Source organism: Ambystoma mexicanum, chromosome 14 (genome assembly GCF_040938575.1).
Source record: "Ambystoma mexicanum isolate Mex_15411 chromosome 14, UKY_AmexF1_1, whole genome shotgun sequence".
Lineage (NCBI taxonomy): Eukaryota > Metazoa > Chordata > Amphibia > Caudata > Ambystomatidae > Ambystoma > Ambystoma mexicanum.
In genome coordinates, this window is record NC_090940.1 from 229,650,632 (window position 1) to 229,722,720 (window position 72,089).

Sequence of the window (72,089 nt, forward strand, 5' to 3'; positions counted from 1 at the left end):
ACAAAGGTGAGATTTTTCTCAAAGTTTGCCATTTATTCAAAGCAAAAAGGGGTCACGATAAATGCCTAACTTTCCGTAACCTAACAAGAGGTTCCTACCTAGCAAACAAAACTAAAAAAAAAATATCTAGTGCCCAAAATACCTCTGGCTCTCACACGAATACACACAATCAAATTATGCAAGGAAAATATGGCTGACTTTTGGTACATCAAAACAGTTTTGTAATTTCAACTCCAAAACTTTCTTGGATGTATTCCTTGTAACCAGAGTTGTATCTCTTTCCCCTGGATCTATTTAGGACTACTGAGATTTATAGTTCTGTTTCAACAAGGTCCCGTACAAAGAATTAAAAAAGATTAACTTTCTCCCCATAACACAGGTTCCAAAACCAAATGCAATTATTCTGTTATCATATGACTCTTTCATCAAAAGAAAACGTCTTCTTGTCAAGGTAGCACGTTACTCTTTTTCAATACGTCTTCATAAAATATAACACTTTTGTCAGGATAGCAAAGAACAACTTTTCTTCTTAATTCTACTGCTTGTTAATAAATGATAAACTATATAATTTCTCTTCATTCAACAAAATTTCTTTCCACATATATTTCTGCCACAATTATAGCAAACCATCATCTTCTTACTGGTAAACTTGCATGCCAGGACTAACTACTATACACCCTTTCTTGGTTTCCTAGCCTGCCAGGAAGAATACTCCTACAGCTAACTTTACATTTGATGATGGCTTTGGTTCCAATATTTTTCTCACCAATCCCTCTTGGAGTGAGGTTTAACCAACAACTATCTCTTCTTACAGCTTTTTGGCTCTTGGCACCTTGTGTTCCACTCTTCCCATATCTGACAACAATATGTGCAAGAATTATGGCAGAAAGATTTCTTAAGGACTTCCGGACATCCTTTGTATTGACAGCAGTTTGGGTTACAAGATTCCTTCAAATGAAATCCCAAAAACGAAGAGTTGCGCCCTTGTCGCCTTGATCTAGTTTCACAATCACTTGGCTGTTGACAGGGTAAAATATACACTTTCCCAAAAATATACCTCTCAAAAGTGGTTTTCTACTTCATTTGCTTTCTGAAGGGGTTTTCACAACTTCTTGGCTGATGGTAATCTGGTTGTGAACTTCTCCCAGTGTGTGTCCTAATATAGATTTCTCATAGCCTCTTGGCTGTGGGTAGTACTGGTTTGAGGCTTCCTTCATTGGGAATTTGCCCAAAGTCTTTTGACAGCCTCTTGGCAGTGGATAATGTTATTTCCCCTTTTGTATTCCCTTATGAAGGATCTTTCCTCTTTGCCACTTCATTTCGTTTTCTTTAACTGTTTGATATTCTTCAAATAGGATCAGCTTTGTTTTATCAATAGTTTGGTATTCAAAACTCTGTTTCTGTGATTAAAATAAGTTCTGATTTGTTTTATCAACAGTTCGGCATTCAGAACTCTTGTTTCTGTGGTTCAAATAAGTTCTGCTTTATTTTATCAATGGTTCGTTATTCAACACTCTGTTTCTGTGAAAGTTTTAGCCACGAGTACCCAGGGCTTATCATTACCTCTCTGACAACTCACCAGTGCTCTGCTACGGCTGCTGCTGGCTCTCTGGATTTGCAGAAGTGCTTCTGCTTCTTCTTGGATTTCTTCCTTGCATTTATGGTAAGTAATGCAGTGGTCTCCACAAGCAACAACCACCCCGTTGACCTTCTGCTGTGATATCCTTCTGCTGCAAGGTGTTTGGGAAGCTCGTCTTCTCGTCTGGGTTTCTTCTTAGTATGTTTTCTTCCACTGTTCGTACTCTGCAGTCTTTCTTGTTTTCACTCATTATGGTGGCTCCTGCAAGTGTCCTTCTCTCCATGGCTTCCTCTGCACATTGCATGACAGTAGCTTTCCCAGCTACGCTTCCCGCACTGCCATCAACTGCTCGTCAAACTTCTTTCTCTGCTTCACCATCATCATCACCACGCAGCTGGATTTCATCTCAGGTTTTAAAGATCCCACTCAAGTGTTTCAATTAGCAACTACCATACCGCACCTTTGACTATTCACCATTCTGAGTCCTCATTGTCTCTAGGCTCCTCTTCATCGTCCCAGTACTTTTAGCATTTTGGGAATTGAAGACCATAGAAAGGTTTGTCACATTAATTTGTTCAATGTTATTTTCAATTAAGTCAGATTTTTCTATAAACTGAGAGTTACTAAAATAAGGCGAGTTTGAGCTTGTGGAAAGAGTTTGTAATTTCACATTAGAGGAATTGATACATTGATAGTGTGCCATTAAATACCTGGAAATTATTTCATTTTCATAGTGAGAAGAAGATAAATAGAGTGTCTCTCCAGTGGAGTCATCCCTTCCCCTTGATAGGTTTCTCCTCCCATGTGATCCTTCCCCCTGATACCACCCCGAGGGTTAGGATCAGGTAGCAGCTCCCTTCCCTTGGCCACATGGAAGGAGACTTTATGTGGGTTTTGGTGATGACTCCACAGGATTCATCACAATGCTCACTATGTTATCATTACTCGACAAAGTCCTTACATGGTGACGGGCATCCACACACTCAAACAGGCTTATGACTGCTCAAATTCATAAAATCAAATTCCAACCCCTAATTCGATCCTTAAGCAAAACCCTCACTTGTCATCTCTCTGGTAAAGTTCGAAGCAAACAGAAAAATATTGCAACTATTTGCCTCGGAACAGAGCAGAACGATGAGGATGAAGGAAAGAAAATTAAACTTGGTCTAGTAAGTGATGACTTTGCTCTCTCATGAATATTACCACCAAGTCATTGAGGCATTACCATTCAAGTCCTTACTTCCTCATCAAAGTCATTAAAAGATGAGGATGACAAACCATTCCTGTCTCTCTGATCCATAAAGACAAGACAACACAGTCATAGAAATCAGTGTTCAAGAAGATAATGAGTGAAGAACTTCAGTCCCAAATGAAGCTTCTTCAGCATGGGCGATATGCAGCCTATGAGGTTGAAAAGACATTTCTGGGGAATCCCATCTAACCATCCAGGAAATATCCATGATTGAGGCTCTTCTGAAATCAGCCCATGAAATGCCAATCCCTCTATTTGCCAGCCCTGTAATTGGGTAATAAGAAGGAAAAAAGCAGGTAAATAAGCAAAGGAAATAGAGAATATCTGTCAGCAGGAGGATGTTGACCTAGATGCCTTCTTGACCTGGTGGTTTTCTCCATTGTTGATGAAAAGATTTCTTCAAGATGTTCTTTCCAGGTTGCATTGGAATACCTTTGCAACATGAGGAGAATCTTGCACATCCTCTGAATCTGCATCTCCTGTGAATCTGAGGTTGGAGAAAGAAAGAAGGAAGACGTAACTACTGAGATCAATGGAAAAAAGACGCAATTTAAATAAGAATGGAACAAACATAAACACCTCCGTCATGAAGTGAAATAAAGTGTATGCAAGAAAGAAGGACTGCAATCTCAATAACCCATCTAGCAGATGAAACCGCCAGGAAGAGAACATTGCTTTAAAGAACATTGATGGAAAGAAAAAAAATGAAATATTCATCTAAGAGGTTTAAAGAGGTATTATAGGGGTCACTGACAGCCAAGATGAGGGCCCTAGGGAGGTCTTGATGGAGCGAAAAAAGAAGTACAATGCCTCATGATGAAACACCATGACAAAAAATTAGACCAGTTTGCTCACATTCTTGAGATCTTCCAGAGAAGACGTAAAGTTCTAACCACCTGCTCAGATGCTCAGAGAGTAATTTGAGATCAGACCCATAAGAAATCCCTTGGAGAGAAAGCAATGGAGACATGCTCGGATCTCTTCAGGAGCACTAACAAGAAGAATTTGATCAATTGTGATAATGTGTTCTGAATAAGAAAACCCTATGAGAGCCCTGTTGAGCAATATCTAACACAAGAGAGACACTTTCTTAGCATGTTAAAGCTCTTAATTTCCAGGCCACGAACTGGAGTCTTGCTAAGGGCTTTAGAGGGAGATGATTAAAAACCAACACAATGTGTATGAGTGTTGGAGGGAGACCTGTGTCAATGGAAAGTTGCTACCTGAGCGAAACCAACATCATTATGGCCAATGTGTTGCTACGAACAGAACAAGGGCTTTGTCACTCTTGATTTTGGCAAGGCCCCAATGCCACATGGCAGTACGAACTAATGTGCAAAGGAGATCCATCAGCCATGATATGGAGTGGGAGCCCCAATTTCCTGTGTCCAGGTTCTAGACCTGCTGCAAAAAAGGGTCAGTTTGTAGTTGGAAGGAAGAGAAGCAGGTCCAAACAAGAAGAACACAGAGCAGTAGCACATGGAAAGAAGCTGGGGAGAGGGAAACGTCTTGAGAGGATGAGTAAACTTGAGTTAGACTGTTGGCTGATATGTTCTGTTCCCCCGCCATCCCAGGCATGGGTGGCTAAAACGGATGTTAGGCAATTTTGTGCCCAAATACCTGAAAGAAAGCACCTGCCTCAGATTATGACACTCCCTGTTTGCTGACGTATACCTTTACTGTTACGTTGACCTAATATCCAAACTAACCACCCAACCCACAGCTCCTGCTTTCTGCCTCCTGACTAGCATATATAGTTTGTCATCACATAAATACTGGCCCTAGGCCCTCAATGTAAACATTTTTACAATGTCCTCCAGTAAATGTACCTGGTTCATGTCCCTATTCTTACCATTTCACCATCCAGTATATGTCATTAAATCCAACAATGCGCCTAAGCCACGGAACCATTCTCTAGAACGTTCTATATGTACTGTGTTATTACATACTTTGTAAGTCATTTCTATTAAAAATGCCACCCTATTCTTAAATAAATACATTTACAAATACTGGGATAAAGTCTGGTCCAAAGTTTGGGGTTTTATGCTCCTCGTGTTGTTTGTTCAAACAATAGCCCCAGGACCTGACAGAAGATTGCTGCTATGCTGCAAGTGGTTCCTTGAAAAAGATGAGTCCCTGTTGTAACATACAGGGTTATCCATCTGTACAAAGCCATCACTTATTTCTGCTGCTCTTTCCTGAGATAAAGAACAAAGCTGCCAGACAAAGAGTAATAATAACAACAGATGCATCACCTCAGCATAATTGAAACTACTGAAACAAACAACGGCATGGTGTGGTAGGTTGGAAACAGGAAACGGACAAGGTGACATTATGAGTGACTTTCTTTTATTTTTACACACACAACCTGAACTGTCCCTACATCTAAGACACTAGTCTAGAAAAGAAAAATATCGAGAGGGAGCTTGTTAGCATGTCTCCACAAAACCATGAAAGTCCTCTGTCCAAATATGCCCTAGCCTAAGCTCTGTCCCTAGCACTATTAATTAAAGAAAAATCCAACATACGATACACTTACGCCCTTGGCCTTTGCAATGGAATGGTGGCTGGTGTCTGGCCCCCAACATGGTATGTGTCTCTCAATAGGGCTTATTGCCTCATTCTCAGAGTCTAAGGGGCTCATTATTAGTTTGGTGGTAAAACAGTGGTAATTCCATCCTGGCGGTATAAACATTACTTCTGGAATGACCAGCGTAATTACTGCCATACCATGACCTGATGGGCACGTGTACCCCACCCCCCTGCAGAAAGGGTAATACCATCCGGCGATACTGGCCCTAAAAATGGTCATCAGGCGGTAATAGCGCCCAACTACAACAGTATTACAATTACCGTCTACATACCCAGCGGTATTATGTCCGGCAGAAATAACGTCACTGCCAGAACAGGAAGCACGGCAGTGGCCATCTATAAAAACTCAATCTACTCTGAATCTCCCATTTCCTGTTGCCATCTAGACACCATACAGACACCATACTTGGGAATCAAGCATGTCTGAAGAAAAGGGAAAGGATTGGCTCCCAGAACCTAGGCTGCGTAAGCCTAAGTACACAGAATCAGAGCTCACTGCACTGGCGAATGCAGTTGTTGAGCATGCTGAGGAGCTGATTGGGAGCAGGCAGAGAAAGACCTCTGCTCCGAGGAATTCAGCGATCTGGGAAAAATCAGGTGACGGCAATGGGCACCGTTCCACATGACGAGGAGGACTGCTGTAAGCAAAGAAAGTATTTGAAGGGGAGGGTCCGCAGCCTGAGCTCATGCCACAGGAGGGACAGTGTTGCAACAGGGGGTGGTACAGTGGATCCCCTCGCCCTCATGCTGTGGCAAGAGAAGGCGAGCTTCATCCTCCACAAGGAGAGGATAGAGAGAATCAGGAGTGCAGTGGCCGGAGCAGGATGCCACAGCGATGGGGTTAAGTCTATCAGGCCCCACATACATGTGAATGCAGTGGCCAATAGCATGTATCCCCATGCATAGATGAGCACAATGGGCAAGAGAATGGGCAAACACATGGCAATCACAGCAAATGCACAGTGAGTACACGCATGTGCCAGGGGAGGTGTAAAAATGTAGAAATACACATGTGCCATGACAGTCCATGTTGGCAAGTGAAGCCCTAGCACACCAACAACAACAAGTCACCTTGGCAGGCCAACAGGCAACATGCACATGCATGCACGTCTACACCCTCAGCAGGCACTACCTCCACCTAGTAGTAGCAGTACTCATTGGCCCAATACTACCCATGGCAATCATACAAATATGCGTTTGCAGATCGCACACAATGTCACATGAGTATCTAGCAAGCCTGCTGACATATCTGCAAGATGACTGACAGCATATCATTGTACTCCCAACAGATACATAGTCAACAGGCAGTGAGGAGGAAGGTCCCGCTCCAGCTACCACATGCCAGTGCACCAGAATGCCTGCGGCCATGCACCCAAGACTCTAGGCTCTGGCCACAACCACTGCAGCATATCACACCCATGGTGGCTTATAACTCATTATCGCACCCATAGAATGAAACATTTTAACTGCAGCATATACTCAATTTGCACCCAATACTCTAGGCCCTTCCCACAACCACCTAATAGATATTCGATTCTATGGGTGTGATCTATAGGTGTGATATGCTGTGGTGGTTGTGGCCAGGGCCTAGAGTCTTGGGTGTATGGCCTACAGCCTACGGCCTGCGGCCATGCACCCAAGACTCATGGTGACTTATAACTCAGTATGACACCCATATATTGAAAAACTTTAACTGCGGCATATACTAAATTTTAAAGTCCGCTGACACCACGCGTGTCCTTAGAACAGTTTCAACGTGCCTGCGCACAGCACGGACGGGAATACTATCCTTAGATCACCCCTCATTTTCAGTAATTACGAACATCCAGGACAGCGCGGGCATAGCCGGTCAAGTGGCACAGCGAGTAGAGCGCTCGCTTTGACATCCGTGCAGAGCTTGCTAACGCAGGTTCGAATCCCGTGGGGCCGAACTCAGCCTTTCATCCTTCCGAGGTCGGTAAATGAGCACCCCACACCGTGGGTAATAATAAGCAGCGCTCAGATACCTGAGGGTTCGTAGCACTATATAAATGCCAAATTATGGAGAATACATCAGTCCACCTGCCACCTAAACAAATACAGTATTTCACCCATCTCTTCCTCCCTAAACCTCCCCAAGCACTCTTGCACACCAAAACACTCCCCAAAACTGCATTTCACCTATGTTCGCCGCCGCACTGTCTGCAAATCCAAGGTGGTGGGTGCATCGGAACAATCTGATGCACATCACGCCTCACTCCAGCCAATCAACGGACACGTCACGTGTTCACAGACATGATGCAAGCCCATTAGCCAATCGGTGTCCTGCCCGCGGAGCGAACAGGGAAGTGTCTCCGCGGAGCGGACATAGATATTACTAATTTTTTTAGACCTACTTTTTGATCGTTTTAAAGAAAACTACTGGACGTTTTTCACCAAATTTACAAAAGCACGCTTTCGGGACCAAACTGCTGCTCCTGCCGCAAATTTGGTGAAAATCCGTCCAGTGGTTTCCTCTGTAGCCGTGCACAACGTTTTTAGGGACTCCCCCTATATCTTCCCCCTGCCCCCCGGACTAAACCTCACCAAAGTTTGCAAAAAAATTCAGAGTGGGCCATATACTTTTTTTTGCAAAGTTTGGTGAGGATTCGTCCGGGGGGGCGGAGTTATAAGCCGCCCAAAAAGTGCTCTTCCTATGGAAACAGCAACTTAACCATAACTACACGTGTAATACAAGACCAATCGGGTCTAAAGGTTTAGTGCACAAAATGGGTCCACAACCTAAAAGGGGGAGGAAGCAGGTAGTGCAAATAGTCTTTAGTTCCTTCTGCATCAAACACAATCCTAACTGAAAGGCAGTCCAATCCCTAAGAAGAGTGGAGCCTATTGCTCAAATCTACTTGCAATGCTGGCACACACGGTAATGCAGATGGGCAAAACGGGGTCTCTCGGAGGGTCTGTAGCAGCTCAGGAAGGTGGATGAGGTGATGCAGAATAAGTTCCCACTATTCGGGGAGGGTCTCCCCAACAGGGCAGAGCAGGTTCCAGAGTTGGGAATAGTTTGCTAGTCACACTAGCAGTGGAAAGAAGAGGGGCCCTCAGGGGCCAGTAGTGCGTAAAAATGGATGGATGACCTAGGAGCCATCAGTTAGGGTTGCAATTACTCACCAACCTCTGGTGCACTCCGTACCAAACTTCGGCAGTCGAGACCACTTCGGTTGCAGGTTCAAATGTGGCAATCTCGTGGCACTGCGGCTTTCAGAAACGAAGATACAGCGTTGATTCCCAAAGAGGACAGTGGCAATTTCTCTGCTACTGGTGGATGGATCAGGCTAGTTCCGCTGTAGCAGGCTTCAGGGCACAGAGGACCAAAGCTGCAATGAACTTGAAAAGTTTGTCACAACGGCTGGGCGACAGGGTAACTGCGTATACTCCAGTTCGGGTGCACTCACTTTACTCCAGACCTGGGAATGCCAAGTATACGAAATTCGGTGTGAGAGTGCTGTGATCATTGAGCATGCGATGTACCACGTTTCAAGGGCCTTCTCGAAGCGGCGGCAGTATCAGGGCAAAGGTCCTGCGCAACCTGGTCAGCCCGCTGGTTGGCTCAGGGACACTTCCGAAAAAGGCTTACTTGTAGGTTTTGATGAAGGTGCCGAGAATAGTTGGTCCCACTATTCTAATGGGTCGAAGCATCTTTGCAGACCTTCTAGGACGACCAGATGCAGAGGGGTCCCACGGAACAACAGCAGGCTCAGGGTGCCAAACATTGAAGCGGGTCACCAGCAGTTCCTCGACTCGGCTTCTTAGTTTCAGGATGCTTGGATCCTATCCTTCGTTCAGTGAGGACTCCAGAGATCGACATGGATTGGGTGTTTGGAGCCTTCTCATATCCAAAATCTCCTTCGCGCCAAAATGAAGAGGACCCAATGGGAGATCTGCTCACATACAGGCATAGTATATGTGGACCAGTCATGGAACACGTTGGTCCCAGGCATTCACAGCACAACAGATTTGCTGGCACCCAGGTTGTGTATTGGAACTAGAGAGTCCAGCCCACATCCTAGGGGCGCACACTCAAGGCATGCAGAAGCCAGTGAAAGCTTGGTGCTTCATGGAAAAATGCATGCCCAAATAAGGACTGACCCGGGTCAGCTTGACCTGGGGAAGGTGAAGGGGCAAGATGGCCAAAGGACAAGACAACAATCCTTGTTGCATGGCCATTTTGGAGCCAGGCCACCTAACTGTGCCAAACACGGTAACCACGGTTTACCTGGCAGGAAAGGGTTCAAAATATGTGCAAAGATAAGCTGCCACCAGCCCTGTCCAAGGCACATCTGCACTTCTCCTAAAAAATCCTTCGAGAGTAACTAGGATCTTTAGAAATGACAGGAAGACCCAAGTGCACTGTACTGTAAGGTACTTTGTGCACTTGCAAGATGTTGCAGGAAAGTTGCATCATTGACAAGGACTAATGGAAACAAAGTCTCCCAGTACTGACTGTCTTTAAGGGCATGTCAGTTTCGCCATAACAAAGTGAGCGAAAAGCCCAGAGGAGTGCAGCTGAAGGCTGTGCTCTGCTGGTAAAGTCAGACTATGGTGTTTAAACAAAATAAAAAAGTTGGCAGATACACAAATGGAGGGAAAATTACACATGGAATGGAAATATTTCCTAACACCCCACACCACTAATTGTTATGGTTTAGCAGAGGATCTCTTTAATAAGACTGGGAGAAGGAAGAGGGAGACCCACCCTAGCATTCCCCATCTAAGTATTGTGACAAGGAGGCACTCCATTAACCCACAAGTGACCCGGAAGATCAGTACTGTGGTGAGGGAGATGCGCAAAAGCATGAGGATCACCTTTAAGAACCACAAGTAACAGTCTAGTGGTTGCTGATTTCCAATTGGTCCATCTAGATTAGAAATAGAGGCGGGAAACCAGGAAGTGTTGTCAAGCCCTCCCTGGAGGTGCAAGGAACAGGGAACTCATGCTGCAGGAGAGGAGGCTGTGGACCAGAGGCTCTGTCAGAAGGAGGGGGAACCTTTACACACCAGTGAAGTGCAAGAACTGGGAGAAGCCCAGCAAATCCCTCTCCAAAGGACCTGACAGTGAGCCTAACCTTTCCCGGGGGAACCAGGAAGCAGGTCCTCCTGGGAAGAACTTTGAGCAGGTTGGAGGTTCATTGCAGAGAGAAGCAGTGAGATCAAGCAACCAGCCCTGGAGGAGCAGGGAAGCAGAATCTGGTCCCATACCAAGGAACACGAAGACTGGAGGCTGGTACACAGACTGCCACAGGTATCTGACAGGTTTTAGCAAGATGGACCTGATCAGCTGCACAGGCACAGGAAGCCAGACCAGCAAAAACCGACCAGGAACAGAGACGGGGGCAATCGATGGCAAGAGAGAGACACTGGAGCTGCTACGCCACAAGAAGAACACCGAGCATGGCAGGAGCGGAGAAGCTTTGCTCCAACTCCCGAAGAAACTGATGACCGCCCCAAGAGTTTCCAATGGTAGGTAAAGGGCCAAACCGGTCAGGGACTCTTGAGGGAGCTGAGGAGGCTCATAAAAACATCACAAAAAGCCCAAGGTGGTTAAAGGGATCCTGTGCAATACATATCAAACTTTGTATATACAAGTGATACTCATAGACCTTGGCAGGGGGGTAAACCAGGGATGTGGGTTGAAGAGAAATCCGACAAAGCAAACTGTGAGAGTAGCCAAGGAATCTGAAGCTTGCGTGTACATGTGACGCTCAGAGACCTTTAAGTATCCTACTTGGCAGGAGAGTAGCCCAAGAGGGGGTACTGAGAATAAGGTCTGGAACCCATAATAATTGGGAGGAAGATCAAAGCACGGCTTGAGAGAGAACACCAGGCTATTCTTCCTCGTCACCGTTCCTGGAAGCCGGGTCTGCCTAAAAGTGTTGAGACCCTCAAAACAGCTTAGGAGAAAGAACCAGGCTACTCTTTCTTATCACAGTACCTGGGAGCTGGGCTGCACACAACGGGTCTGGGACCCTCAAGACAGCTTGGAAAAGGTGTTGAGACCATTCTTCTGTGTTTCAGAGCCTGGGAGCCAGGTCTGCCAAGTAAAGATAAGGAACTGTCTTGACAATTAAAAACTCAGAGACAACTTGGATAAAGCGTGGGAATACTGCAGGAAAAGGGAATCAACCCCTTCAGTCTTGTGGAACTTTCGCTGTGTTTTCTACACCTTTTTTGGGACTATAATTTGGAACAACAAAGCTGGTCTACAGGTTGGCAGCCAAGAAACATTTCCCTTTTCACCTTATGTTGAGTTTAGCTTGTGAGGGATACATTAGGATTTGGACACAGGATGGCAAACTCTACCTTGAACATTCTGACACAGACAGTTTCATTAGCTAGTTTTGTTGAGATAGGGAAAACCCTCTTAGAGGTAGAGTTAGTTAGGATTTCCTCCAACCACACCCCTATCATTTTTGTTATTAATAAAAGTCTTTGCCGATCAACGTGCCACCCTTGTGTCCGAGTCTTACACCTACACCCTCACAGACATCATAGAGATGGTGTAGATGTTCTTCCCTGCTAGCACTATGGCTCACAATGTCATCCAAATTGATACAGCTCATGAGGTGTACTAAGGGTGTTTTTTTCTTTATCGGCTGGTGTTAAAGGGACCTGGCAATATCCTTTCATCAAGTCAATGTGGTAATGAAGATGGTGTTCCCCAGGCGCTCAATTAACTTTTCAATTCTGGGCATCAGGTGATTATCAAAGACTAAGATGGAATTTAGTCTTCAAAAGTCAATACAGAACCTCAAAGAATCTTCTGGTTTTGCAACAAGTACGATAGAGGAAGACCAGGGGCTGTCAGATGATTCTCTGACCCCAAGTTTCAAAGTTTTCCCAATTTCTTCTACTATAGTTTTCTGGCAAATCTCAGGGATTCAATAGGACTGTAAGTTAACCAATTGCACTAGGGGAGCTTTTATTGAATGGAAGATATTTTCAACCCTCTCTGGTTCCACTGAACAGGCTTCCAGGAATTTGTGTATCAAATCCTATACATCCCTCTGTTGTTTCTGACTAGTGTTATGTGACATTAGACTGTATTTGTCTCCCTCACCCACTGGGAGTGCCACTGTCATTGTTATGGTACTTTACTCTACGAGATAAGTATGCCAATGTCTCAACAAGTTTACATGATAGTTTTGTGTCTGTTGTCTTGTATCTGGTTGAAAAACTAGATAGTTCTGGGGACCTTTGCTTTCCAGGATTTATATGGTCCATACCACTTCAAACTCACCTTATTGTCGGAAGTGAGTAACAGGCTGAGTACCTGTTTGCCCACTGAAATGGATATTGCCACTGCACTCTGCTCATAATTTGCTTTTTGGTATTTCCGAGCTCTGGAGGGGTAGAAGTTAAACATATCTCTCAATGCCTTCATGTGTGATCTGAGTTTGGTCGCAGATTGAGAAATAGGTCGGGCTGTCTCTCTTCCCAGGTTTCTTTCAGCATATTCAGCACATCCCCAGCCATACAACAACTTAAAGGGGGAATAACCCAATGAAGATTGGGGAGATTTTCGTACTGCAAAAAGGACCCAGGTTATCATTCAATCCCAATTTATTTTGTCTTTTTCCACACGTTTTTTAATATCTGTTTGATAAGAAATCTGTGGGTGGCACACAGATGTCCGCAGGGTTTTGATATTCAACATCTTGTTCACTTCCTGCATATGGTGGGAAATGAAGGTTGTGCTCATATCAGTTAGTATTTATTGTAGGAAACCCACTGGGGACAGGAAGGGGATAAGATGCTTCAAGATATGTTGCATGTATTGTTCCTTAGATAAAAAGCCTCTGGGTACCAGGTAGCATAGTTCAGGATCACAAGACTATTCTTGTTGCCCAGTTTGGAGGTCTCAAGGGTTCCCACTATACCACCAGTTATCTGAGAAAAAGGCACTTGTATGATGGGTAGATGTGGTTGTAAAGGAGCATTAGGTACCGGATGGTTAATGTCTTCTGGCAAATTTCCCAGTTGGAGACATAGTCTATGACATGGGTGTATATGCCTGGCCAGTAGAATTTGTTAAAGACTTGGTCCTGGGTGTTCCCTATCCCCTGGTGTGCTGCTGTCAAGTGGGAATGGGACAACTCTATAACTTTATAACATAGATAGTCAGGTAAAACTGAGCTAAGCCCTGGATTAGTTATACAAAACTTACAATAGATATAATCAGTTTTATTCTCTCACAGTGTATAGACATTATTACACCTTCTATCGTTTAATTATTTAGTATCCCTTTGTTTTTATGCCACCTTTGTCATTATGCCAACATTAACCTAATGGGGCTTGTGTATATGTTTTACTCTCCTAGGGCTTACTCAAGGCACAAACGATCCTGCTTTTAAAATTTCATCCAATTTACAGTTCTTACATTATATCCTCAACGAAAAACAAGGAGATGTTTTTCGTTGAGGATACAATGTAAGAACTTTCAACGGGAGACAAAAAAATGGGACAAGTATTAGAATAAGTTATTCTTTCTGGTTGAACCATATATATTTATATGTTAGATCTTTGTGACTTTGTGACTTACCAAGAAATGAAACAGCCCCTTACATGAAAGATCCAAATCTAGATTCAGTCAATTCTGTTTGCCGTGCATGTTTTTTTCCAATTATTATCCATAAGAAATGAAAACCAATTGTTGTATTCTGTTTGCTAGTTTCACTTGTCCACAGTAATTTCATCAGTTCATCATTAGATACCTGTATTATAGATTTCTCTGCACAGTCGTATATTGATATGTTGCGACAGGTCTAGGTCTACTACAAGTTATATCCTGGATGAGTATCCTCTAAATGATACATTCAAATTGATCTATTCACTATTTCTTTAGTCACTATTCATCAAAACAATCCCAGCTATTTGGTCAGTTTAGTACTGGGCTCATTGATGGCCAGTTCTTGATTATACTGTTTAGTTTTTCTATATGTTAATGGCATTTATCACCCGATTGGGTTTATTTTTATCCTGGGAGAATTTACATTGCTCATTACAAATGCGTTATCTAATTGAGCTCCTTAGTAACCAATTCATTATAATGTTGTTCCATTTTTATATATGTGATTCGTGTTGATCACCTGATGGAGTTTATTTACACTTTCCTTTACGTCTTAGGGAAGTTTGAATAGTTAATTATAATAATAATAATACATTTATTGTGAATTAGTTCAAATTTGAACTTTACACAAACAATACAAAATACCAATACATCCAGTAACTTAATGCATACATATATACAATCTACACATTAAATAGTATAAAGTAGTATAAAATTTAAACCTGTAAATCCAAATGCAATACATAAATAAATAATGTGTGTCACACATCATTTACATCATATACAACCCATAAACACAAAACACAAAGTACTTGACACGTAGCACTAGGCACTAAACACTAAACACTAAGCACCAAGCACCAGGGCCAGCTCCTAAGGAGCAACTCTAAGTTCTGCTGCAGCCGGCTGGTTTGGCAATAAACTTTTAACTCTAGCCCAAACCCTATATAGTGCCAACTGAGTCCCAATTGAGTCCGAATTTAGACAATAATCGCAAAAGGACTCTCCCTTGATGGTATCATAATTGCTTACCAACTTTCCCAACATACACATTTACAGTGGGCCCAATCGGGGGCACAATGTTAAAACGTGCCTAATAGTTTCTGGATGTTCTCCCATAACACAGATACGACTGCACCTTTCCTTTGGTAAAAAGCCCAGCCGTGGTCCATCGACTGCTAGTACCTGAAGCTGATTCATCCGCAGCCTTAGCATAAATTGACGAACCTCCAGATCTGGGCATAGTATCAAGTATTGTTGGGGCTTTCTGTATCTAAGGATTACATGCGTTACAGCTTCATACCCCTCCAGTCTATATCGGCAAAAAGGGACTCATTTAACTGTTTGTAGCTGTTACCCTGAGGTGACTTTTCGTTATCAAAGTTGGTACCAGCCAAGCTAAACAATTTACATGACATAGTGGAAATAGCTTTCAAATAGAACACACCTTGTGCTCACAAGGCCATACCTTTCAGTGATGTTAAACCCAGTTCCAACCTTAGATACTGAACAGAACAAGCTGGGCCCATACCGAGTACTGCGCGCCAGTACTGTCCCTCTAATATATTGAGCCAATTCAGATCCTGTATGGCTAATGCCTCCAAGCCATACAAGATGGCCGGGACAAAGCACTGTTGGTAGAGCGCAATACTATACCCTGCTGTTCCTTTAGCAAATTTACAAGCCTACAATGTGAGGAGTTTTGCCTGCCTCTTTTTTTTGGAAATGATCAATTTATAATAAGGTTGGGTGTCGAAATCTAACCACAAATATGGGTAAGATTGATCGATACTTATTCTACCCAAGCTTGTCTCGACCCCTGAGCGACAAGGACCACTTTTAGCAATTGTCAAAATCTTTGTTTTCTTCAAGTTAATGGTAAGACCCAGTTGCGCCGAGTAAAGGGACAACTCCTCTAGCATGCTCTTTGCTCCCGACAACGTGCGATCAAATAATATTAAGTCGTCAGCATAGAGCATGCCTACAATGAGCGTATACCCTAACTTTGCAGGGCAATTTGCTTTAGTAGCCATCCGAGGTAACAGGTCAGCTATATATAGATTATAGCACATGGGTGCCCCCACACAGTCCTGTTTAACTCCCATGTTGATAGAAATAGAATCAGTGGTCTCTCCCTCGTTGTTAAGTCTGACCCTGGGTCTGTTGTTACTATGTAAACTCAACAATACATGTAGTATCCAGGCAGGGCACTTTAGGTCACTTAACTTAATTATAATTACTCACTTGAGAGCCACTTTTTCCTAAAAAATATTTCAAAACGGGTCAAACATGTAAAACATTCTAATGGTAATTTGTGAATATACTAGCATCTATGGTCAATAGCAGTTCATTATGTCATATGGAAGTACAAAAAGTTCATCAGAGTTTATCACTCGAGAGCAACTTATTCCATAAAAACGCAAACTTTTCAGACATATTACAGCGTCTAGTTATCATTTGCACATATACTAGTATCAGTATTCAATAAAGGCTCATATAGCCGCGATACTCACTATCCTGTTTTAGTGCAATCATGATGGCAGCATTCTGCATGATCTCGGGAACGTTGCTACCTTGATTTTCCTTTATATTGGTTGCACGTGATGACGTCATGCGCCAGTCATGGCATGACGTTGAGGTAAATATCCTCTTGATGATCATAATCGTGATCATGTTTTTAGTAAATATAATATAAATATTTCAGATCTTTGTGTCACCCAGGGTTGGTGAGTCGAAAGCATTATGTACATTTTTGCATTTGAGAGAAAATCCTCTATTATGCTCAAAAGCCTGCACTACAGGAGATATTTGTATTTAATGATTGATAAGTAGCATTTCTCACAAATCTTTGTTTAAATTAGATATATTGTATTATTTACATGTAACCAAATAAACTATTATCATGACAGGACAAGTTTAATTCTGGTGTATTGTAGTTTTGCTGGTTTTCTGATTTTCTTGTGCAATCATTGTGTTGTATAATTGTATTACAAACAATGCATCTTCATACTGGCCTATAATATATATCATATAGTTAATCTATACACTTGACCATATCTTTTGGTCATTTTTGGTACATCCTCTCCATTTCACACAATCAATCTAAGAAAACCCATTCAACTTAAATTCTAAGCATTTCAAAGTATATCAAACCTATATAAACCTTTGGTTAACACATTCTTTAATTTATTAATCCTGGTGTACCCTGCGTTTCTTATTAATTAATTGCCTGATGTTTTGATCTCCATTCATGCTATGTCCTGTTCTTTATATGTTATTTTCAACTTTCATCTACATCCAAATCCTTGTGAAATCACAGATCTTCTATCTGTAAGTTTCTATACATATCCTATTGGATTTCTGTAAAGACCGGATTCTTAAAAACATAAGCATCCCACCGCTGCCACCAGTGTAAAGACTGGAGGGGGTGTCTGTACTTCTGCTCTCTATATGGTAGAGGAGAGGCACAGAGGACCCCAGCCAAGATTCTCTATTATTGATACGTGGTCGAGCAATCAAGGCCTAACTTCTCAGGAGGTGATGCAGGCTGGTTCTTAAGTACAGTGTAGTCCCCAAGCACCCACAAAGGAATGTCCACACACGGTATTAGTTAAAACACAGTCGTTATATAATTAATATTCACAATTATGTAAAATATCACGATAACTCACTTTATACTCGGTTATCTATAATGGCAAACAGACAGTTCTATGTGGTACCACAATTACTATTAGATCTCTTTAAAGTGCATCAACTGTACGATTAAATATCACAAAAATCAGTTTGTAAAGGAAACCAACAATAGATATAAGAGTAAAGTAGTTGATTAGAACAATTGGCAGAATACTGGCCCCTACCATTAGACACAGCTTTGTGTGGAGATCCCCCCACCTGGGCAACCTGTAGAATAAAGATATATCACAAGCCCAGTCCATATATTGTTCACAAGAGTCTTCCCAATAGTTTAGCAACCCCAAAGTACCTGTGTTGTAGAGTTCCTCGTCGGGAAATCGACGGCCCTTCTTGATTGCACTTCCTTTAAGGCAGGAGCGACGGGTCGTTCGAACGTCCTTCGATGAACACGGTGAACTACAGCACTGAAGTGGCAGCTTCGTTCCTAGCGGTGTTCCTCGACGGGGAAGCGTCAATGTCCTTCAAGGAAGAGGCGTGCGGGGCACCTCGATGTCGATAGTTCTGGACCACAAAGAGTTTGAAGAACTGTGGCCCAGCAAGGGTGTTGAGTTGTCAGAGTCTCTGTAGTCTTTGGGTGGCGGGAAACCCATCGGCGGATGCTCCTCAGCGCGTCAAAAGCCTGGCCTTCTCCGGCAGGATAAGGCAGGCAACGGTGCGGAGCGCGTCCGTGAATCGAAAGTTCTTAGGCAACGGGAGCACAGCGGCTCCGGTCGGCGATGTCGGTCGTCGACGGTAGCGGACAACAGTCCGGGTGCTTCTCTTTGGTATTCCGCGGCAGTCCCCATCTCCGGTCGGCAGCCTGTCATAGGTCTGTCTACCAGGGAGCTTTGGCAAAGATCAGCTGGTGCACAATGGTCCCTCGTAGCTCGGGAAGAGGGCGCCTTATCAGGTCCTCTCTGGGTCAGTCCTTGAGACACAGCAGCTTTCAGATTGATGAAGAAGGGCAACAGCAATTCTTCTCTTCCAGCAGGCCTAAAAGGTCAAGCTTCAGTTTCACTCCAGTTACTCTTCGTAGTTTGGACTTCAGCTTCTGAACACAAATTCTAGCAGTGAGAGGCCCCCAATATACTAGTTGATCTCTCATTCATTCTGCTGGGTCACACTCAGGCAACCAATCGGTCAGAAGGGCATTCATGCAGGCAGGCAGCCAATCAGGTGCATAGTGCATTCAGGCCATTCACTTCTCTCCAGACACTCACAACAGGTTATGTGTATTGGGACAAGTACCCAGCCATTCAACACTCCACACTGCATTCTTACCAGTTTCGGGCAGGGCTGTCTCAGTCATTGTGTCAAACACCAGAAACCAGACATCCACAACAACACGGGGGCCATCTTGTTTCCACCAGGAATCTACTGATTCCAATGACAAGGCCTGGGCATCCCAAAATGGAGGACGCTCAGGGCACCTGTCAATTCAGCACGGAGCTGCCGCCAGCCCATCCCCTGCTCTGTGGGTCACACACAGGTGCCCAAAAACATACACTAGGGACACAGGGTTGTACCCCCACCCATGGGTGCCATAAGGGTATCCCATGGGTCTGCACACCAAACCAAAAGAGAGAGCTGCACCACCAGGAGTCCCACATGAACTCCTGCGCGGAAAACACGACAGAACACACAAAAAAACAGTAAAGGACAAGGATACGAAGGCCCTGTCCCTCCGATACATTTCCAGCATCACAATTTCAAAGGAAAAAAGTGCATCTTGTGGTCACCGTCCAGTCTTTAACAGATGTTTCTCACGTTGCAGATTGTTTTGACCACCTCCTGGCGAAGTATTATTTCTCTGTCCCCCATTCTTCAGTCAATTTGAATATATTTAACTCCAAAGAATTTGAAGTTCAAAGTGTGTTCTGAACATATTGAAATGGACTCAAGAATGGGAGTTGTCCCTGCAACTATGTACATTAACTTCATGTGGCATTATCTGAGCAGTGTACGTTCAAGTAATGCCACAACATCTGCAAATAAGGTTTTCCAATCAAATAATGCAGTGGTTTTAATGTTCATTACGGGATGACGAAGTATTGTAATATGAGTATTAATGTTACAACATGGAAGTGTTCTTTAGCCCAGCTGAGACATAAACAGCTGGCGGGCAGCAATCAACTAGAGGCAGTCACTGATATGTACAAGCCATGCACGTTTGTTTTGTAGACAGCTGCTTGCAACATTATCCAGTGACAAATCTTAGGTAAGTCTTACCTCACTGAGCAACGGATGCCAAGCTGCACGTACAAAAATAAATCTGAAATAAACTCTAGAATTAACTGCAAGTATCCTCAAGATAAAGTACTTTAGTCTTTTGGACAAAGAATACTGTGGCTATGACAGCAAAATCTAGCTCCCTGATTCATGGAATTATTTGAATTATTTGCGCGTAAAACGCACATTTGCGCGCCATTCTGCCCAAAAATCCCCACACCTCAAACAAGAATTTTCGGGCAGAATGGCGCAAGAAATGTCAGTTTTACGCGCAAATAATTCCATGAATAAGGGTGTTTATACCACTATATATAGTGCACAGTTACAGATACATATTTATAGACTAATATATATATATCGAAGGGAAAGAAAACAAAAAAGAAAAGCTGTTCACAGCTTTTTAGGCGGCACTCTTCTCCCAAATAAAAATGCACCAGATGCAAAGAAGGATCTCCATCGTACGTCCTTTATTTTGCCTTGAAAAACACGGTGGACAAGCAGTTTCAGGAGAGAACAAACAATTACGCGTTTCACCCTTCCGGGCTTCGTCGGATTGTAAACATAGAAAACAGGTATCTCCTTTTAACATTTTTCTGATGTTATAGTCCCTCTTCCCTTTCATGTGAAGAAATGCATAGCATTGGACCTGGTTAACATGGGTGCCATGTTGAAAATGTTTCTTTGTAATGTATGTATAATTTGTATGTAATGTATGTAATGTAACAAAGGTTTATACAGGAGCAGAGTCTAATACAGCCAAAGAGTTAAAAATACAAATGGATAAAAATGTCAGCAAGTACGAAGAGGAAATAAAAGAGAGAAAACAGAGGAAGTTTCTCCGTGATAAAGAAGACTATGCTAGTGGACGAATTTATACCTTTTCTAAAAAATATGATACAGTGAGAAAAGGATTACAGAGTCAAAAGAAAAATCCTACACCGGTTACTATAGATCTAGACTCAGAAACAGAAACAAGCGCAGGCTCATCAACCGATACTTCAATCTCAAGTAGTACCAACGAACCTCTTCCAAAATTAAATTTTTTAGAAGAAATGAAACTCCTACACCAAGTAGGGAAGAACACGCAAGGCAGAAATCAGCCAAGGTACACAAGAGGAAGAAAAGACGAGGGACCAGAGGCCAACCCAAAAAAAAGAGGACAGTCAGAAACCCGGCCGACACGCTCTGGCAAGGCCAAAAAACAGAAGCAATAATGTCAACTCAAAACCCACAAGTTGTCAATTTATCAGAGAAGACACTAACTGATGTAGAAATCAACATCTTGTCAAAGGGGCTGTCATTTTGTCCAATATCAAACTTCGACTATGCCCAATGTAGAGTGGACGTGCATCTGTTTATCAGAAAAATCAGATTGGCCAAATTTTTTGCCAACACAAACTACAATGAAAGGTCAAGTAATATGGAACTAGAAGTACCATCTGAACTAACGATCAGAGATATACCTACTCTGTGCACTTTAACCTCATTACAAGAAGAAAACGAGTTGGCAGTAAAATTAACATCACATGAACCTGAATGGAGCACCAATGTACCGGAGGATCTATCCACTAATATATCGGCACCAAGTCTTTTAAAGAAAAAATCAAAATTTATTCCTCCAAATAACAACATGACATATATAGACCTCTTTGAAGACTTTATCATAGACGATTTAAAGAAACTGGCCTCCGTCAATCTAAAACTGAATCACAATGTGACCTCAGACGAACGGACAGCAATAAACAACTTGAAACAAGACAAATCAATTGTCATTCGTCCCTCAGACAAGGGAGGAAACATTGTAATTTTAAATGCAAGTGATTATAAACGGGAGGCCATGCGTCAACTTAATCAAATCAACAACTATGAAAAGTTACCTGCGAATCCATATAAAATGTACAAAACAGAATATGATTTGAAACTGTCCAATTGGCAAGCAATGGGTCTACTAACACAACAAGAAATGGCATTCTTATCAAAAGATTTTCCCATCTTACCAATCATACATTTCATTCCCAAGATCCACAAAAGCATGAGAAAACCGCCGGGTAGACCGATAGTCGCATCAATTGACTCCCTACTTGTAAATACATCCAAATACTTGGATCATTTTCTTTTTCCATTCGTTCAAACTCTGCCCTCCTACATCAAAGATACGTCTGATTTCCTCCAGCAGATTGACCAAATACCATGGAAACCAGGATATTTACTTATAACCTTAGATGTCGTGTCATTGTACACATGTATTGAACATCAAGAAGGCATGGAAGCTGTCAGAAGATATCTATCCACCAGATCTCTTAGTTTTAGAGATCATTCACAGATGTTACTGGACATGCTCCTTTACTGTCTTACTCATAATGCCTTCATGTCTGACAGACTACATTACAAGCAATTGTGTGGTACAGCTATGGGTACTACAGTTGCACCGACATACGCAAATTTGTTTATGGGCAACTGGGAGACAAATCTGCTGGCTGATGAAACAATGCATCGATATACCCACAAGGTAGCTTTATGGCGTCGCTACATCGACGATCTGTTTATAATATGGGAGGGCAGTGAATTGGAATGGATGAGTTTCTTCAATACCCTAAATGCGCAGAATGGCAGTCTCAAATTCACCGAACATCATGATCCAACAGAAGTGGTATTTTTGGATATCAAAGTTAAGATCAAAGATGGAGTGATCACTACGGAAACATACCGAAAACCAACTAGTACCAATTCATTACTCCATGCAGATAGCGCACACCCGAGATGCCTTAAAAACAGCATACCATATGGTGAATTTCTACGTATGAAAAGAAATTGTAGCGAGAGTGAAACATTTGAAGAAAATGCAATCAGAACAGCGGCTAACTTTTTAGCAAGAGGCTATAAGAAGTCAACAATCAATAGCGCATTTAATCAGTGTGCTAAACTAACCAGAGGGGCTATCCTAAGAAAAAACAAAGAAAAAAGCCAATTGAAACTACAGGATACAAAAACTGACAATATAAGATTTATTACAACTTATAACAATGGGGCCAGAGAAATCCAAAAAATTATAGGTAAACATTGGTCAATACTAAAGAAAGATTTGGATATTAAAGAGCACATCCAGCCAAATGCAAGTGTAACATTCAGGAAGGCCAAATCATTACAAACAGAACTGTCGCCAAGTCTTTACATTACTCCTGTTCAATCTACAACTCAATGGCTAGCAAGCAACCAAAATGGTTTTTACAAATGCACTAAATGCAAAGCTTGCAAATATGGGATTTCTCTCAAACATTACATACACCCGCGGACAAAGAGAAAGATTATGATAACTAAACACATTACCTGTTCTACGTCTTACGTAGTGTATGCAATTACATGCGACTGTAACCTCTGGTACATCGGAAGCACAAAGTTGGAAGTGAAACTACGTGTATTGCAACACCTTCGGGCCATCAAAAATAAAGATCCGTCTTATCCTCTCGCAAAACATTTTGAAGAAAAGCACAATGGTGATATATCATCTTTAAAATATTTTGGAATAGATAAAATATCCCCACACCCAAGAGGGGGCAATCGGGAAAGAAAATTGCGACAAACAGAATGTAAATACATTGTGGATTACCATACTAAAAACCCGGGAGGTCACAATAAAGATGAAGAACTTTACACCTTTGTGGGGGAATAGAATTTCCTCGGAATGATCTATGTTTGAGTCAATACTTTTCTACACAGTGCCAATATGTATTCATAATACCCTTTCTTGGACATAAGATTTGGTTTTAAACAAGTATCAATGTTTGTATATATTGTTGTAAAACAAATGGTTTTAACAATTTTCTAAGAAGCTTCCTTAAATATATTGTGATATGTGTGTTAAATTACAGATCTCCATTTTTAACATTTACTAGTCCACGTTTTAAACATCTATGCATTTCAATTAATGTAGATCCTGGAAACATGATGAACAAAATACAATCAATGAAAGAGTACACCATTATAAGATATTATACCTAAAGGTGAATAGTCATATAATTGGACTGATCCAATACTAAGGATATTAATTTTGAAGTGCTAAGAGGTAATTCAATCAAAGTATGAAATTTTGTCATTACTGTCCATCATAAGAAATTATGAATGATAATCACGTATCAATTGTATGCCATATAAAATGCAAGCACTATGCACTTTATTGAGGCGATCATGGAAAATAATATCTACTATCATTAATTTTTTCTTTTTTGTATAAAAACAGTTACATGACAGTTCATCTAACTTAAGACCACATTAATTTTTGCACTATATATCCATATATTAATGATGGAGAGCAAATAACAATGGCGTCAAATATATGCAAAACTATAAAATTGCTTTTAATTTCTAGCATCGTGCACTTTAAGCACAATGCACTTTAAGGCCATAATACATCATGCACCTTTTAGCTATGACAACTGTGTAGAGTATGTGCAAAAATATTATAATATTGCTCCAAACCTCTATTACTGTGCACTTTAGGCACCATGCACTTTAAGGTTATGATCGAATAGTATACACTTTACGGTTTCCTAATAGAGCAATTTTATTTCGAGAACTATGCACTTAAAGCACAGTGCACTTTAAGGTCTTATGCACTTTATGATCATGACATTAATGTGTAAGTATATGCAAAATTATATCATGGTTCTTATTCCCTGGCACTATGCACTTCCAGCACCACGCACTTTAAAGTTAAAGTCAAGTTAATTTAAAACAACTCAATCATGTGATTTGGAATTCAATTATAAACTACAGCCATGTACAGCTTATGTATCTAAAAGAAAAGACATTTTTTTCGAATGAAATGTATAAACAACTGAAATGATGTCAACACAAGATGCATGATAAAACTGCCAATATACATTACAAAGAAACATTTTCAACATGGCACCCATGTTAACCAGGTCCAATGCTATGCATTTCTTCACATGAAAGGGAAGAGGGACTATAACATCAGAAAAATGTTAAAAGGAGATACCTGTTTTCTATGTTTACAATCCGACGAAGCCCGGAAGGGTGAAACGCGTAATTGTTTGTTCTCTCCTGAAACTGCTTGTCCACCGTGTTTTTCAAGGCAAAATAAAGGACGTACGATGGAGATCCTTCTTTGCATCTGGTGCATTTTTATTTGGGAGAAGAGTGCCGCCTAAAAAGCTGTGAACAGCTTTTCTTTTTTGTTTTCTTTCCCTTCGATACAAACGCGGCCGGCCGCGCACAGAGGCTGGCACCCATGCTCGACATGCTATCTAGCATTTAATTCTAAAAGGCAGAGCGCGACGCTTGCAAGTCGGCAGAAACTTTTTCTCTTTTTCTCTTAATATATATATATATATATATATATATATATATATATATATATATATATATGCAGAAAATGTACTGTAGATATCCCTTTATATACTTACCCCTTTAATTTAGTAAATGCACTGAGAATATAATGTATGCGACATAACTTTAACAACTGGTGTCCATACGTTGCACTGATTAATACATCATATATTCATGAAAGCATGTTTACAAACAAATGTTTGCATCAGTCTCATAATCTTAAGACTTTTTTTCATTTTCAGAATGACCTTATTGGCCGAAGACTACATCACTGAAAAAACACAAAAGTCCTGTGCACAGGAAGGACCTAACATAATGTTGAGATCATGCTATAAGAAATGTGAAACTCTAGGTGAGTAATGCCATTCTTCTTCAAATGTAGGGTGAATAAAAAGAGTATGGGTAAACTTTGCAAATAGTATTTTGGGCAAGCCACACTCCGCCTAACACTACTGTGCACCGTGTTGAGTGATTTCTCAGTGAAAATAAAGGTATAATCTTGATGGTGTATTTATACAACTTTTTACTTGGAACTACCAATCAAAAGCTTGGATTCTACTAGAAAATGCAGCAGAACACTGTAGAAAATATACAGTGTACATCCCCATTATAAAAGTCCCTCTCTCTATTATTTCAGCACTATGCCCATGGTTACATGGTCCTCACTTTACATAGGAAAATGAGAAACGTTTTCCTCTTCAACTTCTGATATCATCCATCAAAGGCCCCCTAAAGTGGTAAGCTCTGGTCACATCGGAACACTCATATCCAATTTGATGAAGTTTAATGGATGTTTGAATAAAGAGAAATAAAATTGAAAATAGGTGTTCTTTCAGTTCGGTTTTCTATAGACACACAAGAACCAACCTTTTGGACTCTGTACATATTTTGAGATTGTCTACTTTGAGTTTGACACCCACCGGCACACCTTACAGAACCCAACCTTCGGCATCCTTTCTACCATCCCCTAATTAGCACACTCAGCTAGTCACCTTTGGAAGATTTAGTGCAACATCTTTTCATAGAAGTGTATCACATTTGTGAACAAGTACGGTGAAAAAATTGAAATTATCACAAAAACATAATTTTCAAGGAATAATACAAATCTGGTGATTTATATTGTGCTTCATGTAGATCTGCTTTGAATTTTTGTAATGATTGGTGTAATTATTACACACTTGGAGAACTGAATTCATCAATCTCACAGGATGAAGGGCTGAGTCGACAAATGGGTTGATGTACTTAGGTTGCATGGCATTCTAGTCTTTCTCCAGTGGAGAGCATTGCACATAAGCTATCCATTGGGTTACAGTTTGTGAACACTCAAGAAACCATATTAGTACCCAGCAGGGGTCGGGGCGGGGTGGGGGTGTGGCAGCCTCTCAGCCAATGAGAAGGCTCAAAACAGGGTCATTACCAGCAGTAATCCCCCCGCTCCGAGCAGCCCCATGACTGGAGACCACCATCTTCCCCTGCTGGGGAATGAGCTAAGTGGTGTCCCACTTCCCCTCTCCCCACTCTCCTCCCCCAATCAACAGAATTCCCTCCCTGTCCCCCCATTCCCACTTACCTTTGTTGTAGTCCATTTCAGGAGCGGACACGCGTTTCAGAGCAGAAAAAGAGAAAAGGACCCTCGCAGGGGGGCATTACCACTTCAGGTAATGCCCTGTGGCCTTCGTTAAGGCCCTCGTTTCACTTGGGCCTGTACCTATGGGCCCCAGGGTATTACCGAAGTGGAAATGCCCCTCCTGCTCCTGGACTATTGCTTAAGTATACACTGTATAAATACTGACTGTGGAAAACATTAACTACAGTTGTTATTACAAAAGAGCACCCTGGATGGAAAGTTGGAATCCTGGGAGCACAACAGGATGCAGGGGTCCCAGGCAATAAGCACTGGCGTAGCCATGGATCATGATGACTCTCAGGATTCCAAGTTTCATGCAGGGTACTGCCATTGGCAGCCATTTTAAAATGCTGCTTGGTTCCTTTTGTTAAAAATATCTTTTTTGGACACTTTCTCTTCCACTAGCACCCGACCCCCATGGCCGGGTGCTAATAGCCGTATTGCTCGCAGCTGCTACGCAATATGGGATCTTATGACCCTTTCCCATTCCTTATGCACTCTCTCTTCGCTCGGGGTCAATAATCAGACTTCCGGGCTCAGTAGTCCCTGCATTTGCTGCAGCTGAGGGCAGTAACACTTAACACTTGTGCAGTTTCCTAATATTCTACAGTTCATAACCACATACTGTGGTGTACCGGAGACACTATTTCCAACTAGAAATTCCTGCAACTTACCTTTGACTACTGAAGCAGGCTATAGCATGTCATTCATTGGTACACAAACGATATATTACCGTTTTGATCCCAAAACACTGTAGAATGATGTGGCTTACTACAGGATAATGTGCAATAAAAGGTTTGTTGCGTTTCAGTCCAGGTATTTTGTTTACACCACAAAACTTCGAGTTTTGATACCTTTTATTAGACTGACTCTTTTATGCTGCGATGGAAAAAGCATTCGATTTCGAAAGCCTCAGAGAACTTGTTCATCAGATTGCTAACAGGAAGAGGTGAGAGGAGAGACGCATTGTGGGAGTTTGTATCAAGGCCTGCATACATGGGTTGCAGTGCTCTGCTCAGATCATCATATCTTAGAGTTATAAAACTACACCTCAGAACCGTTAGCTTGCTGAGATGCTTGCATTTACATTATTTAAGCAGGCACGCCCTTTCTGCTTTCACACACATTTGGGGGGTGCTTTTTTTCTTTTTTTTTTTTTAAATGGAGGCCTAGTAAACTGTAAAATAATTTATATTTCCGTTCATGGTAAAAATGTCTGGAAGTGCAGGGTTTAAAAAAGCCGAATAAACAGGGGTTTTTGTGGAATCATTTTACAGGTAGTCTTACATGTTCACACTCGCACTGATTGCTCTGAAGAACCAATGCTGGTACAGTGTGTGTACTACTTAATCATTTACAAATAGTATTTCAGTCTACTATGCATGGTGGTTGGTCAGTTCTTTTAGGTGTGATCATATGCTGAGTGCAGTTTATGTATTGGCCAGTGAGTATAATCACTAACATCTACATGTAACCGAGGGGTATATTAGCACTGTTTGCATGATATGTTGCCTGGGAGACTAGACTTCAGAGCGTAACATAGTGAGGCATGAAACCCACGTCTCTAATCAAATCTCTGTTTCTTAGATCAAGTATCTGCAAATACTTGTGTTTCCATGCCCTTCTGTGTCCTGTATTTGGGAGATCGCCCTTCAATGCCAACACCAATATACTCTAATATATTTAGGGAAATATTGTAGCATAATACAACTGATCTATATATTAACTGATAAACATTAACTAAAGTGTAAGTTGAGAAGATTTAACGCAACAAAGCCCTTGAAATTCAGTGGCTGTGGGAAGTCATCACGAGCACATAACAGTAATGATAAGAGAGGGAGTCACACTGACATACAAAAGAGCATTATGGGGGACATGGCATTATGGGGGACATCAGCGGGAACATGCCAAGTTAAGCTGATCATGACTTCCCAAATCCACTAAATTTCAAGGGTTTTGTTGTGTTAAATCTGCTCAACTTAACTACACTTTAACTAAAGTTTTTTCAGAGAAATTCAAGGGTTTTGATATTCCATACATTTTGTACAACCCACTAGCCATGGCCTTTGGCCGTGACCACTGTACATGTTCTCCCAATATCTTTCTTTTGGACCCATTACGTGGCCACAGGACTTGGCCATGGCCACTATACATTTCTTGCAGGCGTAATAGTCATGGCCTTTGACCCTGGCCGGTGAGCACGGACTTTGGCCCCGCCCACTATGTCTTTTAAAACGCTAACTTTCTTTCCCGCTAACTAGTCACGGCCTTCGCACGTGACTCCTTTACATGTTACCCCAATAGTTTGCCCCTTGATCACTGTGCTTGCTCCTAGGTTTAGAGTGGCAAACCTTCACCTCGCTGATGAGGCACAACTAGGCCAAAACACGTGTCTGGGGTTGCTATTGGTACTCTTGTTCAGAGGAGAATTGCCTAGCATTTCTGTGCTGCACTGCCCAAGTGGGTGGGATCAGACTGATATGCAAATGTATATTTCTCCTCTGTGAAATGTACAGTGAGCTAAAACGTGGTTGTAGATCCTCTCGAGTGGGAGCCTACCCGGAGAACATGTGATTTGTCCGTGTTCGTTCTCGGTAGAGGGCCTCCCAGACCTTTTTGCATACGTATCAATCAAGTTCTGTCTTTTATTTTGGCAGAGAATCATCACAGTTTACTACCTAGCAGTTTGATGGCAATTCTTGTCAATGAACATTTAGGCCCTCAGCGTCAATTTCTGGTAACGGTGTGAGTACCTTGTCAATTGATGGCAAGCTGGTCTTTTGATAGGCGCGTGCCCTATGATGCCAGCGCCCAAGGAATATAAGGTTGATCACTCCATGGCGTTGCAATGGAAAATCCAATACTGTTGGCTTTGCCCATGCTTGCTTTTCCATGCCCTTTAACCCACTTGTTCTGTAAAGTGTGTGTGACTTGTACTTGCGCATGTGAGATGGCAAAACTGCTGGAAACCATTTTTTAAGGGTAAGGATTCAGACTATTATAACAATTTAATTGCAGTTTTACAGACGGTGACCGCAAATCCAAGAGCCTCGATTTCCCAAACATGTAATTTACATGCCTGGAAAGTGCTGAATGATCGCGGATCACGATGTGCAATGCGTTGTAAATTACATATGCTGGGCCAAGCATCTGTCATGTATTGACTGGCAACCCTCGAAAGCACGCTATACCCTGTCCTAGTTACGGTATTTAACTAAGAATGCGAATGCGTGCCCTGATCGAATTTTAAACGCGCGGGCATTAAGCTCACACCAGAAGAAGTCTTGAAGCAACAAGACAATTGTTTAGTTTCTGTAATGAAAGAGAACTTGGCACGCGCGCTTCCCTCTGGGTAATTTCACATCAGACATGGCCGTCAAACAGTCCTGTATAGCGTGGTATTTTCTCATCCCCCGTATTTTCATGTAAGCTACCCGAACCACCTTACCCATATTAAATACAAAAAAATGCAGCCAGCTGTTCCTTCTCAGTTCCTTCCATGTAAATGACTACTCCCTCCAGGTCCCGAGCGAAGTGAAACTGACAATTCCTTTTTGCAAGTGGTTGCTTAAGCACTTCTGTGAGAGAGTCGTCCATCCCTCCCTTACGCCCCCCCCATCCCCCTCGTGGGCTCCCCCACCCAGCCCGCGAGCGAGCTGATGTTTGACAGATGCGGAGCAGAATGCTTATGAAACTTTATAGGCTAACGTCCAAAGTGTCCCGGTGGTGCGCCCAGATGCTCTGAGCGCTTGTGCTAGATAGACGTGACGCAGTTTATAATGTGCAGTCATGCGCGTCGATGGCAATAATGGGAGTTTGACGGCGGCACGAGGCCTCTATTTGAAATACTCGGGAAATGATCTTCTCAGGAATATAAAAAGTAAATTACTGTTACTCATGATTCGGACGATATTGCCTCCATGTGGGAAAGACATGGGGCCTCATTACACGGAAGGCGGTAACCATGGCACTATTAGCGCCATGGTTGCCGCTGGTAATTTATTCATCCCGCCATGGTGAATGGCGGAATTACCGCCCCATTCCAAGGTTGGCGGGGCGGTAATTCCCCATTCACCATTGGCCCTTCCCCATTCCCATTTGGGCTCAATGGGAATGGGGAAGGCGACAATTACGGTACCGGAAATTGCGGTACCGTAATTGCCTCCAAGGTCCCTTTGCGGGTCCCGTCCTTAATGGCTGGTAAAACCAGCCGTTAAGGTAGGGACCAGCAAAGGGATCTCGTAATAGGACGGTAAGGGATTACCGGCACCGGAGCCCTTACCGGTGCCGGTAATCCCTTACTGCCATCCGTGTAATGAGGCCCATGGTAACTATTTGAGTTTCCATCTCCCTGGCTTCATGGTTGCGCATGAGGCCTAGCCAGTGCCTTGAGTGGCACTGGAAAATGAGCTGGAGTACTTTAAGGGGGCGTGGCTTAGTGGCAGGGGGTCACCTGGCTGCTCGTTAGGCCACGCTCCCTTGACGAGCCCCGGATCAATGGGCTACAGGCACCGGTGCCTGGCAGCCTTTTATAGAGATCAGCAGCCTCTCTTTGTATTTATTTTCTAAAGGCTTGCCTTCTTGACAGCACTTTGCCTTTTCAGCCCTACTGGTGGTGCTCCCCCCCAGGCTGGACAGGGGCAGTGTCATCATTATGGCTGAAAAAGGTGAGGCCGCTGGAAGCCAGGGCCTTTTTTTCTAAAGCCCGTACTCCTGCGAATGAGCAGGAGCTTCAGGATTTAGAAAAAAGGCCTCTGCTTCCACCTGCCTCACCTTTCTTCCTTAATGGTGGCTGCTGGCCCACATGCATCGCTTGCTTGAAGGGATGCCTCGCAGGTGCGGTGCCAACATTATGGATTAAAGGTATTTTTTTCTGCAGTATGAAGCTCTCGCACATGACCGAGAGCTTCAGGCTTCAGACAAAATGCCTTAACTTGTAGCGGTTGGGGCTGCCAGGGGAGATTAGTGAGCCCCAGCAGGTCCCCCCACCTCAAAACGAGATTTTTGAGCATGTCGGGGCTCGGCTCCAGCTAGCCCCAGCTCACTTCAAGCCCTGGGACTAACTCAAGTTGTATTCTTGACAGTGGTGGTATGACTTGGGGGACCCCGGGGGTAACGCAAAGTGTTTCCCCCGGGGGTAGTTTTGGGCACTGCACAGGCCAGCGAGCTGGTCTGCGCACAGAGCATCTCCAAGGGAAATTTAAGGGGGCAGGGAAGGTTCGGGAGCAGGCGACGGTTGAGGATGAGCGTTTGTCCAGGTCGCCTGCTCCCGAGCCTTCTCTGCATGGGGCCTAGGTTAGCGTCAGGTCACTGAGGTAGCCAAGGCTGGTGTCTAGCTGTTTTAGTTTGGGGGCGGGTAGGCATATTTGCTAGTAAGGTCGTGATTTGGTATATTTTTTGTATAGTCGGGTGTGCTGTAGATAAAGCATACCCAATGCTTACCGGACTTTGCAGGACGTTGCTGGCTGCGTCTCGGCTTCGCAAGGAGTGAGGCGGCCCCAGTGGGGTTGTTGGTCTTGCCAGCGCGGTGTCTCCGAGTGTAGCGAGGCAGCCCAGCAGTGTTGCGCTGCTTTGTCAGTGCGATGCCATCGGGTTCCGTGCTTGGCTGGCCCTGCATCGTTTGGGCAAAGCTGGGGGTTAGATGTCCCTGCTAAGGGATTTGTTGGGCGGTTTAGCAGAGTGTACAGTAGGCAGGCATGTTGTGTGCGGCCTGTGTTGTAGCCGTTGGTTTGTGATGGGCTGACATGCAGTGACACACGGCAGCCACTAGGGGGCAGTGCGGAGCCCTTAAAGGGCCGCACACTCATTATATGGGAGCAACATCGCTGTTTTCTCCGAGGGTGAACAAACTTCATTCTTCATAAGCTGATTAGGCCATTTAAGCTTAGATCCTGGCTGGCAGGTCAGAGGATAATATTTTGTGGCTACTCTGCATGGTTTTAGCTGCAAGCCGGGGTCTGGGGCTGTAAATATATATATTTTTTAAAATAATTGGTAACTATTCTTGTCTTCCTTGTGAGGAATAAGGAATATTATAAAGCAGTCAAGCAGTTATATCTAATGTTGGGGATACTGTAAAAGGGGTTATTTTGAGGATTTGTCTTGGCGCAAGGAGTTGCCAGGCTTCAAATAAGCAGCTTTCTTCCCCTTGCTAGGCATTGCTCTAAGGGAGTGAGCGGCTCGGGGGCTAGCAGTGGGTGGTCCAACAAGGTGGCGCGCAAGTGCTCAACAGCGCTGCTTCAACAGGATGGTGGGGCAGGGAGCAAAAAAGAAGGAGCTGATCGATGTCCAGGCTTTGAGGGAGGCCCTGGCAATTATCCGCAGGGCGTCTAAGGCCCAGTTTGATTGGGCGGTAGAGGAGGTTACACAAGAGAAACTGGATGGGGGGGGGCACAGCAGAGAGCTGCAGCGGATGGGGCCCTTGCATCAGTGGTGGCCTGCAGCCCTGCGGCTGGGAGTAGGGAGTATCGGGATAGCAGGGCCAGGCGGAGTAGGAGTGAAATGCCCAGGAGAGCATCCAAAGGGGTTGGTGAGGTAGGAGAGGGGTCCAGAACGGACTTGGGGGACAAAGACCCAGTGGAAGAAGTGGACGATAGGAGGTTGCAGAAAGGTGCAGGGTGGGCAGGTGGGGAGAAGGGGAGTGCTGGGGTGCAGAGAGGGGCGACAGGGCACAGGGGTAAGGGAGGAAAATACCTGCAGAACAGTGTAGGAGGGAGGAGGAGACAGCCCCTTCGATTAGTGAGGAAAGGGAGAGGCACAGAATGGCCTCCCAGTTTAGGAGGATTTCAGGTGGAGGGATTAGTATGGCCCCCGCAGTTCCAGAGGCTGAGTTAGGAGAGGGTTTGAGAACAGCCCCTCCGTAGGATTTACAAGGGCAGACTACTGGGTGTAGTACGGCCCCTAGCCCGGAAGACAGAAGGGTGGAGGAGAGGACCCCTCACCCAAGAAGAGATGACCAGGAAGGGTTCTCTATAGCCCCGCCGAGAAGACGCTGAAGGAGTGGCGGGGCAGACACCCCGGGTTCACAGGAGGAGGATCTGTCCGGCCCGAGCATGTCCTTGCAACAGCCATGGTATCACATGAGGGATGATGAAGGGGTGGAAGAATATGTGGGGCAGTGGAAGGATGAGGGGTACAGTGGTGTAAGGAGGAGGGATAGGGTGAGAAGTGGTTTAAGGTGGGAAGGGGAGAGCCAGGAGCAAGGGGGCTGGGGTGCAAGAGGTCGGGGGGAGACTGGTTGGGTGAGACTGTTGATATGTTTTGTCCCCGCAGCAGGAGCCCAGTAAGGAAGGAGATGAGCAGCGTTGGAGTGGAGGCCAGGCTGCAGATGGTGACGGCAGGGCAGAAAGAGGTGAGCGGGAAGGGGGATGGTCAGTGGTATGGCATAGGGGCTACACATGGTTGGGGGCAAGAAGGGAAGGAATAGGGGTGCAAGGGGTGGGAAGAGAGATTGGTTTGCAGGCTATGGGGGCCTTGGAGGTGGAGAAGAAGGTTTCTTCAGTGGAGGTGCAGACAGACAGGGTGATTGAGACCTTGACACCCGAGGTACAGGTTCCAAAGGAGTAGGATGCAGAGGGTAAGGGAAAGGAGAAGAAGTTGCCATATGGGCATTACAAAACCATTGGGAACACATTTGATGACATCAACAAAGGATAGGATATGGGTGGGGGAATTTGTGGAAGTGTTCCAACTACTACTTAGGGAGGTGAGAGCCAAGGAGGGTTCTAAGGAGGAGGAGAGGGAGTTGGCCTTGCGTCCAAAGGTGCCAGTGACGATTGAGAATTGGACGTCGCCTTTTATTATCTATGCAAGTGTCTACTGTGAGAAATTCTCAGAGAGGTGTGTGGCACTGTTGAAGTATATGGATGTGATTAGAAAAGCATTCACGAGTTTTGGGGGTTTCGTGTGGGTGCGTTATGACGAGGAATTCAGGGCTAGGCTGGTAGAGGACAGCCAGGCGGTTTGGGGTGATATAGACATGGATCTCTGGCTGCAGTGGATGACGCAGACGAGGCCAGCTCCAATGTTACACACAGCGAGTGGTTTGACTGTGCCTTTCCGACCCTTTCTTGGTCGCCCCGCCCATGAGGGGGTGGGGGGAGAAGGCAGAGGTCAGCCCTCAGCGGCATGCTGGGCCTTTAACAAGGACGGCTGCACAAGGACGGTATGTAGGTTCAGACACGAATGCAGCAGGTGTGCAGGGAGGCACTCGAACACACAGTGTTTCCAGCAGGGGGAAAAGGGGAGAGGGCGAGGAGCAGGTCGTGGGGTTGTGAGGAAAGGCTTTTACTCCAGTTAAGGTGGAGGTGCTGGAGAAGTGGCTTGAATTTTACCCGGCCAGGGAGGGGGCGGAGATCTTGGGAGATGGTTTTCGTTACGGTTTTAGGTTGGGTTATCAGGGTCCATGGGTGCGTCGTTGGGCAGAGAATTTGAAGTCAGCCAGGGAAAATGTTGAAGTGGTAAGGGAGAAATTGTGCAAGGAGATAGCAACGGGTAGGGTGGTAGGCCCATTTGCTGATTTTCCAGGGGATTTAGTAGTATCTCCCTTGGGGGACATGCCCAAGAAGTTTCTGGGGGAATTCAGGTTAATACACCATTTGTTGTGGCCAGAGGGCATTTCGGTAAACAATTTGATTGTCCCGGAGGAGTGTGGGGTTGCATACGCGAGTGTGGATCAAGCAGTGAGATTGGTGAGGAAGGCGGGGCACGGGGCCTTCATGGCCAAGTGCGACATTAAGGAGGCTTTCAGGTTGCTGCAGGTGAACCCGAAGGATTTCTGGCTGTTGGGACTGCAATTTGAGGACCTCATTTACACAGACAAGGCCTTGTCGTTGGGTTGCGCAATTTCTTGTGCCATGTTTGAGAGCTTTAGCTCTTTCTTGCAATGGGTCTTCACATATAGCTCGGGTTTCGAAGGGGTATTGCATTACTTGGATGATTTTCTGCTCATCAGTGAGGCGGGCAAGAACGGGAGTGCAGGGATGCTAGGGATCTTTCAGGCTCTGATGCAGGAGTTGGGGGTGCCGTTGGCAGAGGACAAGACAGAAGGACCGGTAGTGGTGTTAACCTTTTTAGGGATTGAATTGGACTCAGTGTCCATGATCTCACGCTTGCCGCATGACAAGGTGTGAAGGCTTGTAGTTTTTCATGAAAAGGCAGTAGGTGCCCGGAAGCGGACATTAGTGGAAATGCTGAAGCTAATAGGGCATTTGAATTTCGCGTGCAAGGTAGTGACCCCTGGGTGTACTTTTTGTAGGAACATGTCGCGGTCGATGGTGGGAGCAAAATGCCCACATCATCGGATAAGGGTGTCAGGAGCAGTTTGGGAAGAATGTAGGATCTGGCTGCGTTTTCTGTAGGGTTTAAACAGGGTGTCCATGTGGCTTCAAGGGGATCCTGTTTAAGTGCAGTTATTTTCAGATGCGGCAGGCACGGGAGGTTTTGGTGTTTTCTAGGAGGGCAGATGGTGCGTGGATAAGTTGCCGGTGAGATGGCAGCAGGAAGGAAGAAGCGTAGCTTTTCGGCAATTTTTTCCTTTACTAATGGCCATGGAATTGTGGGGAAAGGAGTTTAACAACAAGAAAGAGAATTTTAATATCAACAATGAATGCATGGTCAATGTGGTAAACAGGCAGTCGGCTAGGGTGGCGAGGTTAATGAGGGAGTTTGTGTTGCGATGCATGGAATGGAACGTGTTGTGTAGGGCGACACAGGTTCCGGGGAAGGATAATGGTATCGCTGATGCATTATCTCGTTTTCAATGGCAGAGATTCCATGGACTGACACCAGGAGCGGAGCAGAGGGGGCAGAGGATTCCGGAGGAGCTGTTGAAGATAGGAGATTCAGAGGCTGTCTCTAGTGGAGGATTTGCTGGCCCCGGCATCAAGGGTGGCATACAGGAGGGCATGGGCAGAATTTACAGAGGGGGTGCACGGAGCTGGACGGGTTGGGAGGATGCGGAGGAACGTAGAAGGGATGATGTGGTCAAATTTCTTTTGGGGTGCATGGATAAGGGTTGGTCGAAAGCAACAATGGTCAGTAAACTGGCGGGCATTGCTTTTTATGGGAAGTGGTTTTGGGGGTTTCAGCAGAGCGGGGGGGAAATGGCAAGCAGGATTTAGAGGGCTGGGAAAGGGAGAATAGGAGGAAGGAGGATAGCAGGAGGCCAGTCTCGACGGCTTTGTTGGTTAGATTATGTCGGGCTATGGATGGGGTGTGCTGGTCGGCTTGGGGGGGGGTCATGTTTTCAGGATGTTTCACGTGGTTGTTTTTTTGGGGCGTTTAGGGTGTCTGAACTGGTAGGGGGGAGAGGAGAGGCAGGTGGTTTTTAGTGGGAGGATATTTGTTTCTCGTATTTGGGTTTGGATATCAAGATTAGGTGGTCTAAGGCGGATAACAAGGGAAAAGGCTGTTGGGTGTCGTTGGGGTGGGGAAGTAAGGAGCTGTGCCCGGTTCGGACAGGTTTGGCCTGGATGGAATTGTGTGGGGAGATTTGGGTTGGTTTTCAAGCATGAGGATGGGGCGGTAGCGTCAGCGGCCCAAGTGTTGGGTGTATTGAGGAAGGCGTTGGTGGCAGTGGGGGAAAAAGCAGAGGATTTTGGAACGCATTCTTTCAGGATGGGGGCGGCATCTGAAGGTAGCCGTTTCGGGTTACCGGAGGATAAGGTTAAAAGATTAGGTTGGTGGAGGTCAGAGAAGTATAAAGGGTATATTAGGGACCTGGGAAAATGGGATACCTGAGTGTGGGGATCTCTAGCAAAGGGGAAGGATGGGGGGATTGCAGGGGGTTGTGGGATGGAAAGTGACAATGTAATTCTCTTTTGCAGATCCAGTGCGAGGGTCGGTTGAGATGCTGCAGATTAGGATTGTTGGTCATTCAATTGTGAAGTGGGCTGGGAAGGAGGCAGAGAAAAGGGTTTCCCTGCACTCTTGGGATGCAGTTACAAGGTGGCGCTGGTGAGGTGGTCGGGTTTAGGGGGGCTTTGTTGGGATCAGCTGTTGCCTATGTTGGAGGGGCTGAAGGAGCGCTATGGGGTCCCAGATGGGTTGATAATACACACGGGGAGAATGACCTAGTGCGAGACACAGGTGTGGCTCTGCTGAAGGAGATGAAGAGAGATTTGGTATGGCTTCGGGAGATATGGCCCAAGGCAAGTGTAGTATGGACAAAGTTGTTGCCAAGGAGAGTTTGGAGGGGAACGGGAAATGAGGGAGCACTGGAGCGTACTAGGAAGAAAATAAACAGAGAGATGGTAAAACTTTGCGGTTTGGCAGCAGTGAGGGTTTTGGATCACAGAGAAATAGTGTATGAGGATTTTGCGGTTTTCAGGGAGGATAGCGTTCACTTGTCAGTTTTTGGGAACGGTTATTACCTGGCGGATATGACTTTGCAAGTGGAGGAGATAGTAAAGAGTTGGAGGTAGAAGGAGGCATGTTAGGGGTGGGGCAGAAAGAACACCTCAGAGGAGGATTGTTCTGTTGCTGGGGGCATGGCCCACTTTGGATGAGGGGGGAGGGAAGAACAATGGGGGAATAGCGCGGAAAAGGATGGGGGTGGTGCTGTTTGCACAAACGGGCTACCCTGGGGATACAAAGAGGGGGAACAGGTAATGAAGATGGAGGGGCATGGCCCCTTGGAGAAAGCGGGAAGGAAGGCATGAGAAGATGGTAAGGAGACGGTAGGGAGCAGGGGATATACAGGGAGGAAGTTGAACTGATTTAATTATGTAATTGTTGGGGGAATTGAAAGTGTTTAATCATTTAAGTCATTTGGCAAGTTGTTAATATAGTTTTGTTAGTATGTAAGGCCAGGGAGCCAGGTTAGCGTTTGTTTATTAGCATTGGCCTGTCACATTTAAGCGACCTTTTCCACTACAGGCGAGTCTGGGTGTTTTGTGCAGTAAGCCCAAAAGTACTATTTTGCCGGATTCCCTTACGATTCCTGAGCAGAGTTGGCCAAGTTCTGCTCATGCGGCAGTAGTACCCTAGACAAAGTAAACAGCTTGCTTTCAGGGTCTTATCAAGCCGGTGGAATGTTTAAATAATAGTTTCAAAGCTGTGATAAGCATTTCTCTCCTTAAAGCATTTTCTATATTTGGTAAGACGTTTAAATGTTCACTCACCGTTTATTAATTAGCATTTTTTAAACAGTTGCTAAACATTATAAAACGACAGTTAATGTTTACTTTTGTAGCACTTTATGAGCCGGGCTAAGCTTTGCTTGACATTTTCAAAGCACACAAGCATTATCTAATTCAAATTTAATTCATGTTTTTTTACTATATACATGCCTGGTTAGGGATTAGTCAATGCTTAAATTAGGCATTCTGTAGGCACTTTGCTTACTTAGTCAATGATTAAGAAAGGCCTTTCATTTTGACTTTGGCAACTATTTAACAGATCTTGGGCCTCATTGCGACCCTGGTGGAATGGGTTAACGGGTGCCGCTCATGGAGGCGGACCCCTTAAACCCATTCCGCCTCATTACGAGGTTCCCTCGTGGGACCCGGTAAGGACGCCTGGTAAAACCAAGCGTCCTTACCGGGTCCCGCGAGGGGACCAGGGAGCTAACAATGGGCCAGTCGTAATCGGCCCGTTGATAGCTCCCTCTCCCATTCCCATTGAGCCCTATGAGGGCTCAAATGGGAATGGGGAAGGTCTGGGCCCGGGTTCCCTGAAGGAGAAATTACCGGGCCCTCCAAACTCGGAATGGCCCAGTAATTTCCCATTCAGGGAACCCAGACCCGGTTTTGGTGGCAGCCATACCCTTATTAAGGGCATGGCTACCGCCAAAGTCGTAATGAGGCCCCTTGTTTGTAATATCTAGCTTTGTTCAGTAAATGAACAGCCGAGGCCCAGGTTCTAATTTCCTGCAGCTTAATGCATGCACTTTCTTACTGGGGTATGACATTTTTTACTGGGCATGATGAACTTTTTATAGGTGGGGGTGCTGACCCCTCGCTTAAGTGTCAGACAGCATGGTCCACTGTGCGCTTTATTTGTATGGGGGACTGGGCTGCCTGCCTCAGAGGAGGGATGGACCCCCGTAACATTGTTTTTGTTTGTTTGTGTGTAAGCGGAAGGCCACATAACAACGTAACATGAAATAATAGGAGGAGGTTGGGCATGATGCATGATGGCCAGCAAAAAATGCTATGCCCCAGTAGAAAAGTGCATGCAGACTGGTGCCAGCAATGTTAGCCAGTCTATCCACGTCCTATTTTTCTGCTCATATTAGCGCCAATAATAACGGTTACTCATAACCGTATTCTGTCATTATCCCGTCATCCTTGGCATCTCTTTCAAACACTAAATCAACTTCTTTCTTCTCCATCCCTGGACCCCTCACTTTACTCTTTCCTTTCTCCTTCTGACTCTGACACTTTGTTTACAGATGAGCGCCTGGTGCCAACCTAATTTCCAGAGCCCATCATTCTGTGTCTCCTTCTGACCCTATTCCTTCTTCACGTATCCCTAACGTTTTCCCTCTTCTACTTCCTTCTCTTACTGCTCTTTTTAATCTGCATCCAGAAATATAACACCCAGATCACTCTCATACTGTTAATTGAGGGATATAGCGCAGAGTGCGCTGTCTCCAGGGATATAATGCGCAGATCACTGTGCCTCTAGGAATTTAATGCCTGCTTGCTCTGCCTCCAGGGTTATATTCCCTAGCTCACTATGGAGCTTGGGCTGTGCTTTAATGTATACAGTGCTCACTCAGCACGCTCTTCCTCCAGGGAAATATAATCCAGATTATTATGCGATTTACGTGGTGCTTCCTAGGTAATATCACCCTCCATGCAGCTTCTGCAGAACCCCAGGACATAGAGCCCAACTCGCTAAACAACGTTCTACTTTCTTGTTCCACCATGTCCTCTCAACCCTCTCTTCCTTGCTTCTCTTAGGCACTGGATTGTATTAGGTGGTACATGAGCACCTATAAGTCAAAACGATTGCATTATGGAACAGATAGGGAGAAATGGCATATGAGTAGGGACACACAGCTTGTAGGTGTTGTTTGGTTATTTGCAACCCATTGACTGGGCATGCTAATCACTATGGCCATTCCCACCCAGTTCCTGCTTCTCACGGCCCAAAACACCTCCTCATGGGAACTCTTTGAACTCACATTAATCAAGCCTTACCATCAAACTTTGCCTGCCATAATTTTTCAAAGCAGTCTTCTGAGAGTTAATGTCTTAATTGGATCTGCAAACCCTCTAATAGTGTAATAGAAATATCTTAACCAGGTCTACCTTCGGCCACTCGAATTATAGGCACTATGTGTGTCCTTCATGAAATGTCCTTTTTCAAATAAGCATTGACAAAGCCAACAGTGTTGGCTTGCATATAACTAGTAGGCATTTGCCAGTCACTGCTATTAGATGCCCAGGTACTCACACCATTAGTATCTGCTATCATCAATGGCCAGTTAATACCACTAAAACAGTGTCTGGCAAGTGACTTTCCATGCCTGTACTAAAGCCCAAACTGTTGGCATTGCCATTGCTTGTTCTAGTTGAGATCAACTGAAGCTGCTAGTTTCAAGTTGCTTCCAAGGCTTCAAAAGGCCCACTAGCCATTTTGATGTCCTTCCTTTTCCTCAGCAACCGAATGGCTCTAAGCTGTGACTTGTGTGGTCCATTCCTGAGTTACTGAAACTGCTCTCAATTTTCTTTTCGCTTCATGAGCGGGACTCATTCCAGCAGTTGATTTTCAGGTCATTCTGTTTTCAGTTATGCCAGTCTATGAGTGTATTGTATCAGTAATGTATGTACAGCGCTTTAGATGAAAGCGCTATATAATAAAATACATTATTATTATTATTATTCCGGCTCCACACAGTGCTTCAAGCTGAACCATGATTCTACATCCCAATGATACGCTATGTAGTCGTGTACACACAATGAGGAAGAAGTACCATGTGCTGGGATTCCGTTCTGATGTCGAAAAGGAGGGCATGGTCCTCAGACTTTGATCTCCCATTTCTCTTATCTCACAGTATTGGTGCAATGCCACTGTTAGTTCGACCTTCCCTCTCCACTTTACCTGAACAACCGGCATGGATGAAGACAGGGAGCGCAGAATAGGGGTTGAGGTTTCTCTGGTCACAACCCCAGACACTGCACCTCTTTGAATTATACAACAGACATCCAGGGATGATAGTCATCAGTAGGTGCAAAGGTTTTCACACCCTTAAAGACTTAATTCAGATAGTCTTGAAACTTTACATATCAATGGTTTTAATCAATCTACTTGTGATTTTATTGGTAGATCTCTATGTGTACATCACTTATTTTTGTAAAGCAAAATACACGCTTGTAGAGGAGCAGCTGTGTACATCTGAAGGTGATCCCGTCCCCCTTACCTCGCATGTATTGGACACATGAAATTGTGCCGTGCCTGACACCAGCCTTAATACCAATACCACAGCAAGTGTTTGAAAGACGATACCTGTTGAGACAACCCTACTAAATGGGTGAATTGATGACGTCATAAAGAAGTGTGCACGATGTCTCAAGATAAGGAAGTATGACGAAGGATGAGTCCTAACGAACAAACAATGAAGCAAGAGGTCGAATGAACTATCGACGTAGACAAGAAGATGACTACGCAGCAAAATAAGATGTTGCAGAAAACCGAAGTTCAACGCATGTACAGATGCTGAAACACAAGGAAGATTAAGTCATCATAGAGGCCAGCTAAAAGTAGTAAATAGAATGCAGGTGAAGCCGCCATTGTACAGAACTGGACATTGGTATCATGACATAAGTAAGCCAGAAAACCATGAAGGGAGATGGAAAGTTGTGTCGCAGCAGAATAGCAGGCTCATGGAGCTGCGAGGCGAGGCTGCCTGGCCCAAAGTCAAGACTGAAGAAATCAAGGTCAGCTATCTATTCTGAAAAGGAGCGAGCATGGAGAGGATGAATCCTCTCTTGTTAAGATGCAAGAAGGAACACCAAGTATGCCAACTTTTAATTTATTTAGAGCATTTAAAACCTATAAAATGGACCAGATGGTGGTCTCCTATCACATGAGCCGAGGATGAAAAGAGTTTGTACTTGGAGTCCCAGACACAATAACAAATGCCCTCACTCCTGTGCATTCCCAAAGATGAGAATACTCTACAAGGCCAAGTACAAAGACAATTTCATGGCAGAAGGCATGGGCGATGAGAGATGCAGGGCTAATTGGGTGGTGAGGGAGTATCATGTCCTATCTCCCTGCACCTGGGTCTGGGTTTACGTGCTGCTAAATGAACCAAATGTTCCAGATATGGCACAAGCGTGCCATCCAATTATATTAGTCCATATAACGAAGGACCTTATAGTTTATAGGACCGATGAGAAACTATGTATATAATGTTTATGAAATTACATGTTTTTAGAGGGAGGCATAAGTTGACCACCTGATATTGGACAGTCAGTAACAATCATAGCTCCAATACAATTGTATATCTAGATGTTTCCCGATCTAAACCAGTTTTGCGCTATTAGCTGGAAGATCGCAGAGTTTCCTGTGGAGAGCGGCCGATAGAAATAAACTTGCAAGAAGAATCAAGATGGTGGGCAGGTCCCTCTTTGAATAAATCCCTGCTTGGTTTCCACGGGTGATCTGCGGACGAAAGGCGAAATGGTCGGATTGGAGGAGGAGTCGATACCGAACGCCTCGAGTTAATTAACGAATGTAAGTAGGCTAAGGGAAATGGCAAAATAAATGTGCAGGATTGTGATGAATTTTGATTAAAAGGACATTTTGGGGAGATAAAAGAACGCTTGAGTATTCTTATTTATTTCCAGAAGATAGAAGAAGATGTCTTAAATTCCAATCGGAATATTAAGAGAGAGAGTATATGCACAGTCAGCACTGTGAAAGGTAACGTCTTAAACCCTGTATAAGGTAAAATAAATAGAGGCGAGAAAAGTATACCCCTTATTATAAATGGTTAAAAATTAAGGGAAGGTGAACACTGGGATTATTAATGTGTGGTGTGTTTATATTCTAAGTATTATGTATTGTGTAATGTTTTGAAAAGGTAAAAGAGCTGTGAAGTTTTGAAAAGAAACAGTGTTTATAGTTAAGGTGTAGTAAATGATTGGCATCAATCACAAGACAGATAGGTTGTTGAAACAGAAAAGGATTGAGCATTGATTGATGGTGTTTGTTCGCATTTTGTAGTGACTTGATTTAGATAAAAGGTCTCTTAAAGGTTTGGTAAGTATCGACAGTCAAGTGTGACTTGTAACTTTGGAGGACACCCCTCTCATGAATCTTTGTAAAACACTGCCAAGACATGCTCCCAAGCTCAAATTGTACAGCGCAGAAAGGGAAAAGGGTACAGCTGATAATGTTCATGCCATGGCCACAAGGGGGATTGTTGTCAAAAACAGTGTCACAACACATAACTACATATTTGCATGCTGCATACATGGGGAAAACATTAGAGAAAAGACTGGCAGTTTTAGAATTATGGAAGATGTACCAAGAAGAAAAGGAGGATCCTTCGCAAGAAGAGTGGATGCTTAATCAGCATAAGCGGGAGGGCATTAAGCCCTCGGCTCCCCTTACTATGCCTGAAATGAAGGGCACAGGTATATACGAGATAGGAGTTTATCCTTTAAAGGAATACAAAGCAGTGCGAGGTAAAGTAATCCGACATATGAACCTCCCACTTATAGTAGTGATGATAGTCCAGAAGAGAGCAAAAGGAAGCAAGACGCTTGTAAATCTGTACGAGAAAAGGAAGAAGAGGGTGAGAGATTGAGTATATCAATGGATATAGATTGCGAAATAAAAAGATGGAAAGGAGAAAAAGATAACACTGACAAGGCAACGCTCATACAGAATGGATGGGAGGACAGATACTACTAAAGTTAGATTGGAAAAGTATTGAGGAAGTGAGGCAAAGAGAAGACAAGGAGAAGCAAGAAAAGAAGGACAGGGAATGGGAAAAAAGATTGAGGGAAGATTAGCAAGGAAGAAAAAGCAGAGACCGGCGCGAACCGGTATATAGGGAAGAACAAGAGAAAGACCAAAAATGGGCACAGGAGCAAAGAGAGCGCAATAGTAAAAGGAAAGAGATAGAAGAAAGAGATACAAAAGAGAGGAGGAGAGAGGAAGAGGAAGCACAAAGGGTGACAGACACAAGGTTACAGAGAAGGAGAGAAGAAGAAGAATGTAGACAAGAAGTAAGAAGGGAAGAACAAAGGAAGGAGAAAGAAAAGGCTAAAAAGATGCGAGAAATCAAAGGGAAATGAACGAAGAGATAAAATAGAATAGAAGGCAGCGAGGTCCGGATACCAGTCTCATTCTTAAGGAACAAATGAGGCCAAGTGAAGAAATATGATGGGACAGAACGACTGAGGTTCTTCTGATAAAGGAAGTAGTGTTAGAAACACCTGGTGTCCAGACATTTTGTCGAAAGACATTTCGTCGAAAGACATTTGGTCGACGGAATTAGGTCGAAAACCAAATGGTCGATTTTTTATTTATTTATATATATATTTTTTAGGTTTTAGTTTAGGGAAAAAAAGGTTTTTTTAGAAAAAAAGGGGGTTGGGGGGGACTCCCCCAAACAAAAAAAAAAAAAAAGGTGAAAATAAAAAAATTAAAAAATTCGACCATTTGGTTTTCGACCAAATGGTTTCGACCAATGTCCTGTCGACCATTTTTTTTCGACGAAATGTCTGGTAACCGAAACACCTACAGTGGCACTAGAAGAGGACCGATATGATGCAGAAGGCTTTGGAGAAAGGATTGATAAAATATACTAGCAACTAACACGAGATAGCAATATGGAACCCGAGGGAGCGGTAATCGATCCCTGGTACCTCAACCACAAACTGAGGAGGAAAACATGTTTAGAGATGAACGCTGAGCATTTTCTTTGAGTAGATTGAATCTATATAGAGGCGAGGGGGATGATAGGCTCACTAATTGGGGTCTAGAAATGTCAGACGACGAAAGAGAGTCAGGTTGTGAGGCAGAGGTAGAGGGTGCGTGCACCCACCCCGAGAGGCCAACAGATGGATAAAGAAGTAAGATGATCAGACCTGGAACATCATAAGGATAGAACACCAGACCCCATATCATATCCTGAGTTTCCTTGAAGACGATTGTATAGTGAGAAATGAGACTCTCCGCCGTATGTAAGCAGGTTAAGGTCATTAGCAGCAAGAAGGCGGATAGGGACGAATTACCCCTGCTATAGATAGACTAATAGTGAGATACGACTATGGGATGGGGTTCACACAATTTCCCTTGTTAGAGAAGGGAGGGGGCAAGACTGTAATGCATCCCATGGCCCCAAATGGACAAAGATAATTTAAAATGCAAGCTTCCTAGTTTTACTTTGGGGGCTGGGAAATGGATATATGAGCTAGAGAAAATGACAGGAGGGAATACGTTGGCTATAGGGGATATAAAAGGTTTATTGGCAGCCATGGAGGTGAGCGGGATATGGAAGTGTGACAGCACAAAACACGTCACATGATGGAGCACCATTTAATAATTGCAGGGCCGACGTTTGGAGGGCTCTCAGGGTACAGTATCTGGATACATCAGATATGGGTGCAATTATGACACGTAAAATGAAGGAAGATGAAGACCCCATTGCTTACATTTCCAGATATTCATGAGAAATGGCAGCTTTAAACTTGTGAACCATGGGAAAAGACAGTGGCACTGTTTTATCACATCTTGTGTCAGGGATTACCAGAACAGGTACAGAGACAAAAGAAGAAACAATTAGGAATGGAAGCAAAGCCATGGGCTGATATACAGTTAACTATTGTGCATCATTGTCAGTTGTTACAAGAGAAGAATAAAAAAAAAGATGAGAACAGGAAGATGGAGGAGGCTAAGTTAGTTCAGAAAACATTTTCAAAATTTGCCACAGAAGGGCTCGTCTTGAGAAGTGGGGAAGGATATGGGAATACAAGAAGTAATGGGTGCATTGCATGTGAATAATGCATGCTCTATGGACCAAGGCGGGTATGGGCTTTTTCCATGAGGTCAAGGTACAGGGTTCCGAGGATGAGGAGGCGGATTTCAGAACACCCAAGATGGGGGTCAACATTTTCAGAATGGAAGTCAAAATGCTCAAAGAAGGTTTGATAGAGGGCCACCCGCCATTTGTTGGAATCGTGGGATGACAGGGCATGTTGCGTGCACATGCAGGAGCCGAGAGGGTTACAGAATTGGCAGTTTTCTAGAGGGTGGATAGCTTAACCACTGCCATACAGCATACAATGAAAAGAGGGCTTTGCTCAGGATCACACATCCTATCAAGCACAGGTGCCGCAAGTACAGCAGGCACAACAACAGGGGCAAGTACAAATGTATCCACCGCAAGGGCAGTCACAGCAAGCACCTATGCAAACCCAACAGAATACAAACATGGGGCACATTCTGACACCTAGAATAGGGGATGTCACAGTGGTAGGAGGAAACCCATTTACGGGGATGGGGATGAATCTGTACCATCAATAGGACAGCTCACAGGGTGTCTTGATGTGTTCAGCATTATCATTGACACCAGACCCCCAAGAGGAATCAAGGGTTGATGTGACGATAGGAGGCAAATCCTTTTCTTTTCTTCTAGGCACGGGGGCCACTCGCTCTTGTATAAGGGAGGGATCATATCCAATGTCAGGAATTGCCATGAATGCTCAAGGGTTCTCTGGAGCTGTGAATCTTGTTCCTTTTACTGATAAATTACCTATCTCTATAGGAGAGTGTGACATGTCTGCTCCCTTGCTATATTCACGACAGACGCCAGTTAAAATTTTGGGTAGAGATTTAATGACAAAACTTAACATGACGATTTCATTCACTGACCAAGGCATAGTGTGCTCCACTCCAGGAATACACTATTTAAACATAAGAGAGTTTATACTGGCATTTACAGGAGAAGTGGCTTTGCGAGAAATCCTGGTAGACCCAGAGGTTTTTATGTATGGGGTGAGCATTTTATTAACATGACCACCTGGATTAGTGGGGAAGATTGTGAGGATACCTGATGAATTTTTATTTAGACTACAAATACCTATGGATGAGGAAGAAGGGCAGACTATTCCTATAGAGTTGGAAGCACCTATAGTACAATGAGATACCCATTCAGACAACCCTATTTATGCTTGACGTGATGATAACCTACAGGAGGAAAACCCTGAAAGAGTACAAAAAGAAGCTAAACAGGTGAATTGATGACATAATAAAGAAGTGTGCACAATGTCTCAAGATAAGGAAGTATGACGAAGTATGTGTCCTAACAGACAAACAACGATGCAAGAAGTGGAATGAACTATCGATGTAGACAAGAAGAAGGCTACGCAGTAAATAAGATGTTGCAGAAAGCTGAAGTTCAACGCATGCACAGTTGCTGAAACGTAGATTAAGTAATCATAGAGGCCAGCTATAAAGAGTAAATAGAATGCAGGAAAAGCTGCCATTGTACAGAAATGGACATTGATAAACCAGAAAACCATGAAGGGAGATGTAAAGTTGTGTCGCATGCAGAATAGCAGGCCCATGGAGCTGTGTGACGGGGCTGTCTGGACCAAAGTCAAGACTGAAGAAATCAAGGTCAGTTATCTATTCTGAAAACGAGCGAGCATGGAGAGGATGAATCCTCTCTTGTTAAGGTGCAAGAAAGAACACCAAGGATGCGAAGTTTTAATTCATTTAGAGCATTTAAAACATACAAAATTGACCATATCGTGGTCCTGTCACATGAGCCAAGGATGAAAATAGAGTTTGAACTTGGAGTCCCAGACACGATAGCTAGTGCCTTCACGCCAGTGCATTCCTAAGTAGGAGAATACTCTGCCAGGCCAAGTACAAAGACAATTTCATGGCAGAAGGCATGGGCGATGAGAGATGCAGGGCTAATTGGGTGGTGAGGTAGTATCATGTCCTATCTCCCTGCACCTGGGTCTGGACTTACATGATGCTAAATGAACCGAATGTTCCAGACATGGCACAAGCTTGCCAACCAATTATATTAGTCCATATAATGAAGGACCTTATAGTTTGTAGGACCAATGAGAAACTATGTATCTAATGTTTCTGAAATCACATGTTTTTAGAGCTAGGCAGAAGTTGTCCACCTGATATTGGACAGCCAGTAACAATCCTAGCTCCTATACAATTGTATATCTAGATGGTTCCCTTAACCAATGCCGACCCGTGATAGGTTTTTTCACTATTACCACGTAGTACGATGTCAATTTGATGCATTATTCTATAAGAATTGTATTTTTTGTGGAGATCATTAAGAGACTGAGCGTACGTCCGTTGATGTTCATTGTAACCTCCCTGTATTAGATAATTGTTAATAAAACAGTACTTTTCCATCTTCCTGAGTTGGTTCCATTATTTGGACTCAGAATGACTCTGGTGTTATCCCATCCATTCCATATGCACGTTCCTAAATGCCATATGCTCACGTTTCTCAAAATAGAAGAGAAGCTCAGTGCTCCCTCCTTGGTATTTGTAGAAAAATACATCTTCTACTTTTTTTCAATAGGTACCTTTTGAAATCACAGGAATTTCATAATCATGAAGAACAACCGTGCAAACTAAAGCAATTCCATTGACAGAATTGATATGTTCCAGTCTGACTTGTATCTTCAGTGCATCCCTTTAACCCTACTTAAAGCCACACAATATAAACATTACATTTTTGAGATTTTTACATAGTTTAGTTCTCACAACAATCAAGCCAGAGAATCTGTGTGCCCAAAGGCAAACTACATGAGAGGTCCTACGTCAGTAGGTCAAAAAGATTACATTGAATTCAATTCCATTGGATTTTTTTTCTGGTATATTTTGCAGCACATATAAATGCAGGGAAGATCCGCCCTGCAACCTCTTCCCCTTAACCAGCCATATAAGTTATTCACCTATACCCAACCCCCACATATATTTGGGGCAAAATCCATTGAAAGAAATTGGATGAATTCGAATTCGATTTAATCTCCTGTGACAAAACCTCCCTATCCCACATAAGACATATTAGGATCAACTCAGGTCTGAAATGTAGGTGGCAACACTGTGCTTTTGCCGTGATATGGATAATTCATCCATTTGTTGAGTCCTAATGATGGCTTCCTCGGCACAAAAACACTCTGTCAGCACATATATGAGTGAGCCTGCCAACACAATAGGATAAACTATTGGTTTTCTCTCTTGTTCTTCTATATATTGACATGTGTGAAAACGAGGAGAGATGTTTTGGGAACCCTTTAACTTTATTAATCATAGGATTTTACTAATCCTCATTGCATATACCCAATACATCGCTAGTATGCTTGCCATGAAAGTCATGTGCCAAGCAACAATATAGATGGAATATACCATTAATGGGATACATCCCTCTAAGGTTTGCCGGACCATTGGATCCATGGACTTGGTCCAATGGATTTACCACCGGATAACGAGTGGTGTAAATGTGCTATAAAGGAAACATTTTTCAATTTTTTCAAAGGTTTCATGTGGGTTTAACACACTCTGCAACTCCGCTGTAGTAAATCTGATGATTTCTGGATACGAAATGAAAGCTTAACCTCCAACTAGAGGCTGGAGGTAAAACCCCCACTTCACCCCCAAATTCAGAATTTGGCGGTACAGTAAAACTGATCATAATTCCGACCACCACCAAAAAAGTATCATTGACAGAATTACTACTCAAAATTAACCGCCCTTTCGAAGTTGTAATGAGGCCATATGCTCTTAGTTAAACCTTTATAATTATGACATTTCATGCTGAAATTATTATGGTTACATTTTTAAATGGGCAATACACCTGGATTGCATCTGCACTCACTCACTCACTTCTTGGTGGCCACTGGCATCAACGTCTGCCAATGAGCATCACTACTTCAATCATAAACTTCCAAGAAACCAGAGAAGAGCAATTATCTTCTATTTTCATGAAGTGTGTGTTTGCCGTATAAAATATTGTAAATGTACATCTGTATATTGACCATAGAATTTATATGCATAAAAGTATATTGATGAAAGTAAATCATGTCTAATATGTTTAGCTGGAGTAAGTCTTAAAGACTGGTAAGACATCTGAGCCACTTTTGGTAGCTTCTATTTCTGGGTGTAGACAGGGAGTGGACGTCATCACGGAAAGCTTTGCGATAATCTCCATGGCAAACCTCTGCCTCAGAATGTGCACCTCAACTCTTCTCTTAAAACATTTCCTAAGTTGATTCATCTGATGGTACGACATCCATTTTCCTTTGCTTTAGGCTGATGGGATGTACTGGTGAGGAAGGTGACTGTATTACATTTTGAGGATCAGGAAAGAGAAGACCATATGGAAGCCTAGGCATGTATGTCCAGCCCCAGCACATCCCTGGGCGTGCTTTCCTGCACAACATCTGCTTTCACAAACCTCACTTCATTTTCTCCTGTTAAAGGTTTTTAGACAGTTAAGGTTGAATCCTCAATTTGGTTTGGTCTACTCACATGAAATCTGTCTCAGGGACCAGTGTGCCTTATTGCTGTCAGAGATTTGCCAGAATACCGGCTTCTGCACTTTGTTCCAGAGTTATTTTTGGTGACAAAGTTTGCAAGATTTGAAGTATGGAAGTCCCGAGGTAGTCAATTCCCCTAAGCAATCACTCCTGGGACCTGACTTTCCAATGTCACATCCGCCCAATAAGTTATGTCATGTAAGGACCTGTTACTCTGGGGAGCAGGTATATTTGGCATCCATTGCAACTGGTAGATCTAGGACAGTAAGACTACCTTAACACAGGCTCCTGCATCAGGTGACCTGTTGTTTCTAGGTGAACTCTCTTGCAGTCAAAGGTTGACCACTCAGGTTATCACTCTACTGGAGATAACGTGAAAGGAATACTCACCCTTAAATTGGGGCCGTTGGTTCAGAAGCATCTTTTTGGTTTAACCACTTGACTTGTCACTAGTTTCCCATGGAAATTAACAACCATTCTTATTGATGAAATCTTAAGCAAAAGACCTGGGTGACTATGAGACTGAACAATTAATTAATGGTTTCACAACATCTGCAAGTCACGATACTAGAGTCTCTGACTAGTCTACCTATTGACCACAGTGCTGTTTACACTGGAGTTCCTGTGGCTGAAGAGTTGCATAGAGATAGATGCCCGAAGGGTAGCTAGATCTACAAGTGTAGGCCACTTCAGTACTCACACAGGCATTGAACCTGAAAAGGGAGGATCAGAATCGGACTCTTTAGTGGCCTTTCACAGCCTAACCTCTTTCTCTGACTTCTATTACCACATCACTGGATAAGGAGTGCTGAGGCTACCCAGCTAGGATCATACATTATGTGGCGATGCCAGCCAAGCAAGAAAATCATTCTTTGTCTCTGGGTGCTGGTACCCACATTTCTACTGGTCACCTTCCTGGCTTCAATTTGGGTCCTAAAAGTCTTTATAATATGGAGCAACTATGTTGACCGTATTTTCTTTTGTGACTTCCACCCCATTACAGGATCACTGCTTCCTGACTCAAAGCCTTGGATTTTGGTGGGTAATGTACATCGTTCTTGATCCGGATGTTGAGTTGAGGAGTTCAAAAGGAATACAACATTAGGGTCTTTCCAATGTTTCTGGATGATGTCATTTTATTGACGGTTCCAAAGTCATTGACTTCCTTCCTTTTCAATAAAGGGTTTTACCAATGCCCTCCACTCCCATATTCTGCTGTCTAAAATAAATCAGAACTTCTCTATACCTATTCAAGAGGATTTGATAAAAGAGACTCTTAATATGTTTGGAAAAAAAAATCTCTGCATTGACCCCGATCCCTCCGTCCAATGCCCGATTCCACGAGTCGGGCGGTAACACCGGCGCTATTAGCGCCGGCGTTAATAGCCCTACTGCCAAACCCCCCGGCGCTAATAGCATGGGATCACGGATTTGGCGGAACGGGTATTGCCCATTCCCCACTGAGCACATTCGGGATTTCCCCATTCCCCATTGGGCTCAATGGGGAATTTTCGCGCTCTTACCACCGGCCAATTTCCCGCTGGCGGTAATAGCGTGAATTTTCGGCGGATTTCCCCCCAGCTCAGAGCTGGGGAGAAATCCGCCGCCAAAGCTCTGATTTGGCGGACCCTTAAATCCGGCGGTAATAGCGCTACCGCCGGATTTAAGGGTTACAGCCAAACTCGTGATGAGGCCCAAAGTCTTGTGCATAATGTAGAAGGCATTCTGGGGCAGAGCCCCAGTATACATATGTAGCCTGGCCAGATACAATCCTCCCAGATCCCACTTGGCAATAAGTTGACCTCAGCATCATTCATTAAGTAAAGACAAGGTCAAAGAAGACAAATGGCCTCCAGCCTAATCCTGTCACATGTCTTGCTTTTGGAACAAAGGCTTCAACAAAACTACCTGAAGTTTAGAAAATGGTACAAAAAACTGCTTTTCAGTAAAGCCTTCCTGGGTAGTGAACTTGCCTACATCCTAAAAGTAACTCCTTTATGTAATTCTGCACTTAATTGAATATTTATTTTATTGATTCAGCTGAATTATTCAACTTTTCAATACAAATGCAGACATTTGTAACATAATGAAACATAATAAAATTCATAATACAATCATAAAATTCATAATGCAATCTTGGTCTTTACAGTCATGGGGCCTCATTACGACCCAGGTGGTAAGGGGTTAACAGCGCCGTAAAAGGTGTCGGCGCCGTTAAACCCTTACCGCCTAATTACGAGGTGTCTTTGTGGGTCCCTACCTTAATGGCTGGTTTTACCACCCGTTAAGGATTGGACCCGCAAAGGGACCTTCAAGGTAATTACGGTACCGCAATTTGCGGTACCGTAATTACCGCCTTCCCCATTTCCATTGAGCCCTATGGGGGCAAAAATGGGAATGGGGAAGGGCCAATGGTGAATGGGGAATTACCGCCCCGCCAACCTTGGAATGGGACGGTAATTCCGCCATTCACCATGGCGGAGTTGGTAAAATACAAGGTGGGAACCATGGCGCTAGTAGTGTCATGGTTACCGCCTGGGTCGTAATGAGGCCCATGGTCTTTACAAAGTAAATATCAAAGTTTAGCCATTTTAGATCATTGTTAGTTAAAAAGACGGAAAGACCAGTGAAGAGCTATTTAAATCACTATACAATCCTTGGGTACATGATCAAGCAATGTTATTTAAAAGTGCACGTCATGGTTGTTAGACTTGTCTGGCATTTATTCGATGATCTGTTCTAACAATTCAAATTAGACGTTACACTTAATTATCTGGCTATAACAGAAATAGAGTCAATGGCCAAGATCAAATCAATCACAGCAACACATACATGACGATTGATCTATTCTAACTTTTATATTTCGATGTTATATTCAGACAGACATATATGCCAAACAATTAAAGCTCATTGGAGCAATGCACTTAAAACGATGGTACATATAAACCTCGTCAGATAAATTCATTCAAAAAGTAAGGCACTGCTTCTGTACTACTACTACTGTTCTTTCTGAATTTCTTTTTGATGGCCATTACAATTCATAGACATCATAGTAATGGTATATTTCCAACAGCAAGTTCATTTCTCATGTACAAAACTTGATTACTTGTTTATTGTATAAAAAGTCAGCGGATATAGTTGAATGTTATTATTAAATATTCTTGCATGGAAGGAATCTGCTGTTCACTCAGTACTGTAGAAGGCTTCATGTGATTTGGTCAAGTTTATTTTGTCTTATTCGATTTTGTCTATTTTTCAATTTTTTTTTACATTTGGCCACAAATGTATGCAGCTCTGGCCTCCCCCTTCTTTCCCTATCACGATTACTGACACCCTCCCATATGTTTACCGCCAAATTCATCTAAAAAATGGACTTACTCGAATTCTACTCATTCTGCTGTGATGTAATCTTCCCGTCCCCTGTAAAAACCTTGTCAATTTTGGTCTATTGTCACCCATTTCCTCCCACTTAACTTTTCCCTTGTCAGTCCCTTTTCTCATGTCCTCTGAAATATTCTGTTCTACAAGCTGGCACTCTATAAAATACCAAAAGTAAAATAGAATTAAAAGAAAATCAATCTTCTCCCCCGTGCCTCTCCCCACAAAACGATTGCGTCATCCTGAAATGTCCTCGTTCTACTGGCCAGCTAATATTACGTGTATGTCCATGTTTTGGACATTGAGATAGTGCCTGCCTGTTGGTGAAAGTTTTCGTCTGGCTTCTAGATGAGGTGTCTGCACCCTGCGGCTCTCCAGATGTTTTGGTCTACGACTCCCATGATCCCTCACCATTGACTATGCTGGCCAGGACGCTGGTGAGACCTCTGCGTATACAGGATCTTTTGTCCGCTATCAGATGATCATTGCAGAACTAAAAGGAACATGTTTATCATTTAGGGCTTTCCTGACATTATTTATTTTGCAGGAGAAGCATTTGAAGCACACAAATAAATCAACTTTTTGGAATCAGCATTGGGGTTTTCCCTAGTTTCTCCTCTTCAAAGATGTGATAGGGCTGTGGGAGTCCCTGATAACTAATCACGTTTGCGGGACTCCCACCCTCCTCCTCGACTCTCAAAGGAACAAGCTGAGCTGATTTTCATCCACCATCCAGGAGAGTTGTCCAATACATTTATTTCCTGGAACTACAAGCCAGAGGGTCATTCACAATTTGTATTGTTCATCTTCAGAAAGTGATGACTGGCCTACAGTCAACTCTGGAGATTTCCCAGTGGGCCTGTGCACCATGGACTTCCTTTGTGTGGGTACCTTGGTTTTCTCTTTCTCTTACCTAGTCTTCAACCGGCCCCTTTCCTTCCATCTCCACACCAAATGTTCTTATCGGAACCCCCCACCTCCAACCAGCACAGTGTAATATGGGGCACTTTGAAAAACATTTCCAGGACCACTTTTGGCTCCCAGTTCACCCCTGCCTTCAGACAAAATATAAAAGGTCACATGGGAAGGACATCTTTCCCTGTGGCAATGAGCTCCTTGTAAGCTGTGACCTTTTTCCTATGGGTTTCCCTCAGTTCTGTCCATTCCAAAGTAATTCACAAGGTAATACACGGTTAAAGCTGTCCGTTTGGACCTTCAGGCGGACCAATTTATTCTCGCTCTCAACCAATGTGCTGCTGTTGAGTACCTTTCCTTTTGACCCTCCTAGATCTTTTGCCTTAGTGGAAATGACTAGTTCTCCACCACTGCCCTGTACCACTGAGCTGGCCATCAAGTGTTGGGAGGCACGGGGTCCAATGTTTACTTATAAGGGCGACTCAGGAGGACATTAAAGTGACCACTAAGCAATTAACAGGTGCCAGTAAAGAAGCCAATAATATGGGTGTAGCCAGTGGTTGCTGTGGGAGAAAGGCAATGATAGTCTAGGCGGCCTATTATTCTCTTTCTCCATTTTACGATTGCTCTATCTCCAGCTCTCTCTGGCACACACCACACAAACACCAATGTCTGCACACATACACACATAAATGCACACACACAAACATTTTGTCTCACACACTCTCTTAGCAACTAAAGGTTTTTATCAGTTGAAGAATTATAGGAGGTATTTTTAAAACACTTGTGCACAGGGAAATACGTAGCAAACCAATTTGGCACCTTTTATGCAAATCTTTATACATAAAGCTGAATGTATGTATGTGTGTATGTTTGTCCGGCTATACAAATCCACACCGTTGAGCCCACGACTACCATATTGTCCATGCATTCCTCATTTGTCTGGGGCAAGATTGTACTCTATGTTTGGATTCAAATAATGCGCCACGTAGACACCCTCATTTACTGATGCACACCCCGATTCACTACAGTAGGTACTAGGAGGCAAAATTTGGAAAAGTGCCTGAAGCAAAATGTTCAATGTGTTGGTTATTCCTTTGAAATGTATTACTATGGTATACAGTTCAAAAGTGTTTATTAAAGCATTTTTAAAGGGAATTAAAAATATATATATATTTGGATCACACCTCTCCAAATATGGGAAATGGCAAGGTTACAGTTTACTTAAGTTCATTCACAAGAAGAGAGCCCAGTCAATCAATCTTTCTTGGACATTTTCTCAAATGTGCTGAAGCCATTGTGTGACTGAAACATGCCGCACAAAAAACGAACATAACTTGGCAAAGTTTCATCTGATGCAAAGCGAAAATCAATAACAAGAGCTTCTGAAACACAACAACAAACAGCAACATCACTTGCTGACCAGAAGAAAGAGCAACTTTCTGCAGGGCAAATGAGATGCCATAGCAAACTGAAGCAAGAGTTGTTGAAATGAGGACAAGAGCAACATCCTCCAGGGCACATGAGACACCAGAGCAAACTGATGCAGAACTTGCCGACAAGAGGACAAGAGCAACATCCTCCAGGGCGCATGAGGCACCAGAGCAAACTGAAGCAAGACTTGCTGACAAGAGGAGAAGAGCAACATCCTCCAGGGCACAAGAGACAGCATTCGATGAGAACACAAGCAACGCCAGTTACCCCACCTAGTTAGAAATTAAAACATGCATTGCCAAAGACAATAGTTTGGTTTTTATTGGCATTCAATCGGCATTTTCCAGGAACGGCCATTGTGTTACTACCTGGCCATAAATTGGCAACAGCTAGCAAATGGCATTATGCTAGTGGCTGGCAAATGGCAATCTAATGCCTATGCAAGAGCCAACACTGTTGGATTTGCCAATGTTTGTTTTTAAAAGGAGTTCAGGACATGCAACATTTGCAAGGATGTATGTGATGCTTATAAAGCAGGTGGTTTGAGGCACACTTGGTTAAGAAATGTTCATTACACTAGTAGTTGATGTATAGCTGCAGTTAATCCCTTACCTTTCAGTGGAATGCTTAGAAATAACATTAGCATCCCCTAAAAGCACAGAGCTAGTTCAATAAGATGCTGGGGGTGGGGGTTTTGGTTAGGTAGTGGGCCGATGCTGTCTATCATTCTCTTTTTCACTTTAACACTTGCTCGATCTCTAGCTCTCTCTCTGACATGCACCACACAAACACCCATGTGCACACGTGGGCAGACAAAGGGCAGGTAGTGGGTCGGAATGCTCAAAGGGCCTGGCATGACCATGGATGTCCAGTGAATGGTGTCAGTAAACTGGCAGTGGGGACCAAGGAGGTTGCCAACACTCTTTTTTTTGTTCTGAATATTCATAAAGTATAAGTACACATGCCAACAAAACATAGACGTGTGAAGCTTTGCAGTACTCTGAACGATGCCAGTCAAAGAAGCCCTGTCAGGATGGGTGTTTTCTTGCTCTGGCCCTGGCCTTAAAGTCACAGTTCATAGAGAACCCCTAGGTATTTTCGAGCACCGCCCCCACCATTCTACATTGCAGGCTCTCAGGGTTTCCCAAACCTCTTCTCTGGCTCCTTTTAGTGAGTTGCTTTTCCTTGCCAGCTGTAGGCAGTAGATGGAGCTAGCGTGCGGGGCCATTGCATAGCTCGCCAACTGCTGGAAGAACTTGTCTGCTTTTCTCTATTGAAACCTTTGGTACTCTCCGTGACACACTCTTAGATCTCCTGCAACCTGCTGGGTCTGCCTCAGGCCGTCCTGACCTGCCCGAACCTGCTGCACTTCCACTTCCTCTACGTCACTCTACTCTGCTGTTTCAATTGGCTCTGTTTAACTTCCAGAATCTGGTATTGCCTCTTTCCTCTTCTTTAGCCTTGGTGTGCCCTCCTTCTTCCTCTCTTCGTCCAACACATTTGTCTTCCTCTTCTTCTATTCTGGTCTCGCCTACTTCTGCTCCCCTTGGTCCAAACCATTGGTTCTTCCTCAATATATATGTCCCTCCTCTGGCTTTTCCGCCCCTTCTAATTATCACCTCCTGCTCCTGATACAAACTCTCCCTCCAAACAAAACTGGCTTCACCAGGTGTAACTTTCTCCACCTATTCCTATTACTCCTAATACTCACACATACTCCTCCCGATATAAACCCCCCCCACGGTTCTCCTACTCCAAGTCTTTTTCCTCCAACCACCTCTTATTCACACCCCCTTTCTCATATCTAACCTCCACCAGTAGATGTAACTTCCTCCCTGTCTTACTCTTCCAAACACCTCGTATTAATACATCCTTCTCTAGATCTAATCCACCTCCAGCAACTCTTTGCTACCAACCTCTCTCCAGCCTCCCCCTCCATCCTCCGTTCTTGTAGCCTTCTGCTCCTGCACTGCCTTCCATTCTCAAGCCTCCTCTCACTATGTGCTTCCACCATCTCCTGCAACACACACCACTGATTTCAGCTGTCCAGGGTTTATAGCATGGGCTCCCCTCCATCTGGTTAGGACTATGATTGAGGGTCTGCACCTATGCGCAGCAAGACATCTGAGGCTAGGATTGGACAGGTGGCTTCCCTCCTTGCAAGCAGCATAGAGGCTGAGGGGGCTGACTCGAAGTATTCTGGCTGCCACTGTAGATGTTCTGTGTACTGGTATGGGCTGTGGACCATGCAAGACCATGCAAGGCTGCTGCTGAAGTGTGGTGCATAAGTGAATGAGCCCCCACGTGTTCTGGGTTCTTCCCCTGGAAGTACCTGATCCATGGGTTGATGACAGCTGCCAGCAGATACCCAAACCTACACACGCTCTTGGGTATTGTAGCTGATTCTGCTGTTGTGCAGTTGCACTTGTGATTGAGCTGGCAGACTTAGTGAGTGGGCTCACGGGTTTGAGTGGCTCTGTGACTGCCGCGGGTGGACTTGTGGCTTTGCAGGAGACCCAGGAAGTGTGGATGCTTTGTAACATGGTCGGAGCAGTTTTTGGAAACTGACCTGTCCTTTCAAAAGGGATTTTCAATGGAAATGGGTTGGGGTAGAGTTCCTCCCCTCGTAACAACTCTTGGGGAGTCGGTGGGTTGGCACTGATGTGAATGTCCCCTGCCAAGTTGTCCAAACAGTGTAAGAATGTCCTTAGGATCCTCCCCATTCCAACCTCCGGCCCATCATTAATGGACTTGGGAAGGTACCTGGACCCCACGGCCACTTTCCCCCTCTCCACAGAAATAGTTAAGGGACTTTGTCAGAGTGGGTAAAAACCAAACAACACCCACAGGCTGTGTGTCCCTCCTCTCATCTCATCTAGCCTACCTTCACTCCCCATGCCAATTGTTTACACTCATAGGCAGTGATTACATCGCTACCTGATAGCTAAAATTAAATTTTGGAAAATACATATTTAAGCCAACCATTTTTCAAAGCTTTTCGCAAGTTAATTGTAAGACTGTTTGAGAGTATGCTCTGGCTTCACTTATAGTAGCACAATGCATCCTGTTACTAGTTAATTGAATGTATGATATTTGTAAAGCGCAAACATAGTTTACACCCAACCGATTAAAGCTTGCAAACGCTGAGCATGTATGCCTTTTTGATGCAGCTTTTGATGTGTGATATCTGCCAAACAGTGAGTAGGGTTCTAGCAAAAATGTCAAACTAGTCTCTGCAGGAAATATATACAGTCCATTGCATTTTTGGAAGTTATTTGACGTATCCATTTGTTTTGTCAGTGTTATGATATATGTCTGTAATGTATTTAAAAGGGATTACGACATGGTAAGACTCCTAAAAAACTGTTATGAGAAAGCTTCACAGTTGCAGTATGTCAGAAACACACATTACTCAGTTCCTACAAATTACTGCTTTTCTTCCTAGTGTTTTTGCACTTTTTCGGTTACTTTTTTCAGACTTTAGGGGACATGGAGTAGCATTTATAATTGTGTTCACAGTAACACCATGTTGTACACTAGCACACTGGGGAACATTGTTCCATGCACATTTTAACAACAATGCATGCCCATGAATTCATGTTTGAACAGTTACACAATTTGATGTGCAATGCTACTTGTTTGTAACATATGAATGAAATCACACACCATTGTGTTTGGTAAATCCATTGTGTGGCAAACAGTAATACAATGTTAAATACAGTAGCTATAATTTAACTATAGTAACTTGTGAGAAGGACGCAGTCAAGAGTTAGCATTCAGACAATGGTACTATTGTGTGCAGAGTGACGCAATGTTGTGTTCTGTAGCAACCTTTGATGTAATTTAGAAAACATTTGGGGCATTGTAACACATTTAATTTAAAAGTCCACTCATTTAAAAACGTAATTTATCCTAGTACCTAGGTAGGTTTCTTTATTCAGTCTTGACTCCAATTTCCAGCTAAATATTTGAATCTTAAATGTTTCCATAAACCAATCCTGGGCTTAATGGTCTAAAGTTGCTAGGTCCTCACTTTGCCTGAGGATATTATATCAGGGCCCCACCTGCTTAAACAGATCATCAGGTAAAAAACAGATTGTATGTAGTCTTGAAACATAAAGGGCCTCATTACAAGTTTGCTGGTATTACCTCTGATAACACCATCACACTTGATTAGCGTTAATGCATGCTATAGCGGGACAGGTGCTCAGGATTTAGTCAAATAAACAGAGCATTCTTTGCATGCGAGTGTTGCAATTATTATTACAGCCAATGTCCAAATATTAGCAGAGATGGACACTGTAGTGTCATTATATTACTTATATAATGTGGCGTTAACACCTGATCCGGCATTCCGGATCAGGTGTTAAGGACATTAGCGCCAAGGGGCACCAAAGAGGTCACCCGGGGTGCTAAAAAAGTTTTTTCAGTCAATTAATGGGACGCTTCGTGCATCCCGTTCAATGACTGAAAATACTGTCTTGAGATGGCCACCATGGAAAGGGGAGGTGGGGCTCCGTACGGAGCCCCTTTTCCCTTTCCATGGCAGACGTCGGGAGCAGAGGGAAAGGTGCCACCACAGCCTAAATAAGGTAAGTGGGGGAGGGGAATAAAACATAAAAGAATTAAGGGGATGGAGGGTGGGGGAAGATGGCGGCATGGTGAGCCGGCTGTCAGGTGGGTTGGAACGTGGGCTTTCACTGGCGGTTAAAGCCTGCCTTCCTAGCCACCTGATTGGCTGGCTTCCCCCCAACAGAGTGCTAATGATTGGCTGGCTTCCCCCCAACAGAGTGCTAATGAAGAGTATTCAGGCACAGCATGAGTTGCTTTTTCAGGGAATATGTGATAGATAGACTGAATTTTCTGTGGTGCTCAGCAGCATTCTATGTGGTATTGCATTAAGGTGGCATGGGTGGTGAGTATGAGTGAGTCCATTAATTCCTGGAGCAACTGCATACGGGTGAGGGCTCTGCAATACTTTACATGCAAATCTCATACACAATAAAGAACATACAAGCGCATGCACATTTAGTCGACATTCCAATGATACAATCCAATGCATGTCCAACGTTACCACCATTCTTTGGAAACCATCGGAAAAACAGAATGGTAGATTGAAGGATGGGAAAGCAGCAATGGGCACAGCAAACACACGAGAACAGGCAGGTAGTCTTAGATACCTTGGGCCTGATTCATGGTATATTTGCCCGTTTCAAAGTGACTTTGCACTGCTGAAAAGTGACTTTGCACTGCCGACACAAACTCTGATTCATGGAACTGTGCAAAGCGTATTTTTGCCAGGCAAAGTGCGGGCAAAGTCAATTTGTACTGTAAAAATGACCATGCGCTGATTTAAGCACATATTAATTTGCTCCAAAATTGAATCACACACAAGGCACCTTTCATGCCACCAAGAGAAATGGTGATGTGTGTAACAGATAAACTTGAGAAGCTTTCACAAACCATTTAAAAGCACAGATGGCATTGGAATAAAACCTGCAAAAACAGGAATTAATTTGCTTCCAAGCCAATTCCTAAACTAGGCACTTTGCCAGTAGCAGGTAAATGGCTTCTGAAAGTTGAGTGCTAATTATACTTTGTGAAAATACAAAAAAATAACTCAATTAGGCCGGTTAAGTGCTGTTAAAAGGTCCTTGCATTTCAGGACAGTGTTTGCGCTCGTTACTCGGACCATGCTTCTAGGCACACGACGGCAGGCGGATAGAGTGTTTTAGATTGTCCTTGTTAAAATAATAAAATTGGTTTCTTACATGACACTTCATGCTGGACTCCAGCCTCTAAGCACAGGACCAGGGCTGGGCATGGAACCCGTGCCACTGAGTGCAGGCTTGATTCCAAGGTGAGAACATTGCCCCAGAGCTATCCTGGCTGATGTGGCTAGTTGCACAGTGTGTAAAGATCAGAAGCCTAATACTATCACAGGTTTATAGTAAATGCTTCTATTTTGCAATACTTAAAGGCAGTATTTGACATATAAATGGGGGTGAGATTGGGGGCTGTTTTATTTTTTTGTAGCCATGAGCCCGACATTTTTCGCAGAACTGTATTTTAATTGGCCATAGTATTTTTGGTGATACTATGCATATGTGGTCTGTGGTTTGGAAAGCTTTATATGAACACAGGTAACCAGGCATGGCTTCTCTATGCTGATGACCTGGTTTTTATCTCACAAACGCCAAGTGGATTACAGACTCTACTTAACCAACTAGAAATCTTTGTTACCAAAAATAATCTAACGCTCAACTTGGAGAAAACCCAAGTCATGGAATTGGGAAAGAGCAAACTGAAACAAACTAAACACTATGAGTGGTTCCTTCAGAATAAAAAACTGGTTTTAGTCAATGACTATAAATATCTGGGAGTTATGTTTAGTAATTCTCTTGCAAATAACCCCCACAAATGTAGCATTACTGGCAAACTCTCCACTCTAATATCTCAGGCCAAAGTCCTCCAGGCCAAGTTTGGTAAATTTTCTTGTGCTCATGTTCTAACCTTTTATCAGCAGAAGGTAATCCCCATCGTCACCTATGGGGCTGAGACATGGCTCCCACAAAAGCCATTGTATTGGGATAGAATGGAAGCCCAATTTTGGAAAAAAGTACTCAAACTCCGTAACACAACGCCAAATGCTCTCTTGCGGTTTGAGTTGGGCAGTTTGTCAATGCACATCCAAGTGTCTTGGACGAGATGTTGGCCCTCATTACAAGTCAGGCGGTGGACCATGGTGCTATTAGCACCATGGTCCATGCCGGATTCCGCCATGGTGGATGGCGGAATTACCGCCCCATTCCAAGGTGAGTGGGGCGGTAATTCCCCATTCACCATTTGCCCTTCCCCATTCCCATTTTTGCCCCATAGGGCATAATGGGGATGGGGAAGGCGCTAATTACGGCACCGTAAATTACGGTGCCGTAATTAGCACCAAGGTCGCTTAGCGCCTTGGACTTTAACACCTGCAAAAAGCAGGCGTTAAAGTGTGAATCAGGCGTTAAGGGTTAACGGCGCCGACGGCGCCGTTAAACCCTTAACAGCTGGCTTGTAATGAGGGCCGTTGTCTTTTCCGCAAATGCTTACTGGGTCTTGCTGCAAACAATTTGCTCTCAATATTGGCAAACTATCTTTTGCTTTCTCCACACTCTTTTCCAGCAAACTGGAGAGCTAGTGTCCTCTCTGATCTGGCTGATGCGAACATCTCGCTAGACCTTTTGCTCAATAATCCATCGAAAGCCAAGCTCAAATTGTATCAACTAGATTGGCATCATACCCAACAGAAATGCTTATTGCTGAGAGACTTCGACAGATCATCCTTTGGTCATAAAAAATTTCGGCAAACAGCTGACTATTTACTGAAGTGCCCGCCATGCACACTTATAAGCCAAATCCTAAGATTTTGCATGAACTTATGGCCAACCAATCAAATCTTATTAAGAAGGGTTCTAATTCATGTTGATGCCTCGTACCGTCGGTTTTGTAAAGTTGATGGAATGGAAGAGACACTAAAACACGTATTAATTGTGTGTGTTGCCTTGAGAAAACAAAGGAAAATTGTCCTTCACAATTTAATCCAAACACATCATTTAATGCGGTCAGATGATGAACTATGGTATGAATTATTTGCTACCTCGAAAATCTCATTGAGAATAGCCACTATGCAATTTTTAAGTGCAGTATTGCCTAAAGATTGATCATCTAGTGATTTTATTCTGGGTTATTAGTTGTCACACATGTTTAGGTTTTATTTATAATGTGTGTGTGGCTGGACATTAGAATTGAGTTTGTTAAGTATGCTGTTATATTGATCTTTACTTCCCTTTGCCTTTTATTCTGTGGCTTTCTTATTTTATCCTTATTCTTTTTTAAGTTGTCATTCTTTTTTAAGTTGTCATTTGTCTCTTCCTAATGCGATGTGATGCGATTTGTAATTTGAAGTTTTATGAACATTTTTTTTTTGAAAGGTTAATTTAATTTGACCAACCAAAATAAAATTTAAAATACAAATGTATATGAACACATATTAACATGTTTGATATTCGTCAATCGTATTTGCTGCGATTTTATGAAGAGCATGTTTTATATTTGTTCTAATGATGCATTGACTATGATTGTGATTAATTTGTGATATTCATTTAAGGTCTTTAACCGGAATAAAGTATAACAAAAACTAGGGTGACCAGACGTCCTGGTTTTTCCGGGACTGTCCCAGTTTTTCCGGGACTATCCCGGTTTTTGCTGCTCTGTCCCCCTTTCTCAAGATTATATCTCCATTGGAAACTGCAGTGGTCCGATTTTTGGTAGTCGGTCCAGGGACATCATTTAGGGGTCACCTGAGTTCTCCCTTGCGACCTCTAGAAAAAAAATAAAACAAGTTTTTTTTTTTTTTTTTTTTGTAATGCAAGCTCATGGCTGTACCCAGCAACATGTGGCTCTTTAGTTCTGGAGTGGCTGGATTTCTTGTTAAAGCCCCTTAAAAAAAGAAGAAAAAGAAGAAAAGGAGTGACACAAGTCTAACACTTTCAGCACTGACCCTAAATAAGAAAGATTAGGAATACCAATAATGTGTCTTTCTGGAATTCTATACAATAATTGCTAGACTCATTAAAGGTTTATTTCAGGCACACTTCAGGGGGTGAGTCACTGATTTGGTCTGTTCTTAAACACCTCAACTCAGCCTTTCATCCTTCTGAGGTCGATAAATGAGTACCACCACAGGTTGGGTGATATTGGGTGTATATTTTTTCTATATAAAGCGCTTTAGCGTAAGTGCTATATATTAACACATCATTATCATTTGGTCATGGACGTCAGCTTGCATTCACAGTAATTTGGTAATATGGGCCTATACACACTGATCTTAATGATACATATGGCGATCCATTCTTCAATGAAATGTACATCACATTATAGCGATATCGTAACCATATTTATTGTAGTGTACAATGCTATGTGATAGCACTTTCTGTTTTGTCAACGGGTGAAGGTCGCATTCCATCGCATCCCGCGATATCACTTTGCGGTGGGGTCGAATTACATCACTTCCTGTGATGTCACCAAGGGTCAAGGGTCATGTAATGTCACTTCGGCTACCCCTGGCATTTTGGTGAAATGACATCCCTGAGTCGGTCTTCATAGCTGGCCGCTAGGAATGCACAATCTAGCACAGAAGAAATGCTGCATTTTACAATTTAAGATAGTGTTAGTTTGTGATAAATTAATTATAATAAGTGTTTATTTAAACAGTAACACTTAAACCCCCTTCTCCTCCAACCACTATAGAAGTGTAGCGCCTTGACAGACACTTTCAAGATTTAGTCTTACTTTTATGTTAGTTGCCCTGTCCCGGGTTTTTTACTTTTTAAATCTGGTCATCCTAACGAAAACCAAAGAATGTTATGTAAGGGTTCCTATGGAGTTAGTGGAGGGGGAGCGGCAGAGCCTTTTGATGCGCTATTAATGGCTGCATGAATGACACCTGTACTGGAGGACTGATTGTGTCCCCGCATTAAAGAAGGCCATGTCTACAGCTGCCTGAAGACTGGTAACTAAGCAGCAGCATAGATTTATGAAATATACCGCACCGCTCCCATCCAAACGATGAGCAATGGCAATCTCGTAACCTGGTACTGGAGGACGTCTCATTCCATAAAGAACCCTCGTGGTATTTGCTACTGAGATTATTAAAAGCAGAAACTATCCTTGAACAGGGAGCACAGCCTCTCAAAGCAAACTTCACCCAACAGAGCAACGCCCCGGACCCACTCACCAGAGGTGGAAGAGAACAGCGAGCTAGTGAGAGACCCACGTGGAGTTAGTCAACCAGAAGAACACCACAACAGTGGTAGGCCCTTGTTAGACCTATCTTCTCAACACATGCCAACCGGTAGGGATGATTTTGATCCACTGTAGTTCTGTCTTGGCAAGCGGTCAGCCTGACATTCGGTTGCGTGAACCATGGAAACCTTAAGCCTTCCCAACTAGTGTGTGGTGTGGACATGTTTCTAGGGATGCTGGTGCTATTTGATCAGACCACAGAAGACACCTCAATGACGCACATTTGGGAGCGAATACTTTAATAAAATATGTGTCTATTTTTTTATTATTAAATAATCTATTAAACTACTAGAAATACAGCATGAGAGTTCAGATGTGCCTCATCCAAACAGCATTGGTGTAACAAAAATAATGCTCCTCAACGACAACGTCTACAGTAACACTGAGTTAAAGAGTATTCGATGAGCTGAGGCATTCATTAACGTATGTGACAATTGGGTTATGAAGTTGCAATACATCTGGGTAGTCCTTGATATGGATGAGGTTACCCTACCCCCCATCCCCCTTTCAGTTATATAGAGAGATGGTAAGAAGCGTTCAACCATTTAATAAACAGTAACTCAAACCAGTAGGAACATCAATACGAGAACTCTTGGTCACATTTTCAGTCTATGGATTTAATAATCACATATGCCATGCTATGTAAGAGAGTGTACATAGTAATTTGACCGAATTTCCCAAAGTAACCTATACCAAATCTACAGGTTCAGGTTTTCTAAATCCTGCAATGATGCTTATAGATAGATATATATGTTTCGCCTACAAACACATGTGTACAGGCGCGTTATAAATGACATCATATCACATGTGATCATTCAAATTAAATACAAAAAAACATATGTTCAGATGTCACAAAGTGTTAGCACCTTACAACAGGTACATCATTCCTAGTTTGCTAAGTTGGAGGAAAAGTACATTTAGCTAATTTGGCAATGTGCAGGTCCCTGACTGGCGCATTTCTAATAGCACTGCCAGTTCTTTGCACAGTTGATGTCATTGGCCCTCATTACGACCCTGGCGGAAAGTAACTGACATGACCGCCATAGCGTAAATAGCGTTTCCGCCATTGCACGATGGAGCAAAGTGCCGCCAATTCCGACCCATCGGGCACGAGCACCACGCCATGGCGGAAGTGCAAAGTCCGCGATGGCGGAAATGACCCCAAAACGGCCCAAACCGCCGTCGTACGGCACCCTAGGTGCAATTCCGCCACCCATCTTAGCGGTCACCGTAATGAGCGGTCAGCGCAAATTACGGTCACCGTAAATATACGGAAACGGAAGTAAAAACATGGGGCCGGAACGGGAAACAGGACGCCGTACACCTATAAAATCAGAATCCCAACACAACCATAAAAAACCGACCCTGAGACACATCCCAACCCGTTAGCCACCCCATAATAAAAAAGAAAAATGGGAAAAGTTGCTAAAAAAGCGTGCGATCGCAAGCGGCAGGTCCACTTCTCCCATGAGGAACTCACCGTGCTCACAGAGACCCTCCAGGAGAACGCTGCCGTCGTCTTCTCGACGCAAATGACCAGGACGGCACTTGCGAACAAGAAGGACATATGGGCCCTGGTGGCACAGCGGGTAAGTGCGGTGGGGACCGCACCCCGCAACCCACAGCAATGCAGGAAGCGATGGGACGACTTGCAGATACGCGTCCGGAGCATACTTTCAGCCAACCGCAACATTGCCACAGCTACCGGGGGAGGATCTGATTCACCCATCAAGTTGACCCCCTGGGAAGAAATCTGTGCCTCCACCATTGGAATGGAGAGCATAGAGGGAGTCGGAGGGATGGAGAAAGGAGTGCAGACATCCGAAGAATCAGGTAGGTGGGCCAAATTAAACAACGCTAAATCCACAAAGTCCAATCATGTGAAGCACCATGTGTCCCCATAGTGCAATAGAAACACATGTCCAGGAGAACGTCCACATACATTGCCATGATAGCGCCCTGTAAAAGTCAGATTAAATACATAAATAAGTAAAAATCCTAAAAACACCCTGTGCATGTGCAACATGCACACCCTAACTGCAGGCTGCAAAATAACTGCACCCTCAATCCACACGAAAATGAGACCTCCCCCAAGGCCCTGACCCAAATCACCCTCAGGTACCACCCCAATGCATGTGATACATTGCCATTCCAATTACAACAGACCCATAAATAACGCTTGCCCTCCTTTACTCCACCACAGGGTCCGAATCAAACGACGAGCTTCAGGACACCCCTACCAGCACACCTGCAAAGAGGGCCAAGACCAACGGCCAAAGACCCTCCACCTCAGCTGCACAGATCAAGACACGTCAGCAGCACGAATCGAGTGGCAGCACACTGGAGGGGACATCAACAGGCACCCCAGCAGCCAGCATGTCCACAACAGCAGCACCACAGGTCCCCCCAATGGATGCCACAGAAGGCACTGCTTCTGGTGGCAGCAGCACCATAGGTGACACTGCTTTCATGCCAGCATGCTCCGACACAGAAAACGGTGCTGTAGATGTAGGATCCATCCATGACCTGTCCCAATCCCCCTGTATGTTTCATCCCGTACACCATGAGGAAACCACGCAGGGGCACCCACAAGACGACGACTGGCGAACCCCCACAAGCCCTGTGGCAAGGCAACATGAGGTGATCAGCCCCTCTGTGACACCACCGGAAATGGGCATGGCCCAGCAGAGGCAACAGTCCCTCGAGCAGATGATAGTGCAACAGCAGCAACTGGCCACGCTCCTCAAGGAGCATGCTGATGAATGTGGGGGTTCTAAGGCAGCCATTGAAACATCTACTGAGACACTTAGGGCAGAAATGGAGCGAAGTACAGAGACACTAAAGGCACAAATTGAGGTAAGCACCGAGAGCCTGAGGGGACAAATGGAGAGAAGCACCGAGAGCCTGAGGGGGGAACTGCATGCGACGTCCAAAGATGTATGTGTTGAACTTGCCGCTGTGCGCCGTGTGCTCACTGAGCTCTCACAAACCCTTAGGGACATGCATGGACGTGAGCAGGCAGAGACATCATCCGTTGCAAGTTCTGTCCAGGGCAGCACCCAACGCAGATCTGGGAGGAACCTGCGCTCCACAGGCAGGGGTGCCCCTGATACCCAATGACAATGAGCATCTCTGGACACTGGTGTTCTGGGGGGAGGTAGGAGGGTGGAGGGGGTGTGTAGGGTTCTTCCGGGTGGCGGGCCGATTGGGTGTGTAATACCATTTCACATTTGCAATACATATATACACATTAATCCAATGAGATGTGTGGACATTGATCTTTGTGTACGAGGCCTTTCTTGGCGTACAGGCCACATTGTGCATGTTCCCGACACACACAGTGCTACAAGTCCCGTGTCCATGTAACAGCCACCAGGCGTGAGTACTAGAAGCATGCATCTATGATATTCTGACGAATCTCACGGGCCTCCTGTGCCTCGCGGACTCCTTGAGGTGCTGCCACATCCCCACCCTCATCATGACCATCTTCAGGTGCTTGCAGTTCTGCGTCAGGGGGCATGGCCACATTTCTACGTACGCACATGTTGTGTAGCATGACACATGCCATGACCATCTTTGCAACCTTCTCATGGCGGTACAGGAGTGCCCCGCCAGACCTGCTGGGGCAGCGGAAACGAGCCTTCAGTAGGCCGAATGCCTGTTCTATGACTACACGGGTACGTGAGTGGGCATGGTTGTAGTCCTCCTCATGCTGGTTCTGTGGGTTCCGGATTGGTGTAAGGAGCCATCTCTTCAGTGGATACCCGGCATCACCTGTATGTGGACAAAGAAGGATGTTTGTGGAATAACATTGCTACGTACGCATCCCCCCCCTTCCTGCCACGTCATTGACGCATCACCTACCCCACATTCACATGCATTAAATGAGACTCACCGAGTAGCCAGGATCGGTGCCCTGCGTGTCGCTCCATGTAGCGTGGTACTGTAGAGTTCCTCAAGACCATAGAGTCATGGGTTGATCCTGGAAATCGGGCACAACAATGTGTAAAGATCCTGTTGGAGTCACACACCATTTGTACATTGATAGAATGATATTGTTTCCGGTTGCGGTACTGGACCTCCATGGCATGTGGGACAACCAATTCCACATGGGTGCAGTCGATGGCACCAATGCAACCCGGTATGCCGCCAAGTGCATGGAATCCCATTTTTGCGTTTGTGAGCTCCTGCTCCGAGCGTGGTAAACAGATGTAGTCGTCTGCGTGCTTCAGGAGGGCATCAAGCACTTGGAATAGTGTCTGTGACAATAGTGGCTGTGAAATGCCATGCAACTGTCCGACTGTGTGCTGGTAGGTGCCTGTGGCCAGGAAGTGGAGTACAGACACCACCTTCAGTAGGGGTGGGATGGCGGTTGGGCTATCTATCATGCTGACAAGGTCAGCGTGTGTCATGTCGACAATGGCGGTTATGGTGTCCCGGTCCAAACGGTAGAGGGTGTGGATCTGCTCAGCAGTGAGGTTGAACGGATTGGCACGGAGGCGTGGGATTGCGGGCTGCCTGCGTGGTGGTAGTGGCTGTGCTGGTGGGCCTTGCTGCCCCTGCCTTGCCCTCCTCCTCCTCCTCCTCCTGCGTCTCCTCTGTGCGGCCGGTTGTTGCAGTCGTTGGTGTTCGTCTTCTTCTTGAAGTTGGAGTACTTGCAGTGCTATCAGGTCCCCCAGGCCCAACATCGCTAGTCCTGTCGGTAGCATTTGGGAGTGGGTGTGGTTGTGGGAGGGGTTTGGGTGTGCAATTTATGTGTTTTCAGGCTGTATAGCCTCCACCTGTGGTGATTCATTTCACCTGTGCCAGCTGCAATTACTTTTGGGCGAGCACGTCCCGCACACAACGCTGCTATTTGACGCATGGCATCTTGCAATTACAATCATGTATATGATCCCGATGGCAGTGAAATATTGGTTAATATGTTGATTCTGCTATGGTCCCATTGTTTCACATACCATTTTTGCAGTCGCGGACAAACTTGTGAAGGGTCAGTGGAATGTAGTACTCGATCAACGGTGGACCCTCATGCAGCACTGTACCGACGTTCACCGACGGGCGGGGAGTCCCATTAGTGATTGAAGCCAGTTGCCATTTTCGCACACAGCCGCACTACATAGATG